This window comes from Equus quagga, chromosome 12, assembly GCF_021613505.1.
Source record: "Equus quagga isolate Etosha38 chromosome 12, UCLA_HA_Equagga_1.0, whole genome shotgun sequence".
In the NCBI taxonomy this organism is placed as follows: domain Eukaryota; kingdom Metazoa; phylum Chordata; class Mammalia; order Perissodactyla; family Equidae; genus Equus; species Equus quagga.
The window spans coordinates 79,910,620-79,976,073 of NC_060278.1; the positions used below are offsets into that span (position 1 = coordinate 79,910,620).

General features: G+C 45.8%; 1 protein-coding gene across 1 annotated transcript; it reads right to left on the bottom strand.

Moving 5' to 3' along the window:
- Positions 1 to 8,862: 8,862 nt before the first annotated feature.
- On the bottom strand, positions 8,863 to 60,701 carry CDS2 (CDP-diacylglycerol synthase 2). Its single transcript, XM_046678989.1, has 13 exons — positions 60,423 to 60,701; positions 24,014 to 24,150; positions 22,664 to 22,760; positions 21,803 to 21,900; positions 19,959 to 20,098; positions 18,382 to 18,440; positions 17,663 to 17,745; positions 15,527 to 15,614; positions 14,945 to 15,013; positions 13,883 to 14,035; positions 12,173 to 12,292; positions 11,631 to 11,734; positions 8,863 to 11,381 (listed from the first exon to the last, which is right to left on the bottom strand). The coding sequence occupies exons 1-13, from the start codon at positions 60,477 to 60,479 to the stop codon at positions 11,249 to 11,251; spliced, it is 1,338 nt and encodes a 445-aa protein (XP_046534945.1). The 5' UTR covers positions 60,480 to 60,701; the 3' UTR covers positions 8,863 to 11,248.
- Between the last annotated feature and the right edge of the window lie 4,753 nt (positions 60,702 to 65,454).

Sequence of the window (65,454 nt, forward strand, 5' to 3'; positions counted from 1 at the left end):
GCACAATGCCGTGACATGCTCAGCCAGCATTCCAGTGTGAAGTTTAGTCCCAACTGGCCTTGGGGTGCCAAAGTAAGTAAACAGCTCAGTTATAACTTCAGTTTCACACCCCTTCATTCCCAATAGCACCCTCCCTTCTCTGTGACGCAGCCTCACTGGCCAGCCCTGCCCCTGCCTTCACTGCAGCATCAGTGCCAGCTCCTTCCCCTGCATCCCCCAGAAGTTCACTGTCAGACTAAGGGGTAATATCACAAAGAAAAGTTTCTGACAAGTGATTGGCAGGTGCTGGACAAGTGCTTTGCTTATCTTCTCAATTATCCGCATTTTAGACAGACCTGGAGAGTATGATGCTAAGTAAGCCAGACAGAGACAAATACCATATGATCTCATTTATACATGGAATCTAAAAAGAATCAAGCTCACAGATACAGAGAACAGATTGATGATTGCCAGAGGTGGAGCTGGGGATCAGGCAGAAAGGGTGAAATGGGTCAAAAGGTACAAACTCCCAGCTATAAAATAAATAAGTCATGGGGATGCAATGTACAGCATGATGACTACAGTTAATAATACTGTATTGTATATTTGAAAGCTGCTGAGATAATAGATCTTAAAAGTTCTCATCACAAGAAAGAAAGGATTCTGTTACTATGTGTGGTGACGGGTGTTAACCAGACTTATAGTGGTGATTGTTTCACAATATATACAAATATCAAATCATTAGGTTGTATACCTGAAACAAATATAACATTGTATGTCAATTACACCTCAATAAAAAAAAATCATCCCCATTTTTAGAGGAGGCAACTGAGCAGTTGAGTGTTTTGTTCAATGTCACAAAGCTAATGACCACTGGGCCAGGATTCCACCCAAGCATGTCACGCCAAAGCCCTGTGTCTCGCTTTGTGACCCACTGCTGCCCTCTGCTGGGAACGTAACAGCATTGCCCTGCAGTGCTGGGTACCACATTTTACATAGGCTTCCAGCACACAGCACGCTGAGCGAGTCCATCTGATGAGGGATGGGTCAGGGGGAGGAGGTAGGGAGGGTAGTTCTGGTTCCCAAATCCACTGCAGAGCCCCTTAAATTGCATCGGACAAAAGTATATGTATTATTTTGTTATGTAGGGCATTATTGGGATAATCGGTGAAATTTGAGTAAGATTACATAACTGTAAAGGGACATCATGTCTACAACTTTCAAACTCAGAAAAAAAGTGTGTTTGTGTATAGAGAAATTAAATTTAGTAAAATGCTAACATCTGGGGAATTTGACTGAAGTTTGTGGAGAATTCTTTATATTATTTTTATAATTTTTTTCTAAATATGAAATTATTTCAAATAAAAAGTTAAACAATTGCACTTTCAGGATGCCACGTACCACGGCTCTCCTGGGACATTCTCTGGTAACCAGTGGAGTCCCTAGGAGACTGTAGATTTATTATCCATGGGGCTCCCTCCTTGGCTTTTCTTCATGACAACAATCACAACCACCATAGTAGGTACCTGGACCCTTGAGACAACAGGAGGAAGAAGCTACCTCGTGGGCAGTAACTACTAGGGGTCTTCAGTTCCCATAGGACCCCATGTGCACCCCTCCAATGAATACACATATTCACAACTACAGGCAATGATAGGGGCCCCCCAGGAAGGATAAACTTGTGTGTGTCCAGACACTGGTCGGCATAGCGAAAGGGCTGGAAGGCATTCCTCATGAGGAAGAGTGAAGAGAACAAGATGAAGAGCTGGGGAAGACAAGGCTAGGTGGCGAGGAGAGGAGCTAGCGTGGGGCAGCTGAGAAACACTACAGACATTCATCAGGCAAAAGAGAAGCAGACTGTGAGATGTAGGAAGACAAACACTGGATGGAGGTCCTGGGAGGCACACGTCCTTCTACACCGTGGCCTGAGGTGTGGAGCATCACTCGAATGACTACACCAGAAGGCTCACCTCAGGACACCGAGGCTCCCCAATGGGGATGCTCTAGCAGAGCACAGTGACCATTTGTGGGGTGGGGAGAGGGAGTTGAGGGAGGCGCAGTGTCTGAGAAGAGATGGACTCACTGGAGGGAATCTGAACCACTGGTTCTCAACCTTGGCTGCATGTTGGAACCACCCAGGAAATATTTTTTAAAACACCAGTGCCTGAGTCCCACTCCCAGAGATTCTGATGCGCTTGGTCCGGGTGCTGCCTGGGCACTGAGATGTTTCTTAAGTTTCTCAGGTGATTCTAACATCCAGCCAAGTTTGAGAATCACTGACTTAGAACGCACTGCCTCAGCGGCTCTTTGAATCTCAGAGAAATCGGGACCACGTGGACAAGATCAGAGGGCCCCTCTTTGCTGCAGGAACACCTACCATTCTCGGTCAGAGATCCGAGTTTACTCTGAACCTGTCCTCCATCTGATGGACGTGCTTTTGACCCTAACAATGTGCGGAAGCTTCTTGTTAAAATAGAGAAGAGACATTAGGGAAGCTGTGGCACAGTTTTACTCCATTTGGAGTCCCCTGGGTTTTGGTTGATTTTGGAACTGGTGATGTCCTTTGGTAAATATGAGAAGGTGATGGGGTCTTTTTGGTTTTTTGGTGAGGAAGATTATCACTGAGCTAACACCTGTGCCAATCTTCCTTTATTTATAACAAATCTGAACTTTGACCTAAGGCCACGGGAAGACACTGAAGGGTTCCAAGCAGAGAAAGCTCACCCCAGCTATAGTGTAAGGAGTGGACAAACAGAGGTGGCCCAGCTCAGGGAGATGACAGGCAGTCGGGACGAATCTGAAGGGCATTTAGAAGGTAGAACAGGCAGGCCTTGGTTACAGAACACGGGGCTGGGGCAAGGGTAGGAAAAGGGCCGGGGTTTGGATTTGCCCATGCAAAGTCCACATGAAGAGGACTCGCAGGCCCGTGTGGGTTAGGGACATGGATTTGGGAATCATGGAGGTACATGTGGTAACCGGAGCCCTGACAGTGGTGAGAACACCCAAGAGAGAATTCAACGGGGGAAAGAGGGCCTTGGGCAGAATGACACCACCTCAGGGCCGGGCCAGAGAAAGGCAGCTGAGGAGGAGCAGCCAAGGAAGCAGGAGGAAGGTCAGGAGGGCAGGCTGCGAAGGCCAAGGGCAGAGGGTGCCTCTAGGAGCAGGGAGTAGTCGGCAGCATCCTGGGCAGTGACGCTGGTTCCACACCACCCACCTGCACATCTCACCCCAAGTGAGCACTCCCATCAAAAACCACACAGGATCTAGAATTTCATAGATGTTTATTTGTGTTGTGGGCACATTCAGGTATATAAATAAGGTGAGTACTTGCCAATGTACAGTATACCATGTTCTGACACTGCATTGAAGAAGAATCTATATGTATTGCTCAACACCAATCAGACAATGAACAGACAAAGGCCAGCTGTGGCAAAAACACATGGATTTAGTGAGACGCCAAGTCGGATAAAGGACAGAGCAGTAGCACACAGGCACACACATTTCTGGGGAGGCCCCGAGGACTGTCACAGGGGCTCCACACACACCCAACAGCTGCTCCATGGTCAGCGACGTCCGAGGGTGGGAAAACTGAATATCAATACCCGGCTTATCAGTGAGAGGCTACAGTCACGTGATACATTCTGAGAAATGTGTCATTGGGCGATTTCATCGTTGTGCGAACATCACAGAGTGTACTTACACAAACCTAGATGGTAAGGCCTACTATGCACCTAGGCTATATGGTACTAATCTCATGGGACGGCCATCATATATGCAGTCTGTCGTTGACCGAAATGTTATGCAGGACATGACTGTACTGAATCTCACTGTGTCCATCCACACGGAGGGAGAGCACAGAAACTGACCTGGGCCTGCCCATCACAGAGGGGACAGGGCAAACACAGGGCTGACCTCTGGGCGGCACAAACACTGGCAGTAATGGGCTACATGTGACACCTGGCACTCCCCACGGGGGACAGGGAGGCCATTTTTATGTTTGGGGAACTTTCCCATTAAACAGATCCTGAGAGTGGACAGAATTGAGGAGGAAGTTAACAGCTGTGCCTGACTCACCCACCACCACCAGTGTCCCCAAGAATCTTCAGCAGAGGGGCCTCCTATCCGTTTGATCTTCCCCTCCTGTTTTGGAAAGTATTAAACATCAATAAAAATTAAAACCTGGTATCAGCATCAAGTCTAGAAGATAATTCATAATCCAGGAGCTTTGAGTCTCCATGATGGGCTTCTGAGCCCAACTGCTGGTCCCCACACCCACGAGAGACACAGGCTGGCCTCTGGCAATTGGCCCCCACCTGCAGGACTCCTGGCACCTCCCTTCCCATGTTTCTCCTGCTGCTGCCCCCACGGCTTCTTGACAGTCCTCTGGCTGGACAATAAATCACTGCATCCTGCCCCTGCCTTGTTCTCTTGGCTCCAAATCCTTTGGTTTTCTTGACCTTGATGTCTGCTCAGCTCTTCCCTTCTGTAAACGGTCCCCAGATACCCAGCCAGTGTGACGGGAGGCAGCCACCAGGTGCTGTGTGTGGAGGATTTAAATGAAACAGCACACGAAGGACACCCTTATAAGAACATGTGTGCACATTCTGCCCACTAGAAAACATTCTTAACCCCTTTCCAGGCTGGTGTTCCTTGGCACAAAGCCAGCAAAACCAGCACATGAACCTGATGGAGGTAGGAAACAGGTGTTCCAGCAGCCAAGACGGAGAGAGCAATGTGTCACCGGGTGGCTAAACCCTCTGGGCGCTAGACAGGGAAGCCCTCAGGAGGCTCCAAAGAGCCAGGCGGGGCCCAACGCCTGGGAGAGCAGGAAAGGGCGTTTTCAGCCCCATGCCCAGAGGGCCCGCGCCCTGAGTTTGGAGCCTTTCTCTCCATAGTTAAAAAGCTGCCTGGTCCATTAGGTGCAACAATGAGGGAGGAAGTCCAGGCCTGGCACATGCTGACTCCAGAAGGGCGAGAGGGCAAGCCCAGGGTCCGTCGGTCACAGTGGCTGCACAACCATGTGCTCCTGATCCTGCCACTGTCACTCATCCATTAACTGAAGGGGAGACCATTATTGAAACACAAAGGGCCCTAGGTCTGGTCATCACTCCCCACTAACACCCAGGAAACAGTCCACAGCCAAGCCGGTGGCCCTAAGTTATTATGATTCCATTGGCTTGAGTCTCAGGGATCCTCTCTGTCAACACCATTCCTTCAAAGTGACGAACGCTCCACCTCACACACACCCCCCATCTCCATTTGGAAAACCAAGACATTTCCCATGGAATCCCACACCCATTCTCCCTTCCTTCATGAGTCACCCGTGATCTTTTCCTCTCCTAGAAGCCAACAGAGACACCCTACATCATCTTTCCTCCAGTGCTCACTCGCCTGTCTCCTGGTAATACTTTCAGGAAGGCATGAAACACAGGCCCCTGACCTGTTCGGCTGGAAGGGTGTGGGCGGAGCTCTTAGGCGTGCCGTCCATATAATCTAGCAAAGGCTCCTCGTCCCCACTCTGCTTGGCCGCTGAGATGTCCACCTGTCAGGGAACTGCTGCGGGTTCCTGAGCTGTGTGCATAGAGCACACAGCCCTTGGCCAGAGGGGGAAGTGGGGTCCAGAGCGAGTCACAGATAGGCCCTCACTGCCCACGGAGTGGAGGCACCACTGGTCAAGAGGTCAGGGCTGCCGTCCCCACGGAAAGTGCAAACCAGGGGTGGCAGGAAGTGTGCAAGACATCAGGCAAACCATTCCCACTAAGAACGGAGAATTTCACAACATCCTCACGTCCTCTTTCCTTCTGCCAGGCTGGTCTTCTCAACCAAGTTCAAGCACCCAGACACTGCAGGTGGGTGCTAAGGTTGGGCTGCTCCTCTCAGGAGGGTGGTGTGGTCACCTTCTAGACCCTGAACCCCAGGCTGTGTGCAGGGCAGGTGGCAGTGCTGTGGCTGAGAACCTGGTCTCCAACATTACACCAACTTGGGTTCAAACCATCAGCTGAGATCAACCAAAATAACTCCATTTATTAAGCGCTTACTGTGTGCCAGGCACCGTGCTAACTGCTTACGTGTGTTATCTCATAAAACCCTCACAACGTTCCTTTGGGGAAGTGCTATTATCCGACTCAACTGGGCCTAAGTTGCACATGGTAACCTGCCCAGACCTTGGACTATTTGAGCCTAACGTCATCTTCTTAACCACAGCGCTCAGCCTGTCATGGTGCCTCAGTTTCCTCATCTATAAAATGGAGATGATAATACCTAATCAAAGATTGTTTTCCATGGGCCAGCCCCGTGGCTGAGTGGTTAGGTTAGCACACTCTGCTTCAGCGGCCCGGGGTTTCACTGGTTCGAATCCTGGGTGGAGACATGGCACCATGTCCATGTCCACTCGTCAAGCCATGCTGAGGTGGCATCCCACATGCCACAACTAGAGGGACCCACAACTAAAAATACACACAGTTATGTACCAGGGGGCTTTGGGAGAAAAAGGAAAAATTAAAAATCTTTAAAAAAAAAAGATTGTTTTCCGGATTAAAAGAAATAATGTATATAAACCCTTAGCACTGTGCCTAGCACATATTAAGCACTATTACTATTACTGCAATTATTAATAAACACACTGCTGGTAACTTACTGGCTCAAGAATGAAAAGAAAAGGAGCCTCAGCAGATAGGCCATCGGTGGAGGTGGGTGGGAGAGGGGACAGGGTTTTCAAACAGCCAACAGATTTGAAACACACTGGCCATAAAATCCTAGATGTCACATGTCTCTCCCTCTATTCTCATACATCATCCACATGCTCTAAAAACCCCAACACGTTAGCATCCAAAGTATGTCTCCCAAACTACCCTCGCAGCTGAGATCTCTTTGCCTTTGAAAACATACAAACAGGTAAAAGCCTTACTCAATCGAGAGGCAGCCCCCTGTAAGAACAGCAGCCTACCCACCTGAGAGCCCAGTAAGGTCGCTGCTGAAGGGGGTGGGACAGTACTGGGAGGAACGGAAAGACGGGGCCATTTTCAACTGATACAGGCAGTCGGCAGCTAGGACTCTGTTCCTCACTGAGAATGGGGCCCACCTTCTGTAGGGGAATGTGGATGAGCTGAGGAGATGAGCCTAGAAGAGGCCTTTAAATTAGCCTCTTTCATCACCATTGGTCCAAACCCCAGCACCCTACGTAGGTCATGCCACAAGGCCCCCACCCAACAAGGGAAACCAGATGAGGAAGTGGGAGCTGTTAATCTCCCAGAATTCAGTTAAAAACTGGAAGCTGGGGCAACTCTGTGGAGGGTGATCAAGGGAAAAGGAAGGATGTTTTGGCCAAGACAAGGAGAGAGAAAGGCTCTGCCCAAGAATCAGCCCCTCTCTTCAGGGAGCTGCTGGTCTGTTCCGCTGCTCTTCTGGAGCCCCTGCTACAGAGAAGCACAGTGAGTCTGCCCACGGTTCGCTGTCTCGTGACATATCTCCGACAGCCACTTGGACATGCCCCTCCCTCTTCGCCTTTCCTCCCCACCTGACTACGGAAGAACGGGAACCCTGGGTCCAAAGACGTCGCCCTCCCCACTCCACTCCACCCTTTTCTCAGCACATGATCACAAGGTGGGCACAGATGGGAGTTACCCCAAAAGACAAAAGGCAAGAATGCCTAAGGTATTAGCGACACAGGAAGAAGTTTCAGCAATGACCTAACACATTTGGTAGAATAATGAAAATCTACTCCCTTGGAAACTGACCCTGGGTAGGCTTCTTATGGAGAAAGGCCACTGCTGTAGTTTTGAGAGAAGGTTCGCTGTTTGCCCTGAGTCACTCACAGCCTCCCCCAACCACCTGCATCCACAGCAGGGCTGCTCCTGAGCCTGCTGGGGACTCACTGACAGCCTGAGGATATGAACTCAAGGATCCACTCACATCAGCCTCGAGCCAACTCAGCAACTAGCTTAGACTCAAATCACGGGGTCTGTTTAGTCTCACTTATAATATACTTTTGGAATCTTCTTGCATAATATAAGTCAAGTTACAGGCTAAGAAGTACAGCAGGAAAAAGTACATACCATAAAAATGGTTTCAAAGTCCACCTGTGTAAGGTTAAAAGTTATATTTCACCGCTTCTGAAACACTAGCCTCAAACATACATTATAGAATTGTACAACACTAAGAGTAAACACATTTTAAATGTAGTTATATTACAGCTACTAAAATGCTCAGAATATGAAACAGGCAAAAAATAATAAACATAAAGCCCAGGCTGCCCTAGGGGGTTTCACTTTCAGGAGTAAAACACAAATGTACTTTTTCAATGCTGAGAGCAGTTAAGGGGGCGGCCTGCGCACACCAAGGGAAAAGACTGGGGTGCCCTCTGAGCAGTCATGAGCAGGACCCACAGAGAGGATACCTCGGCTCAGCCCTCTGCAGACACTCCCTGGTTTCTGTGACACTCTCGCTCATCAGCTCTTTATGTCACCAGTTATGAGCTAATGGCAACTTAAGCTCCAGCCTGGTACCCAGGTCAGGCCTCCTAAGCTTGAGGGAAGGAATGCTGCAAAATTCCAGGAGTGCTCACGCCACTTCCTCAAAGGCGAGTGTGCGTGGGGACGATCCAGTCCCTGTCCTAGTGTGTGTAGCACAAGACAGAGTCGGTCTTGACTGCACCACGTGACCCTGGGGAAGCTCTCTATCCTCGCTGGCCCTCAGCTTCCTCACTGGGAAGGTGCTGAGGACTCTCGCCCGAGGTACCTCAGAAGGCTGTTGTGAGAACGGATAGGATTCAAATTGGAAAACACAACAAAAATCTCTAATTCAGGACTGCATGGTATTTATGAACACAAAAACAAGCAGGAAACAAAACCACGCGTGGCAGTGAGAAACTGAATTCACGACAAGTTTCAGTTTCAGTCACATTTTATTGCTCACACAAAAAAAATGGATCTGAAGCCAGTTATGCTGTTCATTGAGATCTGCACAGGCGTATGTTCACACAGTCACTTGAATCTTATCTGTATGGTGAAATATCTTCAGTAAATGGGAGAAAGAAAACCATTGTGCTATAGAGACAACAGGTGGTGTGCCCTCCGGGCTACTCAACGAGGAAATTCCTTATTTCACCAGAAAGCATGTGGGGAAATCAGAAGAAAATAAACTCAAGCTGACCCTCTGGGCTTCTTGCTAGCAGCTCTGATGCGCACCCAGCTGCAGTTTCCCAGGACCCCCATCAGTGACCACTTCCACAAAGGGATGCGCCAGGTTCCCTGATCCCAAAGGCAGCCCTATTCAAGAGTGGCTCTCTGCTGCTGGGCCCTAGCAACCAAGGACCCCACCATATGCCCAGAATGGGGCACCAGAGAAATGAGGCACCCTTCTGTCTCTGGTTTGGGGAACCAATCATTCTTTAACAAGAAAACTAAATGCGCTCATATTCACCTTCACTGTGGCTGAGATTCTCACTCACCTTAAGGACAAGCATATAGAAAAGGCCTGAAAGCGCCTGCTTTTTGGGTGCCCAGGACACAACTCAACACCCACAGCAGCCTCTGCTGACATGAACTTGCTCAGCCAGAATCACAGAATCCCGGAATTTGAAGATGGCTTAGAACGTGAGGACCCAGAGAGTGATGCGTCCTGCCCAGGGTCACACAGCCATGACTAAAACCCCCGTGCAAAAACAGGTTTTGTTTTTAAAGGGGCCTTGGGCCTGAAAAAGAAAAGGCATGTGCTAAAATGGAAGGAAAGGCTCAGAAGGTGCCTCAGTGCTGCCTGCACGTGGAGGTCCCGCAGTCACTGTCAGCTGAAACGTCGAGAGGGGTCTGCCTTGCGCTGGACGCTCAGTGGTCTGTGCTGACCGCGGGCTTTCAGGGTGGCGGGAAGGCTGATTTAAACAGACACAAAGCAAACCAGCACCACACCGAGATGCTGAAGCAAACCATTACCCCCTCATTTGGCAACAAGAACAACCATGGCACAGAATAATTTAACAGATTTGGGCACCAAGTTCTCTCTCCCGTCCTCCCTGACTTGTCCCGACAAAGAACTTGTCTTCCCACAGTCAACCTCACTCCTGTAATTAGGAAGGGAAAAACATAAATCACAGTTTAAAAGAAAAAAGGTCCCCTAGTAAAATACAAACTACATTGAAACTGGTCACATTATATAAAAAGTATGCATTTAATCTTTATAATAGTCAAATCTCTAGCTGGGTTAGGATTTCCAGAGTTTAAAGCAGGACTTTGTGGTTTCAGTGAAGAAGTCATGGTACACTTGAAATCACAATAAGAAATAAGTGATTTTTAACACACACAGAGACACACTTGCCTTAACAGTAATATATATACAACACAGCAGCTACACGGGTGGTCGGTCAGGCAAGGGGTGCGGGAACCAGAAGCCCTCTGCTCGCCGCCTAATGGGAAAGCCCCCAGGAGGGATTCAGCAGCAACAAGTGTACAGCACAAATGTGAACAGCACTGTCCCTGAAAAGACATGGTGAGCTGGACTGCCCTGTAGGAGCCACCTGAGCCTAAAACCCGCGGGAAAGGGCTTGGTCACAGTACGTGCTACTGCATACACTTCTAATAATACAGTGTGGGCTTTTTTTCCCCAGACTATTATAAATAACTTTTCGTGCTTTCTGAAGAAAATAAAAACTGAAACCTTCTCTCAGTGTGTGATGAAGTAAGGTGAACCACATCATAAAACCGAGCTTGTGCTCCACAGGATTCCATGTGGGTAGGATGCTTATCTGATTAACAAGCCTTGTCATTCCAGCCGGGAGAAGGCAACCCTCCTGCAGCTCCAAGGCAGGGATGACCGAGAAGCCCAGGTGGAAGCTCTCCAGCAGTAAAGACATCCAAGCCATACTCCTCTTCCCTGCTGGGGGCGGTCACAGAGACAGGCGGGGCCCCTGAACTGGACGGACACAGAAGCACGACCACTCTCTGCTCGAGCCCAGAAACAGTTCACTTGATGGCAGCTAGAAGCGCCAAGCAGATGCTCCCGAGCTGGGCAACACTGTCTTCTAGGCTGTCAAAAACTTCTGTTTAAAAAACCCAACGGTTTTACTGCCATGACTTCTTTCCAACTCAAAGCTATAGTTTAGTCACAACCCAAATCATAAGCACATAGACTGTATATACAGATTTTTTTTAAACCCACAAATAAAGGGAAAAAAAAAAGACAGTGAGTTGAAGCCTTGTCATTGTCTAGTCACACCAGCTGGGCTTGCCTTGGAGCCCTGCCCCTCGCTCGGTCCTGCTCTCCCGGCCCGGGGTGGCCCCTACTCATCCTCGGCAGCAGCCGTCAGCATCCCCTTGTCGGTCAGGTGGGACTTAAGCGTGTTGAAGATGTGGAGCTGCTGATCTGGCCGCAAGGTCAGGAACTGCTGAATGAGCTTGCTCGGATTCGGGCCCCTGGAAGAGAATATGAAGAAACAGCACTGAGTGGGGGACTTCTAGGACCTGGTTATCCAAGAGGCTGCTCCCCCTCTGGATTCTCTACTAACAGAGGGCAGGGGGCCCTCAGAGAATCCATAAACAGTAGCAAGTGAAAACTGCATTCTTATTTGGGACGGTTTTCACTCAAACAGAGAAAGCTAAAATTCTAGATTTTCACCATACTTAAAACTCCACCTACTTGGTTCAGATGGAAAGGCACTGTACCTGATAAAACTGGCGATGTACACATTGACAAAGGTGGCCATTAGATACTGGCAGTCAAAGCGATCCATGATGCCCCCATGGCCAGGAATGGTGTTGGCAAAGTCCTGTTAGAGGTAGGGAGGGACTGGTGAACCTGGGCTCAGCCAAGACCAAACCCTGACCTGTGGTCCCAACTCACATCCAGCTACTATCCTGAGTAGCTGAGGGCAACAGAAAGAGAGAAGTAAGCACTGGCCCAAATGATAAGCCTATAATAGGACACGATCCTACTAAATTATAAAATCTTTCTCTGGAAGAAAGATGCAAGATACATTAACAAACTGAAAATCCAACTATTGAATTTTCTTGAAACATGGTATTTTCATTTAACCTGCCTCCATTACTTGCATGGAAGAAAAGCACACGTTAATAGTCAGGGTTTATAGCCTGGTATTTTGAAGCAGGTGGTGGCTGATGGGGCAGGACAGGAAGAAGGCAGAAGATGGGTGAAGAGGCGCCTGGCTGGGAGACAATGAGAGGAACAGAGAAAAGGGTTTTCCTACTTTGATTTTAAAGGCTCGTTTGAATCCACTTGCGAAGAATCCTCCAAAAGGGCCGATGAGGGAGGCAAAGGTGGAGAGGGCAATGCTGTGAATCTGGAAGGGGTACATCCGGACTATTTTCTGAGAACAAAGGAAGGAAAAGTCAAGATGCCTACAAGCCAAGCCTCATTACTTGTTAACATAAATAGCTCTTTAAGAACTATATTTTCCCCAAGAAAACAAAATTAGTAAGAAGACTGGATTTTTTATTTTACAAATCTCTAATGTCTGGCTTAAGAGAAGACATTAAGATATTCTGCCTTCTTGGGGGGACAGCCCCATGGCCAAGTGGTTAAGTTCGTGTACTCTGCTTTGGCAGCCCCGGGTTCGCCAGGTTTGGATCCTGGGTGCAGACCTACACACCGCTCATCAAGCCATGCTGTGGTGGCTTCCCACATGGAAGAGCTGGAATGACTTACAACTAGGATATACAGCTATGTACTAGGGATTTGGGGAGAAAAAAAAAAAGAGGGAAGATTGGCAACAGATGTTAGCTCAGGGCCAATCTTCCTCACTGAAAACGAAAAAAAAGCATGTTAAAAAAAGATATTTTGCATTCAGTCTGCTGTGATATGTTGCTTTAGCTGAAGTCTATGAATAAACTCCAGCCTTATATAGATATATCACTGAAAAAAAAGACTATCTTAGTGCTGTCTCTTCAGAGAATTGTGGGTATTATTCTTTGACACAACACCAGAACTTGACAAGTGGTAGTTTCTTAAAAATCTGGTGCAATGTGGAATCTGAAATCCCATCAATAAACTTTTTGTACTCTTACATTAAACCCCATTGGTCTATCTTGGACTTGGAATGGATCTTTTACCCATGCACAACTGTGCAACACCATGCATATTTAGAAAATACCAGTTCACTGAGTTATGTAAATCTTCCAAATGTAGACACATTTCACTCTACAATGTCAAAACACCCTATGTTAAAATCACCACAGATCTCCTCCGAAAAGCCTGTGGGTGTTAGGAAGCTGTCAAGCTCACAGCGGCAGGTGTATGCTTTCCAAAATTCTAATTTTCATTTGAAAGTCCAATTCCTCACTGATAACAATTACTGTCAGTTGTTTTCCTTGAAGTGACAAGCTCACTTTGTTCATTTTCAAGAAAAATGTCTGCCAAATATCCAAGTCTGAAAAACTACAGTTTGTCAGTTCTTTTCAAGCAAAAATTATGTTCCTGCAAAAAAGCAGCTAGTTCAGCTCGAAACTAAAACAAGTGTACGTACGCTCTCCCTTTAGGGGATACTGGACTTCAGTATTTAGCACAAGCATTTTAAGCATACTTTCCATTTTGGTACACAGAGTATTAGAAAGGTGTGTATTCAAGAGTCAAGATTCAGTAAAATTAATAATAGTACTATTTTATCAAAGATACTCTTAAGAGGAACTGGCTGATTTTACTGCATGTGTGTGGCACAAAGAATCCAATGACTTAGTCCACTTTGGTGCCACTGTCCTCACTCACGCCAAGGTGCCAGCAGGTTTACCCACCACAGCTTTTGCACCATTGTGGCAAATGTCGACAAAGTGGAAAAGGCAAATGACATCACCGGGGAGGGAAGAACGTAGTCTTTTGAGGGAAAGCAGTGGGGGGTGCGGGACTCTTTCTTTGTAGTCATTATCCAACTAAGGACAGTTCACCCCATGTGAGTGGCACATACCCAGCCAATGATTGACTGAATCACCCCAGGAATGACATACTCCTGCAGGCGAAACAGGTCCGAGGGCTCACAGTCCACAGTGAAGCTGTTGGTGTCATTGTTGTACTCCACGGGGCAGACAAAGCATCTGTACCCAGACATCACGTAGGAAAGCTGAGGATGAAGAACACAGAGATGCGTGAGGGAGAAAAGTTCCAGCCATCCTGCCTGGGTGGCAGACACCTGGGTTGGCCACATCCCTATGCACTAAATCAGAGGCTTAGGTTCACCACATGTGTATTTTCTCTGAATTTGGGGGGAAAAAATACAGAGGTTCATAGCCCACTGAGGTCTCAGACATACTTGCCCCAACACCCAGGTCCTGAATAAATCTAGGAAAGACCTGAAGGAACTTGAGCAAAGAACTACAAGAAGTTTCCCCCATTTGGGGGAGCTAGGGTCCGATTTTCTGGGATCTCTTAACTTAGTGCTAACTGGAGGCAGGTGGGGAGAGTGGTAGACTGAGAGGCAGACAGCCGGGAGGAAGAAGGCTGAAGAGCAATCAAGTAGGGGGGTTCAGCAATGAAGGACAGCTGGACAACGCTGAGACAGGAGAGGCTGGCCTGAGGGTCAGAAGCAGGGAATGGTACTCTAGAAAAGGCTGGAAGATCATCCACCTCCAGGAAGGGCACACATAGGAGAAAATCTCAGCTGAGTGGCAAATCTCACCTCGCCTCTTACTCTCAGGTGCCAATCACCCAGACCTTGAAATATGAAATGCCTGGACAAGAATGCTACCTGCTGAGTGTCGCCAGGACTTGGCATGAGAGGAGTGGAAGGTGCACACAGCCCCTGCTCCTCAACTGCCAAGACCTGCTTGAAAACTGGCAGATAAAGGACAGGTGGTGCTGCCTGTGCCAGTTACAGAGCACACCATGCTCATGCCCCTGTGCAGGGCAAGAGTACCATTCAGCAGGACAGAGTCCTTGGCCTCGGGCGACATGCTCTCTAGCCCTGGACAGGCTTTGAAGGGGGGTGTGAGGCCTCTGTCCACTCCCCCACCCACCAGGAGCCACCACCTACCAGAAGGCCAAAGACCACAGTAGCAAAGAAGCCCCCAATGAAGCCTTCCCAAGTCTTCTTCGGGGACAGCTGTGGACAGAGAGCAAGCTCTTAGCAAAGTGCATTTTGATAACGCTGGTTTTGGGAACAATGATTACTTGTTAAAAACCTTTCTACTATTAAAAAAAACCTCATTCTGTTAACTACTTCACCTTCTAAAAGACCCCATGCTTGGTTTCCTTGTTCCCTGCCTGATACCCCTCAGTGTCCTCTCTCTTTCAATTGGTATTCATGTAATTTAATAATATTATGAAACAGTATCCTAATCAAATGACAACACCCAAATTCAGATCAAAGCCCCAAAAGTGTGCCTGTACAACCTATAAAAATATTTTCTCTATTAGCTCTTTTTTTCCTATTAGTAGGTGTCAACGTCTCCCTTTGGCTTTTCTCTTGAAACTGATTTACCGCCAGCCTTTCTCCAGGATGACATGAAGATGTACACACCAGCTAGATCTCCTCTCTGCTCCCAAGATGCTCTCCTCGTACCAAACGCACCACCCTTCCCTCACGGTGCTACTTCATCTTAGGGGACCCATTTACCTTGATGAGTGGGGTCCGACCAAAGAAGAAGCCAAACATATAGGCCATGATGTCATTACAGATGACGCAAGAAATGGGGACAATGAACCTAGGAAATAAACCAAGTAAGAATCAACTCTACCATGATGATAATGCCTCAGAAGTCCACAAAACAATGCCATTCATAAATTCTAGTACCAACATAACCCACAGAGTACTCATTACCCATTAAAGAATAAAAGAAATGAAATACCATATGAGCCATACCTAGTACCTGGCACACAGCAGGCCTTCAAATGTTTACTGAATGACTACTGAATAAATGGAGGTGTATTTTATAAAATGTCATTTGTCCTTTTTACATTATAAAGCAATATATGCACACGATAATACAAATTTAAACTGTAAAGGAAAGAAAAAAATTAAGTTTTTCTTGTTTTTCCCATCCCTATCTCTCCATTCTCCAAAATAACTATTTTTAATCATTTCTGACTTTTCTTCTTCTAGTAGTTATGGCCATAACTGTAAATGATATATTTTATGTCTATTTCATGGTTTACCTCCTTTTTTTTTTTTTTTTTACTGTTTATTACTAGCTCAAGTGAGCCCTGCCTTTTGCCAGGATCACACTGAGAGCAAACCCACCATACACACAGCTAGATTTCTACTCTGCACCCCCCTGCTGGTCTGCTCATCCCCACCATGCAAAGGGTAACAGTTCCCACATTTGGACCATCTCTCTCCTCTCCTCACACTCCACTCTGGGACAGTCACTTGTTTTGTAATTTCCTCTATTACGGTTTAACACCATATACATGAATTTCGATTTCCTGCCCCATCAAGGATAGGCAATATTTTCTGACTTCCTGTTTGCTCAGGGAGAAATTTAGAGCAATTGTATCTCCCAACCCCTTCACGATATTTCTTCGTTGAGGCTTCTAGCACATCTTGTCTACTCTGCAACTATAATTAAGTCTTGTAGGTTGAGTCTGAAAACCAATAACTAGAGATTTTAATAAGATTCACTGTAGAACCAAGTCGTATGTCCGGCCCTCTGGATAAGGCCTTCTTTAGTATGAGCTCCTTTAGAATTACCTAATAAAAACTCTGAAAGAAAGGGAAGGAGCTGTGTGCCTCCCAGGCCTGGATCATTGTTTTAAACAGTAATAATGCCTAAGGCTAACATTTATACAGCTAGCCTCTGTTCTAAGCACTTTGCATACATTTTTTTTACATAAATATACATAAAAATTTATCGTAATTTACATACATAATCTATTATATGTATGTATAATATACATACATAACCCTCAGGAGGATATCTGGAAACACAGGCACAGTCTGAGGGTCTCAACTACAATATTTTAGTACGTCTCCCTTATACACGCTAGGCTATGCCTTCACATTTTCACTAAGATCATCCCGCTTCTTCAGTCAGCCGGCCGACTTCTATTAATGCTGACAGATTTCCTGTTGAAACCTGCATTTCTGGAATAAAATCTACTAAGTAACAGTATATCACTCTTTTGACTCATTGCCAGATTCTATTTTCTAATTCTTTATTTAGAATGGTTTACCTATAATCGTAAAAGAAATCAGTTTATCACTCTTGTTTCTCCTTCCCTATGCCTATCGGCTTTAGTATTAAGGGTGAGATAAAACTGAGCTATTATCTCTGGTCATTTCTTTCACCAGGTGTGGATTCTTATGTAATTTTCAAAGTTCTTGTATAGTTACTGATCTATTCAAGTTTTCTTCTTCATAACTTTTAGCAGTTTACATTTTGCCAGGAAATCATGACTCTTCCTCTAGGTTTGCAAATTTGTTGCCACACAGTTGCCTGTCTTTGATTCTTTAAATATCCCTGGATCTATTAGTCTAAAACAGTGGTTCTCAAAGTTTAGGTCCTGCCCAGCAGGAGCAGCTGAGAATGTACTAGAAATTCAAACCCTCAGGCACCACCCCAGATCTAAAAAAGCAGAAACTTCAGTAGTGGGGCATGGCAACCTGTGTTGTAACCAGCCCTGCAGGGGATTCTGATGTGGCTCAAAGGGAGAAGCACTGTCTCAGAAGGTAAGGCAAGTGTTCTCAGGCCCTCTGTACGTGAGACACACCCACAAAATAAAAGGGAAAACCCCCCTCACTGACATCACTCACCAGATCATTCCTTCAAATAGGTTGTGGATGACAAGATGGGACTGGGTTACAACGATCAGTAATGTCACATGGGTCCAGCCAAACTGCAAAAGAAAAAGAAGAAACTTTACCTATCAGTTTACCTTGAAAGGAACTTCAAATAACAGTCAATACCAAATACAAAACTGCTGAGAAACAGATAGGAAAGCTATCTGCTTCTGGACCTGTCATCCTGGAAGTGAAAAGATACATAACAGGCCCCTGGGAGTAACTCTGTCCCCCAGCTACAGTTCCCATCAAAAGTAGGGCGCACATGGCCCAGCCGTGAGTGAGTCTTTCTGTGCTCTGAGAGCCTGGGTACTTCTCATTTTTTAGTAAGTAAGTACAGAGTGCTTAGGGCACTCAGCGAGTGAATGTTTTCCAGTTGAGGGGACGATGTAGCAAGTTGGGTATCTGTGGGCAATGCCTGATGCTGCACCTGGAGCCTTACCTGGAGGGCACCTTCAGGTCCCAGTGGAGAGACTGCTTATGGTGTAAATGAAGCAACAGTGATTGGGGAGGCGGAGGCAGAGCCACCAAACTCAAACGGGCCCTCCTCCTTCCTGCTCTAGGCTCTAGATGCACACAGAGCAGACTGCATTCCGGAAGTCTTAATTTATCACAAAAAGGACGAGAGCCCTGCTGAGCTTCGGCAGAACCACTTTTAAGGCAAGAACCCCGGCGCGCGTGGCTTCCCTTACCATGTAGAACTGCAGGCGGTAATGCTTCTTGACCAGGCTCAGCACGAACATGCAGAACCCTAGTTCGAGGAGGGTGGGGGAGAAAGAGCCAAATGAATCACATTCTGCCTGAGTGTCTGTCCTAGTCATTTCCTTTAGCTGTGCTAAGTTGTCCTTTGGCTAATTTCCTGGCAGCAGTTAACCAGGGCACAATTCCAAAGCCAGGGGGAGAAAAACCAGTAGTTGCTCAGATAGCAGTCAGAAGGAAACAAGGACTCCTTCAAGACAATCAGAGGAATGCAGTATTTTAAACTCTTGCAGATGACACTCAGTTTAGGCCACTGTTCACCACAGAGGAATGTTTTGACCCTGGAGCAGAGGCCAGCAAACAATGGTCAGGCCAGCTGCCTGCTTTTATAAATAAAATTTTACTGGAACATAGCCATGCCCATTTGTTTACAGATTGTCTAGGGTTCCTCTTGTGCTACAAGGGCAGAATTGAGGAGTTGCAACAGAGGCCCTATGGCCCCCAAAGCCTAAGATATTTATTATCTGTACTTTTAAGAAAAAGTCTGCCGGCCCCTGTATGCCTGTCCTAGAGAATAGGTCTGGCGGAATGGGGAGCCGCCTGGTATGGGGTCAAGGCCACCCTTGCATCTCTCTCATACTGACCCAGATGGTGACAAATCTGCAGGGCCCCCACTTCTCCAGGAGGAAAGGGACTTTTACCCAGAAGCATGTGGGGCTCCTCAAAAGCAGTCCTTCCAGAAGAGAGTACGTCGCCGATCCAGACCCCCCACCTCCCTCTGTCGGGGGCTGCTCTCAGGGTCTGAAGCAAGCTCTCTGAATATCCTCAATGGCAGCAGGCCCCTGGCAGTGGATTTTGTATTTTAATAGCCAGGTGGCATTCACAGAGCCAAGTACTGCCATCAAGCTTACCAAAAGTAGGCCAGACAAATTTAGGTCAGAATAAATTTCTCCCGTGCCTCAAACTGGCTTTGAATGCAATTTGAAAAACACCAGCACTGCTAAAACTAGTGTATAGTCTTCACTGAGTCTAGACGGACACAGCACCTTACTGTGTCTGATTTAATCCTCACAGTGACTCTGCAATTTTAGCTCCAGATTACAAAAGAGCTAACTGAGACTCAGAAAGATCAAGCTCCCAGCCCCTCTGAGGTCAGACTCTTTAAACCCAAATCAGGAAAATTTCCACCACACTGCAGTGACCCCTCAAAGATGGCCACTTGTTTTCATACATAAATTCAGGGGTGGTTTTTGTTTCGGTCACACCGCAGAATCTCTCCCAACAGGAGAGTCAGGACAGGGCCATGCTGCGCCGTCCTCCAATGGAGGCTGGAACACAGGGCTGTGGCACAGACTGTAGTCCCTACACTCACAAAGCCCCTCAGGCTCATTTCTCTTAGCAAAGAGCTGCTACAGCTCACATTAGGCAGAGCCCTCAGCTCTGCTCCCCTGCAAGGTCGGAGTTCAACACCATCAAAACTTTACATTAACCAAGAAATCCCCCCGCGCCTACTCAGCAGACACACAAAAACAAGACAGACGGAAGAACTGGTGAACCGCTGAACGCATACCTGTTAAATAGAGAGTAAAGGAAATGAACCGGTGGTATTTACTGAGAATCCGCAAGGGCTCCTCTCTCTGGACCAGAGTGAAGAAGTAATCCGTCACTGTTTCACCATAGAAGAAGTAATTTACACACAGTAGAAAGTACCTGTAAATGAGCACACGTCACTGCCAGGGAAGCACACGTGGCCTCTTTACAGCGAGGCCATCAGAAAACCCCGAGGGAAGGGTCAGAGAAGCAGTCCACTTGACCCCTGATACCCCCAGAGCAGCTTGCAGAGAGACAAGCAGACCCGGCTCCCTGTTCTTTGGTGACACTGTAGGTGAGAACTTTATCCAGAACCTTGTGGCAGCTTTCACTCACTCCATTTATCACGAACTTGGGACTCAGTTTTTGCTGCTGTTGTAGAGTTTCCATACTTAACCTAAGAACGCCCAAACCATAAGATAACCCTGCAAAACACGCCATGTCCTGCCTCCCCGGTCTTATTTCCACTCACCCCAACAGGAACCCTGCACACCTATCAAAATCTCTTACTCCGGCTTTGCCGCCTGTCTGCTTCGCTCCTGTCGTCTCCCTGCCTGGAGCATCTTCTACGCTCATCCACTTCTTCCCACATGGCTCTGACACATAAATCTTCCACTAGCACTAACTCCTCACTGTTCATATCCTCTCTCCTCACCTGGAGCTCAGGGAAGGGAGAAGCCACAGCTCACAGACCTTTGTAGCCTCTGTGGTGCTTCTGCATATGGGGCAAGCAGCCGCCACGCCAACACTCACCAAGGGTCCCAAGATAGGGAAGAGAGTGGAGACCTTGTCTCTCTGTCTCTTTTTTTATTTTTGATTGTGGAAGTTCAAGAACTCCCATACTTTCTGTTACATAAAAAACACTTCCTTTGGACACTGACCACAGCCAGGGTTCAGACATCGTGAGTGTGTTAACAAAATTTGAAACACTGCTTTCAAGCTATGGAACAGCCACAAGAGAGCCCTACATCTTAACCCAGGTGGCAAGCACAGGCCCATGAGGAGATGCGAGGCAGTTTGTGCCACTGGGTGATGGGGAAGCACCTCTGGAAAGGATGTGTCCAGCCCAAATCTGAGCACATCAGCTCCCTTGGCCACGACCAAGTTGCTGGGGCCCAAAACATTACTCTCCAGCCTAGTGAGCCATGGAATCAAGCCCCAAGTCCTGGCACAGCAGGTGAGAAGGGGCCATATTTGCCCCAAGACGCCCCAGCACTGGGCTGAGCTCTGCTCACGCATCACCACCTGAGGACAGTGTGGCCAATAAAGCAGAGTCTCAGATCAGGAAGGGGTCTCAGACACCATCTGCGCTACGGGTTTTGATTTTGTTTTTGCTTTAAGACAGCCAAGCCCTTTCCCAGGGGCGGGAAAAAGCAGAGCTTCCCTCAGGAGCCGGGATCTTACATGTTCAGTCGTACTCCTGCCCACTCAGGCACCCGAGGTACCTCCAAGGAGCTAGGGCTCCAACATCACAGTTTGAAAACAACTAAGTCTTAACCATCTGTTTAAGGATGAGGAAACCAAGTTCCAGAGATAGCAACACCAGCACTGACAACTCCCAGACAACTGCCGTGGGATGTTGGGATATGAAAAATATGCTCATCTAGAAAAGGGGGGGCCACTGTGCAAAGTCTAAGGAATTCAAATACCGAGGCAAACATGGTCACAGATGCAGCCAGTCTGGCCTATGAAATACTCACGTCTCAAAGGTGCTGTGCAAGTCTGTGGCCATCACTCCGCCCGACCCACCACCACTGTAAATACCTACCACAAACACTTAACATCCAAATCTGTTAAGGGTCCCGGTGGGGCTAGAGAGCTTACCAGCTGAGGGTCCTGAACCAGGGCAGGTCATAGGAGTGGTAGACATTGTAGCCAATAGTGATAATCTCATGGAAACACTTAATCTGAACACACATCACCTGCAGGACACAAAAGAATTAGAACACTTGCTAACGCCCCACTTCTTACGATCTTTGGAAACAGAAACCAAGAGGCCTGGGCCCTCAAGAAAAACTATTATATTTAAGAAAAATGTCAGTGCTACAATGATTCTGCTCTCTTTCTCCTATCTCTCTCACACCATCCCACAATGGCAATGTAGCCCTGTGTGTCACATGGAATAGATCCAATTTTTCACAATAAATATACACTCCCAAAGTTTCAATTAACTTTTTATTCTAGAACCTCCCAGGACTCGATCAGTCTCTTCCCCTTTTGACTTTGAACAGAAATACCTGAAAAGCCCCAAATTACTTTGCTCAGCAGTCAGCTGTCAGTCATCTGGCCCTGTCCACAACAGTGGGAAGACTGCGAGAGAGCATGGCAGGCTGGGACTGCTTAATCAAAGTCCTAAGCCCATGAGTGAGGCCCCAGGAAAACAAGACGCAAAACTCAGAGTCACAAAGAGTCATGGCCCGGGTCACAGTTTAATCAAACAGTTGAAATAATAAAATCAGTTTTTAAAATGAAGAGAAATCTTTAACCACACAGAATGGCTATAGAAACATCCCTCCAGTCGGCTAATGAAAGGTGAGAAGTCACAGATATTCTAAGGCGGAAGTATTCTGAGGAGCCTGGACCCCAAATGATTCCCAGAACCAATCCAATAGCTGGCACTCAAGATGACCAATCCTGCAGGAAAAACCGAAGGCAGAACTAAAATAGCATGCAAACGGCACTTACGATTATCATTAAAACCAATGGTCCCAGGTAGATGATGACGAAGAAAAATGCAATCATGGCCAAAGTCAGGATGCCTCTCACCCACCAGTTCTTCCATCTAAGTTAGAGAGAGAGGAGGGGAAGGAGAGAACACGTTAGGGGCTCAGAAAGAACGGACGCACAAATCCCGAGGGGCAGGGCTCTTCCTGGGATGAGAAGAGCCCTGAGGTCGACCCTTCCCACAGCACCTCCTTCACCCTGACGCAGGCACTAGTCACACGCTGGCGGGAGTGGGGTCACTACAGCCATCACCTCACCCACACAAAACTCAGCAGCTGCTCCAAGGCCTACAGAAAAAGATACCCAGCTTATGTCTTAATGAAGGAATCAGGCAACAAACCCCAAGGGAAATGTAGCACCATCTACATGGATGGCTTCTGTGGCCATCTCTATCTGAAGAAAAACGGATGCACATTCTTCCTGCAGCAGAATCCCACACTCTCTTCCTCTGCATTGTTATGGTGATAAGAATATTAGACAATAATAATAACAGCTATCACAAATATGCACCAGGCACTTTTATAAGGACTTCACGTCTATTAATTCCTTCAACTCTCAACACCACCAGCTTGCACAGATAAGGCAATGGACACACAGGTCATAGAGAAGTGGTGAAGCTGGGATCTGAACGCTAGGAGTCTGGCTCCAGAACCCACACCCTCAATCACTGCACAACACAGCTTTTCAAAGGGACACGTGTGTGTGGAAGGCACACATAAGAATGCTTTTAGATAGCGTGTTCAGGTCTTTTAGTTTGTATTTTTAATCTACCCACATAGCTGGTATTGGAGGCACCAGAGTCTCAAGGGACCAAAATTTTAACCCTAGAGTCACCCAAGCTGAAATGATTCTCAATTCTTCCAGAAGAATTTAAGGAATGTTCACAATGGATGTGTGTGGGAGAGGGAAAACTAAACTTTGAACTAGAAAGTTGGGCTCGTCAGTGAGAAGCAGCCCGCTCATTAGTCACAAACCCCAAGGACCATTTCTCTTCACGACTGTGTCAGTGACTTCGCCCAGCACCCCTTCGTCCACACTTTCATCCTCCTTGGCCCGCGCCTCTCGGCCCAGCCTAGAGCCCCTCAAGGGCCAGATCCTCGCAGGCTGTGCTCGTAGTTGCTGTCAAGCATTAGGTGACACTCAGTGGAGCCCGGGCGGAGGCAGGGGAGACAGCGGCTGCTGCTGCAAGTGGGCAGGTCTGCCCCGCACACTTTAAGAGACCGCGGGCTCTCTGAGGGCTCTGGGTCTCCCGCGGCACTTGGTCCCACTGCAAGACCCCCAACAAGTACCTGCATCATTAAGCCAGGTTACCTTGAAGACAAGCTGGAGAAGGCCCTGTTGAGGACCTCTGGGGTATCGTCTGCAGGGATTAGTGGGGGAGAAGCTTCTGCTCGGCTCTCACTGTCTGATGCAGTCTCTCCATCTACCTTTGCTTCTGACTCCGACTCCTACACCGCAGAAAAACAGAAGAGGAAGAGGTCAAAAATGCTGAGCAGGTTACTGTACATGCCTGCCACAAGAGATCTGTGAGAAAAGACTCCAAACAGGCCTGAGGACCTGGCACAGTCAGGTGACAGAACAGATGGGACTCACAGTGGTCCAACACTGTTCTGACTTGTGCCACAGTGGCCAGTTCTCCCGTGTGCATCTGCACCACGGGAGGATGAGGACCAGCCATGATCTGCTCAATCCTCCTTGCCTTACAAGGGAGCCAAGGAGGCAACAGTCCAGAAGAGTAAGAAAGGGTCTGCTCTGTATCCAAAGAATGGAAAAGGGGGCTGTGGCTGGATTTCATCGGGGGCTCATTCCTGACCCTGCCCTTGCTGCAGGTATCCCAGGCTTATAGCCTATAAAGGTTCGCCTGTAGGCACCCAGGAAGATTCATCCACCTCTGAAAACCCCTTTCCACCAGCACCTAAAGCATACAGCAAGCAGTCCCTGCTCTGCCACAACCTGCCGTGGACTCAGAGCCACCAGTAGCTCTGGCCAGGCTCTCTCAGGGAAAGCTGGGTGTACAGACTATTGCCCCCCAGTGGACTCCCCAAAGTCTACAGTGTCACTTCCAGACCTTACAAGAGCACCCCATGAGGAGGCCAGCCCCAGTTAGTGTGGGAGCCACATAGTACCGCTCACTCAAGTCAACGCTTCACCAGCACTGGGGTGCCTCTATCCTTTCCTTGCCACCAGGCCTGGGCGTTAGCAGACCATGCGATATCACTCACAGGGCTGCCATCCAGGCCCCAGCCAGGTAAGGATGCCTGCAGGAACTCACCCTGCTCCCCAGCCTGTGTGAGGGGACCAGAGACACACCAGCCACAGGCTCTCGATCTGAAGTACCAAGGAGCAGGCTGCTCTGAATCCTAGGGACCATCCTACTACTCAGTGTTTGTTTACTTCCCAGGAGAATTTAGAATAGTTGCTGTGAGAAGAGGTAGAGGAGAAATCAAATCACTCAGAATTAGACAGAGTAACAGTAACAGTATTTGCGGAGCCCCTCACAGTTTTAAGAGCATCTCCCATAACCGTGAACCTCAGAGCAGTTCTGGGAGGAAGACAGGAAGATAGATCCCTGTTTACATCAGTGAGCAAACAGGGGCTCTGACAAGCGCAGTGGCTGGCCCCAAATCCCCTGTTCACCCAGGTCTTCTGACTTCATTGTGTTCATCCCACTACATTTCCTTTTAGTTAAGCATCCTGGAAACCATTTTACTTTCAGTAAGAAATTGAGAAGGAAGTAAACTAGAAATGGCAAAAGGATGTTTCACCACATCTTTAAAGATTTATCTATGTGTGCAAACACAGAAACAATTATATCTTTTAAGTTGAACTAACAATTTGAATTTCCATAACAAATATATGAAATTGAGCACCTTTTGATACGTTTATTGGCCATCTGGATATCTTCTTCTTCGGTGAAGTGTCTGTCAAGTCCCTGGCCAGTTTTCTACTGAGTTTACTTTTTATTATTTGAGGGAGTTTTCACACCTTCCAGATGCAAGTACTTCGTGTCACGAATGCGTTCCCCCAGCCTTCTCTAACCCCACCCCTACCCTAGTCACTCCCTCTCCTAACACTCAGACCTTCTTCTCAACACTGGCCACAGTGAGGACTTAGGGGCAGATTTTTAAAATTGTCTGCTGCTCCCTAAAGACGGGAACCATGACACCTTGTTCTCATGACATCCCCATGCCTACCACACAGCAAAATGCTTACTAATGGATGGAAGGATGGATGGAGGGAGGAAGTGAGGAATTAATTCCAGGTGTGGTAAAGAGATACCCAGCCCTGCCCTTATGGAGACAGCAATTTCTAAATTAACTCACCACTGTGATAACACCACAAACAGAGGGTCTTAACTAGCGCAAGACTGCTGATACAAAGAGAGACGAGGCTTTAGTAAAGAACCTAAAGAGCTGGCCTTGTCAGTCTGATCTGAGGGAAAGATGATGGGTCACTGCTCCTTACTTTGCCACAGCTGAGCCAGGGGGCTGTGGACAAGTCACCAAGTGCCAGAAAGGGTCCTCTTTACCTGTGGGGGTTCCCTGAACAGACCCAACCAAACTCCCACCCAGGGCTGTGTCCTATTCCACAGCCCCAAGAGGTTCTGAAATACAGCAACGCCTCCAGGACTATCCCTCTCCACTGAGACTGAATGAAGACCCAGGCATGCAGAACGGCTTTCCATTCTTTAACAGCAATACCCGCACTCCATCAGCAACCATCAGTGACCCGAGGTAACGATGCTGCGAGATTATCTAGATCTGACCCCTAAACCACATGGCTGCAACATGCAAGCACCTGGGCCCTATGGAGGCCTCCTACAGCTGCTCTCCAGGAGCATCTAGAAGCCACAGGGACTGAGATGGAGCACAGCAGGAGGGAGGGCACCTGCACGCACGAGCACACACATACACACCACACACAGAAGGCCCAGCACCAGGTTATTTTTAACTTATCCATCCTGTCGTCAAGGAGACTCACAAAGGTTGCTGGTTCCCCAGGCGGAGAAGGACAGGAAGGAGCCCAGGCAGAGCCCCCGCAGAGGACAGGGAGCTCAGCTCTGTCCTGAGTCTCTGCACCTTCTTGGCCTTTTACGAATCATAGCCCAGCACTATCTGGCTCCTCTCCTTCCTTGCTAGGAAACAGGGAAGTGAAGAGAGGTATCCTGAAGCAGAAAGCAGCAAAAGAGAACTGTCACAAAGACACTGTGACTGTTGCTACCAAAACATCAGGGGACCTGGGATGAAAAACTAAGAAATGAAGTAAACACCCTGAAGGAACAAGCCTGAAGGAGCTTAACCAAAAGTCAGAGGGGCCAAGCCTGTTCATTGGTGTGCTCCTCCAGGGGATGGCGGGACAGGCAGATGTCAAGGAAGACTTTCTGCAGGAGGAGGCAGCAGCCAGTCAGGGAAGGCAGGGCCCAGGTCCCCACTCTCATCACACTCAGCGCAGGCCTCCATTCTCTGGCCTTCCAGTGGAGAAAGGATCCCTTCTCTCTGATGGTTGGTGGGATGACCAAATGCAACCTCAAAGAAAGTCTATGAAAACACTAAAGGGACTACACACCCCTACCCCTCAGGAGCCTGACCACAGCACACAGGACAGGAGCATGAGAACCTTAAGGCACCCTCCCAAGGAAGATGGAGTGGGGAAAGAAGGGTGGTCATCAGGCCTTGTTGGGCCCGTGTGCTAACCAATTATGGGAGCTCAGCCTCTGCCTACCTTGCTTCCTCTTTCACACCTTCCGTTCATCCAACGGGCAGCCCCAACTCAAAATGATCACTTACCAAAACTACGTGAAAAGTGGAGGTCTGAAACATGAAGGCAACAGCACAAACCAGTGCTCTCTGAAGTGGGATGTATGCAATGCAAATCACTGAGGTGTGGGAGAAATATTAGAACTTATTTCTATTTCTCTCATTCATATGTTCTTTCTTGTGCATGCTTTATAATGGACCTATCAGTACGTGTGAACTGACAGTACATGTAAATTTATAAATTAGTAAATTTGCGCAAGCTGGGGCACATGGTTAAAACATCACATACCTGTCGGACATGGTGTTGTGTCAGCAGCCGTGGGCTTCTTGTTTCCCACTGCACTGAGCAGTGCCTGGATTACAGCAGGCACCCAAAGATTTGTTGCACTAATGAGCTAATTAATTCCATGGACCTACCATGGACCAAAGTGTCTGGACTGCACCGAGAGTATGACAGAGCCCACTATGATTTCCAGCTCATGTGCAAGGACCCATGTCCCTGCCTCCACAGTGGCCCTCGAAGCAGGACCAGACTAGTGCCCACTCCAGCGCCCTCCCTGCTGGGTGGTGAGTGTGAGGGCCCAGCTTAGAAGCTCTGGGACCAGCTCAGGGCAGAGGGAAGAGGCTGCCTTTCCTCTTCAAGCCATCTCAGCCCAGCTCCCAGGCATCTTTCCTTCCTTCCGTTTCAAGTCGAGGGCCCAGATCAGAGATTGAGTGGAGCAGACTCTGTCTCTCAGATTCTCTCTCAGTCACCGCCCATCCTCTCACAGTCCCTTAGCCATTTCCCAAGGGAGCTGTCATGCTGCTATAAACAGGAAACAAGAGTGTTGCTTTAAAAGGAAGGACAAATAAAAGCTCCCTCTGAGGCTTCCTTCCTTCTGGTTCACTTAGACCCTATCGGGAAAGGCGAAGCACTTAGGGTGATGGACAGTGTCCTGGGTTACCAAGGGCTCAGGTAAGACCTGTGGACATTTCTGGAGAAACTCCTGCTCGAAAGGCTTCCCCTAACAGCCTTCAGGGCCCCTCGCCTCACCAAAACTCCCCAGAAGCCAACCCCAGCACCAAGCTGGGGCTGAGAACAGCACGGAAGCCTCCCTTCAACAGAAGCAAGAGAAGGCAGCGAGGGAGGGCCAAAGTGAGCAGCAGCGTGGGAGGGGAAGGTCCCTGTGGTCGAGGCCTGGCTCCTCATGGCCTGGGGAGGGGCCTGGCTCCGTCAGAATAGCATCTGTAGAACTTATTTTCACTGTGATTCTCTGAGTGGAAAACTCAACCTCTTCCCACTCCTTAATCTCAGCATTTCCTGAAGGCCTGACTTGGGCTTACAAAAGTTCACGGGACAGCATCTGTTTGAGGCTCCCTTTCAGTCACCAGTTGGTGTCAGGGGCCCACCCTCTGACCTCAATATTTCTTAAGACTCTGCAGTGACATTCACAGGTGACAATGTCAGAACTTGACCAAAAAAAGTGTGGCCGTGGCCTGACTGGACAGGAGCACTTAGCACTGTGTCAACCTGGCTCCAGGCAGATAGGGCTCACCCCACAACCCATTTCTTTACCAGATGCCAAGTCACTTTTGTACCTTGCTAAAGAAAATATAGTAATACAATCATGCATCACTTAATGATGGGGATACATTCTGAGAAATGCGTTGTTAGGCAATTTCGTTGTTGTGCGAACTTCACAGACTGTACTTACACAAACCTAGATGGTACAGCCCACTACACACCTAGGCTATATGGTACTAATTTTACGGGACCACCATCATACATGCAGTTGTAGGGGAGGAAGACATTTCCTCTATCCAAAGTGGGTTCGTCTGGCCGGAGAACGAATTAAATTCACATGAGACAGAATAGCAAGAGAAAATTAAAAAAAGCTTTATGAGGAACCATGGCCCGGGGCCTTTCTTCCCGAAGGAGGCAAGGGCACCGAAGAAGTGGGGTGCATATAGTGGTTTATATACCCCCAAACAGGGTGTTTCACATGTGATTGAAATGTCCCTCCCACAATAGTCACAAGATTGCCCTGTGGCACAGCGCTTGATGGACACAGCAGATAGTGGGTCTGCTATCTCGGAGGGTGAAGCAGGAGGCAATTCTATTGTCTGGAGCTGGGCGGTCAAAGGTGAGCACAGCAATCAGTTCCTAGCCTAAGGAAAGATGCTTAATCCTGAAGGAAATGCCAACGTTGAGAGGGGGAGGGAAGTCAGTTACGGGAGGTTACCAGACAAGACAATAAACAAATGCAGATTTAAGTCCTTGCCTTACCCATTCATTAAGAGTTTCTAGAGATATCTTTACAGATGGAGAGTTTCCTTACAATGTAAATGTCTCTTACAAAGGGTAAGTAAATTCTATTTTTCAGAGCCTCCTTCCCTGTCCCAGTTTATCAAAAGCAATCAGCCTCAAATAATCCTCATGCCAAAGAGACATACCTTGGGGTGGCCAATTCCAGGCCCCTACACAGTCCATTGTTGACCAAAACATCCTTATGATGTTTTGCGCATGACCGTATCTGTTCATGTTTGCCTCAGAGGAGCTAAAAACTAGGGAAAGAAAAGAAGTGGTACCAACTAGTAGGCTTTTCTTCTCTTTCTCATTACCAAGGAAATTTCATTAAAAGGTAGTGCTCAGTGCACTGGCTGGTCATGCTTCCAAGAACTGTCCTTCCCACTGGCACTCAGATTCAAAAGTTTCATTTACTGAGTGACTCCATAACTTGCACAAACTATTTTTTGCACTGCTTTAGATGCAAATTACAAACCTGTCCTGGAGGAAAGTCATTAGACTGAGTACCTTTCTGGTACATATGGTGCCTGCCATCTTTTTAATCAAGTCCTGTGGCAACTGTGAGGGCAATCGACTCCCCCACTGACAGACACATCCCCAGGAGAGAAATTACCAGTGACAGGCTTATCCTGTCAGGGACTTATGTGTTCCCCTCACTGAAAAAGCCAAGTAGGCTGTCATCTAAGTTCCTAGTGAGAAAAGACACACATGTATGTATATATGTTTATACGTCCGTGTGCAGTGTTAGGAATAACAAAGAAAATATTTCTAGCTTTTTCTAATGCTAACCCCATTTGACAAGGTCAATCGTCTGAACAAAGGATCAAATAGGAGGAAGAGCCCTACTCTGAAAGTTTAGAATCATCCTCAATATGACCACACCCTGTCTTCAAAAGTTTCCTACCAATAATGCGACCTACAGAAAATGTGTTCAGCTCCACTGGAGGTGGACTGTTTCCTTAAAGCACCCCCACAGGTGACTGCACTCCACACCAAAGTGCTCCAGAGAAAAGGTACAAAGAGGGGCATATATATGTGTGCGTGTGTGGTAGATTCCACTTTTTGGAACCTAACTCTGGCCATGAGCAATTTCACCTCCAGACGATATTTACAAAGGGCCACAGGGGCCTTTGCAGCTGAAAGGACAACCATTCCCAAGACAGGGCACTGGGAGACAACCGTGTGCTCGCCATCCCCTTTCCTCCCACCTCCTCTGAAACCTCACTCCACTGATCTCTCTCCTCCTCTCCGTCCTCCCACCTTCCCCACACCACAGGCCCTTCTTACAACCATTTAAGCAGGCTCAACAATAAAAAGCTTTTGACAGCCCATCCAACCAATGCACTTTCTTCGCCACTGCACGGGTGAACCTTTGGGAAGAGCTGTGGACACCCCATCCCCCTCCCTGACTGTGCAACATTCTTCAAGCCACAGTAGGCCACTTTCACGCCCAGCCATTCCACTAAAGCGCTCTCCTGGGTCAACAATGACCTAATCACTAAACCTGTGACTCTCAGTTCTCATCTGGCTCAGCCTCATAGCAGCTTTTGATGCTTTATCAGGAAACACTCTTCCTTTGGTTTCCAAGAAGCACATCCTCCTGCGTCTCTGGCCAGCCCTTCTTTCGCCTGCCTTCTCCTTGGCAACTTCTTTCTCGACCTGTCCTTTGGGGGTTGTGCAGGGTTTCATCCTAGGCTCTTTTGTTTCTCTACTACCCACTCTCCTTGAGTAATCTCATTCACTCTGATGCCTCTAACTCCCTCTTCTTGAGCTTCAGACCCATCTAGCCAATTGTACTAGATGTCTCCCCTTGGATGTCCCATATACATCCGAAATTCTCCATGTGTCCAAAACCAACTTCACTCCCTTTCCCCTGAATTCTCCAGAGAGAAATGTGGCCATCACCCTCACTGGTTCCTCCCCCAGAACTATCTATCATCAAGTCTGTTCATGCGACCTCCAAAATGGCTTTCAGCTCCTTCTACTCATTCCCATTAATTCCAGCCAACATCACCCCTCCTCCTCTGGGTAACTGCAACAGCCCAACCCAACACCTCGCCTCCAGCCTTGAGTCACTCCTACCTCCACTCTACTCCTTACACTGCACCAAGAAGGACCTTCCAGAAAGAAAATCCGACCACATCACTCCCTGTCCTGAACTCCTTCCAGAGCTCCATGGACTACATGAAGACCATTTTCCCACCTCTGGTAATCTGAAGGAGAGACTACACTCCAGGATAGGTCTAAACTTTTTTAAATGGTGTACAAGCCCTTCTGGGATCAGGGTCTTGTCTACCCTTCCAGCCTCATCTCTCACAGCCGTTCTGAACTACAGTCAGTTCCTAGAATGAGTTGGATTTTCTCACCTTTACGCCTTTTGCTCATTCTGTTCCTACCTAAAACAGTCTTCTCAGACACAACTCTCTTCTGGCCAATTCTAATTTATCCTTTGAATCTCTGCTAAGAGATCCCTTTCTCTCCAAACCTTCTACCACTGCCTGTGTGTCCAAGTGGCCCCCTGTCCTTCCCCAAGTGTTCCCCACACTGTATGAGCTCCTCCTGAAGACCACATCTGTCAGGGGCAGGGGGAATGGGGAACCACGTCGACTTCCTCACCATAGTACCCCCAACATCTAGCATGGTGCCTAGAACAGAGAAGACAGTAAGTAGGTCTCACCACATCCGCATAAGCAGCCACAGCCCACCATTCCAAGAGGATCCAGGATTTACTGGATTGGCAGAAAGCTGGGCAACACAGAGCTTAGTTCAGCAGTTCGACATTTTCTGCACTCTTAAGACCACTATACGATGCATCCAGGGTTGAAGCTGGTTGTCCCACTGTCCACCTCCTCTTCTTTCTCAGACATTGTAACAGAAGCCCTGATTTTTATTTACTTATTTTTTTTTGAGGAAAATTGGCTATGAACTAACGACTGCCAATCCTCTTCTTTTTGCTGAGGAAGACTGGCCCTGAGCTAACATCCATGCCCACCTTCCTCTACTTTATATGTGGGACGCCTACCACAGCATGGTTTGCCGAGCGGTGTCATGTCCGCACCCGCGATCCGAACCGGCGAACCCCGGGCCGCAGAGAAGCAGAACGTGCAAACTTAACCACTGCGCCACCAGGCGGGCCCCAGAGCCCTGATTTTTATCTGGGCTTAGAACCAAGACTACATTTTCCAATTCTGGCTGATGAGACGTTAGCAGAAGCTTTGTGTGCAATTCTACCATTCTTCCTTCCTGCTGACTGGAATATGGACAAGCTAGCTGGAGTTCCAACAACCATCTTGGCCTTGAGGTGAAAAACCACCTATTAAGAATGACTAAGCAACAAGAAGAAAGGAGTAGACCATGAGGCAGAAACTACCTACAGAGGAGGACTCCACAAGACAAAAGCAGTATGGGCCCTGGACTGCCTATTACATGAGAAAGAAAAGTGCTTCTGTTTTGGAGGGACACTGTATTTCTGGGTTTTCTGTCATTTGTGGCCAAATGTATCCTAAATGATACAAGGGATTCCAAAAAGCACAGGATTTGTGGTAAAGGTATGTCTGAGAAAGAGTTCAGAAAAGAGGAAGGCTGCCTGAATACAAGGCTTTCTAATTCAGACAGACCCCACTGGATTGGGTCGCAAGCTCCTTGAAACTGCCAATGTCATACACTAAACCAAGAGTTCGGGTGACACAGAATGAACAGGAATTCTCCTTTTTCTCAACACTCTCTCCCATCTTCCCTGTTAAGGCCTCCCTCTGGACTCAATGCACCTGTTTACTAAAAGAACAAGTGTACCACTCTAATCTAGTACCAGCCATCATCACAAGACATTATTTAATTCGGGATAGAGACTACCAGAGGTGGAAAAATCACCTCTGTCTCTTGGGAGGCTCTGCCCACGGTCCAGATGTTCTGAACCATGTTCTGATGATTTCACTTGTTTTTCCATTGTCCTCCAGGGTCAGAGCCAAGACACCAAAAATTAGAAGCCATGCTGGAATCCAACAGGTCCTCGTATCATGAGGCATCTCTTTCTAGGGAAAATGAGTCATCAGCCTTACTGGAACAGAAAGCAATTTTTTTTTAAGTTTCCTCTTTACTAGAATAAGCTTCTTCCAAAAAACAGAGTATGTCAAATATTGCCAAAAGATCTAAAAAGACGGGAAAGAAAAATATATTTGCAATCTCAAAACTGGGCTCAAGGGTGCTCCCTAGACCTCTGCCAGGAAGTGGAACCAGGACCAGCTGCTGGGTTCCCTTATCTGATGAGCCCCTCAATCAGAAATCACCACCCAGTACCTGCCTCAGTGTCACCCATCTCCGACAGTGCTTTCTACAGATTTTACTAGACAAGGGAAGTGAACAGGAGAGTTGACGTGCCCGGGTCTCACGCCCCAATCTCCCTGCCCCTGTAGATGAAGAAGCAACCCGAGCTGGCTACTGTGCAGGAAGATTATACTGTCACTTTTTCGGTATTCCTGGTTCATAAAATAGATTCTAATATTTCTTCCTTGAGGAACAGGAAATTAACAGTGTTCTCGATTGTAAAACTGCCATATTAGCTGAAAAAGTTATGAGAGCAACAATGCAAAACAGCTTTCCTTTCCTTGATAAATTAAGCACGCCTGGGAAAAGATGAAATAGGAAAATGAGAAAGCCATTTAAGAAATAAAAGACTCCTATTGACCAAAGATAGGTCAATTTCAGCACTAAAATAAATAATAAACTAAAAGTAATTTAAACACAAGTATATGAAAGTCTGTGAATTCATAATGGTAACTGTAAGAAGCCACATGGGCCACCTTTGAAGGTTTCTGGGATACAAGAGCATTTTTTTGAAAATCAATAATTAAGAGGAAAGAGTGTTTATCACACCCTTTCTGTACAATGAGTACAAGAGAATTAATTAAACTATTCCCTGTGTTTGAAAACTTCCTTTAATAAAACCTTTTTTTAAAAAAAAAAAGGAGCGCATGGTCAGCTGAACTGCAAATGACTTTCAGATATCCAGTACCTCAGAGGGGAAAAATCAGTGCGATGTCCCAGGCTCTGGGGACAACAATGAAGCTAAAACTTGTAACACATGAAGTAAGCAACACAGTCTCCATGCTGCCAAATCAGATGGACTTTCCACTCTTCATCTTAGAGGACCTCTTGGCAATATCAGACCTAGTTAACCGTTTCCTCCTTGAAACATTCTTCTCTCAGCTTCACGATACATACTTTCTTTCCAGGTTCTCATTCGACCTGACTGACTGCTCTTTCTCAATCTCCTGTGCTATTTTCACTCTACCTGACCTCGACATGTTGGAATGGCCCTGGGCTCAATTCTGGACCCAATATGCTCTCTCCCTAAGTATTACCATCCAGCCCCTTGGCTTCAGTTACCAATTCCATGCCAATGACTCCGACATTTCTATCTCCAACTCCAACCTCTTCTCCAGTGTCAAACCCTTATTTCCAACTACTTCTGACATCTCCACCAGAAAGTTCTCACAGGTATCTCAAATATAATGTATCTACACAGAACTTTGATGTTACCCACAAAACTATTGGTCCTAAAGTCTTGCCTACCTGGCCAGTTGATGGCACCACAATCTGTATCCCACATAAGCCCAAAATCTGGGAGTCATGCTTAATTGCTCTCTTGTTTTCCCCCAGGCACTGGACACTGCAGTTGCCTCCTCCTGAAAGCCATTCCACTCCTCCTCCATGGTGTGCAGGAGCCTGCACAGGCTAATTATTTTAACCCCACCCCCTTTCCACAGTGACAGGTTCACAAACAGGCATTAAACCCCAGCCTAAGACCATGGGCACCATGACTGTTCGAAGTACGCACTTGGCATAAGATGGTCCAATGAAATGAGAGCTCCAGCATGTGGTTAGACGGCTGCAGAGAGAGACACTTGAGCTCTCTTTCCCCCATGAGCCTGAGGAGAAAGGGAACAATGGGAGCAGCACAGCCCCAGGTGCTACTGGCACGGGGTGGACCTCGATGGGAGTGTAGGATGACACCAATGCCTGAAAGCAGAGTGGAGGGATGACAGAGAATGGTTTAAGCCAATTTATCTCCTCAATCACTAGGCACCTCCCACCCCCCATCATCTCTCACCTGCATTGGTCTCCTAATTGCTCCTTCCACCTGCCATTCTCCTCAAAAATAGCCAGTGATCTTTCTAAAATGTCTATCAGTCCACGCATCTCCCCCATTTAAAACCCTTTAATGACCTTTCACTGCCTTAGGATGACTTAGCAAGTCCCAGCTTACCTCTCCCCTCATTCTCCACACCCCAGGGATCTCCAGGGAGGACAGACCCACAGCCATAGTGGCCTTTCTGCTGTCCCTCAATACAGTGAGCTCACTCCTGACTCAGGAAAGTTTTCACTGCTCAACCAGCCACCTCCCTCAGTCTCCACTCAGACATCCTCTCCTCAGAGGGTTTTTCCGACCACCCTACTTAAAAGAACGGCCCAAGTCCACCTCCATCATTCCCTCTCCCCTTGGCTGCTTTCTTTTCTTTATCGCGCTTACCAACGCCTGAAACTTATTATCAATACCAACTTTGAAGGAGGGCGCTAGGGGAATTCATACGGCTCCACCCTCATCTGGTCCTGATAAACATTTTTCTTAAAATAATACACATTCCTTAATGACAACTGGGACATGCATCTTTAAAACCTCCTACAGTCCCACTACCCGAAATAGTTAACCTTCTGATGTATTTCACGCCAGTCTTTTTCTACGTATCCATGTTTTTTTGTGGGGGGATAACAGTTGTTACCACACTGCACACCCAATTCCTGTGTTGCTTCCTATTCACCTCTATCATCAATGACTTAAGATGAAGCTACTGATGGCACACTAATAAAACATGCAGGTGACACATAGCTCACAAAGATAAAGACAGAAAAATTAAAAAATGTCAATGTGCTAGAAAGATGGGCCAATTACACAGATATAAAATTAGACAGCAGTTAACACAAGATTTTAACCACCAGTTCAGAAGCACAAATTAAGGGAGACATAGCTTAACAGTAAAATACACACACAGAGACTTAAGGACTTTAGTTGATAATCATAGTTCACGGTTCGAATAACAGAAAAAACTAGCACAATTTGGGGGCCGGCCTGGTGGCGCAGCAGTTAAGTTTGCACATTCCACTTTGGCGGCCTGGGGTTCGCCAGTTCGAAGCCCGGGTGTGGACATGGCTCTGCTTGGCAAACCATGCTGTGGTAGGCACCCCACATATAAAGTAGAGGAAGATGGGCAGGGACCTTAGCTCAGGGCCAGTCTTCCCCAGCAAAAATAGGAGGATTGGCAGCAGATGTTAGCTCAGGGCTAATCTTCCTCAAAAAAAAAAAAAAAAAACCCCTAACACAATCTGTTCAAAACAAGACAACATGCCCAAAATGGAGTCATTTATGCTAAGCCCCACGTCACCAACCACAACTTGATTTAATTACAGTTTCGGCTCTCCCAGAAATGGAATATTAAACCAGTCAGTCAGGAGTAAGTAACTTGATCTGCACTAGTTAGGTGATCTGCCTGATAGACCCGTCATCCCCCCTAAAGAAAAGTAATCTTGCAATAACCAACCCACATGACCTTGTTCCGGCTCCCTTCAGCCTATAAAAGCCTTTCATTTTGTACATTTCCTCAGAGCTCCTTTCTATCTGCTAAATTAGATGCTGCCCAATTCATGAATTGTTGAATAAAGCCAAGAAAACATTTGAATTTTACCTGCTGAATTTATTTTTTCAAATCTTAGGCTATATTAAGACAGGTATGGTCCTGCTCTAGTTAGCACTGGTCAGACCTCACCTAGGGGCAAATATGGCCACAACAGTGCTTAAAATAGGAAAGACAAAAAGAGCAAGATCTTACTTAACAGAAACAGATGAAAAAGCCAGAGGGGCTGAGCCTGGGGACACCCGGGGAGTGAACCTGCATCGCTGCAGTGCTAAAAAAGTAAAAAACAAGTTTATGTCCCTAACCAGGGGAAATTATTAGGCAAATTATGGTAAATCGACTTTCTGTGCAGCTATTAACAAGACAACTATAAAGACCACGCAGCAACATGAAAAAGGCAGAATACAAAACCACGGCCGTACTGGGTTTCAGCTACAAAAAGCACGAAGACAGCTGACGTGTGTGTCAGTTATCAGTGTCAGTTATCAATCTACTGCCTCTGGGACTGCTTCCTTGGTGACACTGCCGGGCTGGGTGAATCCTGATCTACTAGACATCTAGTATTTTATTACCCAGCTTCAGTTCCCCTTTCTGTGATAAAAGTGCCTTAAAGTTGCTTTTGGGTAATCCTCTGCTCCCCTACCAGGAGCAGGCAGGTAATTTAGACCTAATTAGTCAGAGCACTGTACTTCCTTGACCACAACCACGGGGTCAGAGGTGGACATACCTCCCAGTTACAGCAATTCCCCGTACGTCTTCTGGAGCCCCCAGGAATAAGGCATGACCTTACCCACGGGCCTTTCACCTGCTGAAGAACATCTTGCTACCAGGTGAAGCCTAGAAATGAAGCCAACATGAAGGAGATCCAAGAGATGGAGGGAGACCAAGGCTTGGTGCCATTTGAGCCCCTAGATTAAACTAGGCCTGAAGCTAGAATTCTCTTGCTCTTTAAGTTACCTGCGCTAATGGATTCCTTTCTCCCTTTTAATCAAGTTTGAATAGCTTCCTGCATTTACAACTAAAATAGTCGTAGTTTTCTTCCTCTCCCGGCACATCTTCTGTCTTCTTCCTCTGCTCACGTCCTAAATGCCAGAGCTCCCCAAGGTTGTTATTTCTACACTGCACTCGTTGATGAGTGATCCACTGCCATCAGCCTCTATTCTATGGACCCACCTGCTCTATGTCCTCTCCCCCAAGCTACAGCACTACATTGCAACCTGCCAACAAGACACCTCGATCTCCAACCAGCACCTCCAACTCAGCAGGTCCAAAACTAATCACCTCCTTTCCCACCCACACCAGCTCTTCCTCCTGTTTTCCTTCAAGACCCTAATCTACAAGAGATGTGTCCCATGGGGAACACTGATCCTCATCACCGTCTCCAAATCCCCAGCCCTATACGTCATCAGTTCTCACAGTGTGATCCTGTCACTACAGCGTCTCTCCTTATGCCCATTCTCACTGCCAGCAGCCTTGCTGGAGTCTGCACATCAACCCTTCTCTACTACAAGAGCCTCTCAATTGGTTCCTCCACTAATTACTCCCTTCTCTAACTTACTCCTCACAAAGGTGCAGACTAATCTTCATAAAGCACAGCTCGGATTACACTCCTCTTCCCCCCATTTTTGTCTAGTGAATTAAAGACAAAGTGCCTCCCACTGCAGGTCCTCCACACTCTGCACACACTATACACTCCAGCCAAGCACAACCACCCACTGGCCCTGATTATACCCACCCTTCCCTCTTCTCCCCCTTGGCTCTCAGCCTTTTCTCCTCCCTGTTCCTCCTCCTTAGAAGCACTAAGAGTCCTCAAGGAAAGTCTCCCCTGATTCACGTCTATAGCAGATAGGAAAAAAAAAAAAGCCCCCTCCTCAAAATAAATTAACTTCCTAGGAATCTGTGAATACTACATTATGTGGCAAAAGACATATTACTTTATATGGCAAAGATGTAAGTTAAGGATCTTGAAAGGAGGAGTTTATTCTGGATTTCCGCTCAGGCCATAAATGTAATCACATGTATCTTAGTCCTTATAAGAGAAAGGCAGAGGGAGATCTGACACAGCCAGACACAGAAGAAGGCAATGTGAAGAGACGCAGCTACAAGTCAAGGAATGCCGAGTCACCAGAAGCTGGAAAGAGGCAAGGCATGGATTCTCTCCTAGGGCCTCTGAAAGGAGGGCAGTCCTGCCAGCTCCTGGACTTCAGCCCTCCAGCCTCCAAAGCTATGAGCGGAATTTTCTGTTGTTTTAAGCCAGCCAGTTTGTGACAATTTGTTAAAACAGCCCCAGGAAACTAATACCCCCTCCTGTTCCCCAACTTCAGCTCTCTTCCAAGAAATCTCCCACAGCACGTTACATGTCCTCCCACCCACCGCCACCATTTGCTGTGCTTTGTATTTACGTGAAGAGGGCACAATCTAATTTAGATTTAGATTTCAAACTCATCAAAAGCGAAGACTGTCCTAATCATCTTTGTTTACCTTCAGAGCTCCTTGTCTAGAATCTGGTAAAAGCTCAATGAGAGTTTTTTAACTCACTGAATTTTAATCAACTTCATCAACCTTTATCTACAAGGCCTAGAAAAATGGTTGCCAGCATTTGTGTGGGGAAGACATCCTAGAACTACAATCATTCAAACGCAACTAATGACTAAAAGGCTGCATCTTCAGCCCTTCCCAATGGTGAAAATGACTGGGGGGCGGGGAGCCCCTAGGAGACACCCATAAAACCCAGAGTGGTAATGAGCTTATTTCCGGACAGCAACTAATGTGTTGCCATGAATAATGGAATAAGTAGACAGAGAGAAACCTTTTAGAGCCCTAAATGATTCAATCCTGCTCTACAGAATGTGTAGATCTGTGCAATTTCCATTCATTTCCTGTGAATAATGGGAAATGCTCCAGGCAGAGTCAGAACACATCTGTCCTTTGGGCCAATTGGACTGCAAACTGGAAGACCCCTTCCAATGCTAACACTGCAAATGCTACCCTCATATTTAAAAACCCCTGCTCTAGTCCTCTCCATAACATCACTGCCGCCTGAAATTATTACACACTTGTCTGTCTCCCACACTGGAACATAAACTCCATGTGGAAGGGATTTGATTCACTGCTGTATCCCTCAGCCTCCAACAATGCCTGGCATATAGATGAGCCTCAATGTTTTTCACAAAGGGAGGGAGGGAGGGAAGATGACAAGGAATTCAGTCAAGGAGTTCTCCACTTCTGAGTCTGTAGGTTAAAATGTCAGGCATAAATATCACATCACAAAAGCCAGCCACTTTGCACAACATGTCCCCATCTCACCACGTTTAACATGGATGTGCAGGTTCCATACGAGGAATGAATGTGAAATTCTTCCTCAGAATGTCATAAAGATGAGCCTTCAAGCATCCAGGAGAAAAGAGATAGATAGTAGAACGAGAAGAAATTTCAAGCAGTTTCGGACTGCTTTCACCTCCAGCATTCTTGCAAAAAAGGAAATACTTGCCTCTTGCATCTTGGACTCTAGAAGCTGAGCTCCCTGACAAATTGGATTCTGCTCCAAGCAAAGAGAGGCAGATGCATCAACCAAAAAAGAAATTACAGGACTGGCCCGATGGTGCAGCAGTTAAGTTTGCACGTTCTGCTTGTCGGCGGCCCGGGATTTGCCGGTTTGGATCCCGGGTGTGGCCATGGTAACCCCTTGGCAAAGCCATGATGTGGTAGGCGTCCCACATATAAAGTAGAGGAAGATGGGCATGGATGTTAGCTCAGGGCCAGTCTTCCTCAGCAAAAAGAGGAGGATTGGCAGTAGTTAGTGATGCAGGGTCGGTGAGCCGAGGAGTCAAAAGAAAGATTTCTTGGACTCTCAAGATGTGGCAGTAGTGCTCTTTTATTTAGGGAATAGTGTGGAATAGCATGGGGACAGGACCCATGGGCAGGCAGAGCTGCAGTGTGGGGACAGGACCCATGGGCAGGAGGAGCTGCTGCTGCCCCGGCTACTGCTGCAAACATGGGTGGAGAGTAAGGCTAAATTTAAGGCATAGGTATGTGAGCCATCTCTTTACAAGACAAAGGAAAGAACATGTAAAAAAGTTAAAATGGTATCAGTGCAGGTGGGGTCTGGCCATTGGGTGGTCCCACAACTTTTGGATAAGAATCAAATGGGATTAAGTAAAGGCCAGAAGCCACCACCCTAAATCAGTTACATGAGGTTGCCAGACAGTAACCAACTTAAGTTCTTGCCTTCCCCATTAAGAGTTTCTAGAGATAAGGCCAGCCCCCTTCTTCTTGGCACAGAGAGGGAGGCATCCTTACAGATAGAGGCTTCCCTTACAAATGTAAATGTTTCTCAGCAAAGGGCAAGCAAACTCCGGTCCTCGGAGCCTGCTTCTCATCTGCAGTTTTAAAATTAACCAGCCTAAAATCCTCATCAGTTAGCTCTGGGCTAATTTTCCTCAAAATAAAAAAAAAAAGAAGAAATTACTCACCATCTTAATAACAAATCCAACAGTCATGGCCACTCAATCTTCACGTTCAACAGCCTGGCTATTGTCTTCACCCAACTCCGTCGGAGCTGAGGGTTGAGGTTTAATGAATCGAATAAACTCAAACACCTCCGTTATCTGGTATCAACAAAAAACCCACTAATCCATAGTGAAATTTCTAGGTAACCAAAACTTAGCTGCTTCAGCTATAAAAAACAGCTTCTTTTAAACATTTGGGGTAGCAAATCTTCCACCCAAATATTACTACGCACCTCTGCAACAAGGACACTTAAACAAGATATTACCCTATATTTTTGCTGTTGTTAAAAAACAAAGTTCAATTAAGTAAATTTTAAAGCTCTTATTGGCTTTATTCGATGACTCATGAATCGTGGAGCATCCAATCTAGCAGACAAAACAGAGCTCAGAGGAACTGTACCAAACGAAAGACTTTTATAGGCAGAAGAAAGCAAGAACAAGGAAGTTCCATGAGGCTAAAAATAAAGCAGATTGGTTACTGCAAGGTTGTTTTCCTTTAGGGGATGACAGGAGTCTATCAGGCAGATTACCTGCTTAGTGCTGATCACGTGATTCCTGGTTGACTAGTTTCAGATTCCATTTCTGGAAGAGTCTCAGTTTGGTGCCGTAGGGCTTAGCATAAGCAACTCCATTCTGGGCCTGTTGTCCCATTGGTAACATCTTGAATTTCCACTGCTCTTCTGCAGGTGCAGGCCTCAGCAGCGAAGTAGTGAGTAGGCTGTCTGCCCCAATAATACAGACCCTGTGCTTCAGTGCTCAGGTTTGACTCCTCGAGTTTATCCTCCCTCACTGTCAGGCCACTTGCTATGGGTATACCTGCCTCAAGGGCATTTCCAAGTACCTCTCTCCCAGAGAACTCTATCAAGGGTGGAGAACTCAGGAGGCCAAGGCTCTTTGAACTAGGCCTGAGCTAGGGATGGACAGAGCCAGTGAACAGTTCACAGCCCGAGAGGGCTCTCAGGCTGAACGCCCAGTCAAGGACGTCTGGGCGTGGACTGCGGGACATCGGCCCCAGCATTCTCAGAACATTTACTTCGAGAGGTCCTGGCTAGGAGCAACAACCTCTCAACCAGAAAGGCTTGAGGATGGCGAGGCAGCTCAGCACTTGGGTCCTGCAGGTAGGTACTCCGGAGCCTGAGGGAGACACGAGGTGGGAAGAAATCTATCCACAGGCAAAGCCTACGGACAGGGAAAGGCATGCAAGTCAGCACAGTGCTTTGTGGGATGAGGGTGGGGAGCTATGCATGGCAGTCCAAGTCCTTTGTTACATCTACAGGCCATCTATGCCTCTGCAGAGTTTCATTCTATTGCGGGGTGGGGGCAGAGGATGACTGCCACAAAAGCCTCCAAACCACACAGCCTCCAAAGCAGTGAGCAAGTCTGCAGAACTCATATTCACAAAAACATTCTCAGTACTTAAGAATGGCAATAGCGGAATTCACTAAAGCTATATGAATAATGAATGTCAATCCTGTAAACACAAGAGGGAGTGAGAAACTAGACATAAAACAGAAAAGGCTGCCGCTGACTTTCCAAAGAAGCAAGCCCCTCCTTCTCTTGGGGGAGAGGGCCTCAGAGGCACGGGGAAGGGGCGCTAGGACCAGCTATGCGACGCTCAGAGGAATCACATCACCACCTGGACCTCAGCCTTTTCACCTATAAAATAGAAACAATTCCCATCTCAAGGGTATTGCGGAGTTAGAATAAGGTGAGGCTATGTTTTTCAAACTGTGGGACGAGACCCACTGGGTCTTAAAATCAATTCAGTGGATCCCAACTAGCAAGGAAGAAAATAAACCACAGTGCCGGAAGTCAGGCAAGTGGCCGCCCTGAGAAGGCAGTGATTAGAAGGGATCGTGAGGGAGCTTCCCAGGTCCTGGTAATGATTTGTTTGATCTGGGGACCGGCTGCAGAGATGTGCTCACTTTACAAAAAATCACCCCACTGTATAATCATGATAGGGACCTATTCCTGTATGTACATTACACTTCAATAAAAAGTTTACACAAAAAGTAGAATAAGAATCAAACAGAACAGAAACTTCTGAATGTATCACAGATAGTAAAAGTACTGCTTCATGAAACTTTTGTTGCAAAGTGACATATACATACAAGCTTGTACTGGGACAAAGTGTAAAATGTATTTATTCCTGTGGCTCAAAGAGGTCGAAAAGAGCCTGAAAGGCCCTGAGGCAATGCAGAGAAACGTTATAAACTAAATCATCACACAAATGCTGGTTGTTACTTGGGAGCAGGAATAAGGGGCAGACACAGCACTGCTGAACTTTTACAGACGAAAAACTAAAACACAGCGCCTGTGTGGTACAAAGGCACTCTAAATGACGTGCTCTCCCATCGCCCCACATACATCTGAGACTTACCCACACTTGCAGATCCCCACTTAGAAGTCTTTTTCTTTCTCTCCATAACCCTCAGGAGGAGGAAGAAAATCAACCAATAAAGCAAAACTTCTGCCTTAAGACTAATTCCTACCCCAACTCGAAGAATTTCCAAAGTAATGATGAGACAAAAGAACCCCAAGACAAACAGGAAATGCTGTCTTGGAACCAAAAACCACAGCACACTCGCAATTAAAAGGCTACAGTCTGCTCCGAAAAAACAAAGAATCCTCAAAGTTTGAGAACAACAGGTGGGATTCTTGGGAGCTGAAAGATGAAGATGAAAAGGGCTGCAGTGGTCTCGTCATTTCCCTACCGCCAGAGTCAGTTCTTCAGCACAGAGGAAAAAGTCAAACAGAAATGCTATGCTTAAATCAATGTCACCACTGATGTATATTTTAAAAGAGCATTGCATTTTAAATTTTAGTAAGCTTTAATTTTAGATTTAGCACATTTTAGCAAATTTTAATTTTGAACAAAATGTAAATTTTACTTACTTTATTGAATAACCTATATAGGAATAGTAATTTTTATGTTTAGCATTTTAATTTTTATGAATTTAAGTTTTTACTTGATGTTCTGTAGTGTGTTCAAACTTCGTGCATCTGAATCACTTTGTCTTTTTCATTTCACAAATTCTAACCACTTTTTAACAAAATGTTGGGGTTGATACTAAGCACATCATACGTTAACATCAGCATGGTACTGCAATGCTAACAGTAAATAAACTGACATGCCAGTATTTTCTTTTTGCTCCACAATGCTAGTCACTAAGCTCAACAAATTCCTCCTGAAACCAGAGGCCTGGTTCACTGCTCAGCCAGATGCTAATCTTCACAGCTGACTTAGCATCACTCAAACTCCTGACCACCTTCTGTGCTAAGAACAGCCAAGTCTGACAGCAACCAGGAGTTTGACAAAGCCAGCAGGAGAGCTGAGCCTTTGAGCTCTGCCTACTCTCTGCTCCCTGGGACATTCAGCTTTGCCACTCCGCCAGGAACCCTATGACAGATCATTATGCCTTTACTGAATCACGTGGGAGCTACAGAAATCCAAGACAAGGAGCCCAACTCCAGAGATTTCACCTGCTGAGGAAACAACATCTAACCAGGACTTGGACAGTCAATTTCCACAGAAGCCTGGAGAAAAGAGGGTGATGAAGAAATGGGGTGCAGGAGTCGAGAGGGTTCCATAGAGGAGGATGCAGCCTGAGCTGGGCCTCAGGGGATAAGGGCTCCTTGCCACGCAGGCCTCACCCTGGTGTAGCCCCTAGCCTGCCTGCACCCTGCAGGGTCTGCGCCAAGATGCCGCTGCTGCCAGCTTGCAGACACCAAGAAACTCAGTGGCCACTGTCACCATCTCCTCTCTCTGAGACCATGCAGCGAGGCAAGGGCTCCCCCACCACCATGGCCCTGCTGGCTCACCCTGAGATGCTTACAGGTCCTCCTGTGTGAGCAGCTCTGCCCAAACCATGGAAGAAAAATGATTTGGGAGACCAGGAGGCCAGGGAGGCAGAATGACTACAGCAAGGAGCATGGCACTCAGGTTCAGCCTACCTGGGTTCACATTCTAACTTGAAGTTCAAGGCTTTTTGCTCATCCCTATAACATAGGAGCCAATACTTCTGATAATCCAGCAAGCCCACCTCTAGAAATATATACGAATGGCCAGCTAGTCACTGCATGGTCAGGCCTTGTAATAACATCACAGCCCTGTTGAGAAGCCCCCCTGCCCCAAATCCGCCCTAGGCTACCACAGTGGCATGCTAGTGAAAAATGGATGATCATTTTTGAAAATCCTTTAAGAACAATACCAGTTTAGATCTTTCAACTTCTTTAACTATTAAAAAAACTCTTACAAATCAATGAGAAAAATGTAAACATGCCAACCAAAAAGAAAAATTAGCAAAAAGGACAACTTCCCAAATACCAATAACCTGTATCCCTTATTTAACCTAATAATCAGTGACATAAAAAATAAAAAGGCCATGAAAAACCATTTTTCTCACATCAGACTGAATGAAAAGAATATTCATTGGGGAATAGAGTTGGTGAAAACCAGTACACTCATATAGTACTCAAAGAAATGTAAATTAGTACTACCTTTCTGAAAGGCAATTTGAAAATATGCAGTAAGAGACTTTAAACGGGGGCGGGGGCTGGCCCCGTGGCCAAGTGGTTAAGTTTGCATGCTCAGCTTTGGCAGCCCAGATCCTGGGCGTGGACATGGCACTGCTCATCAGCCACGCTGAGGCGGCGTCCCACACAGCACAACCAGAAGGACCTACAGCTAGAATATACAACTATGTACTGGAGGGCTTTGGGGAGAAGAAGAAAAAAAGAAAGAAGATTGGCAACAGATGTTAGCTCAGGTGCCAATCTTTAAAAAAAAAACAACAAGATTCTGCCATGATCTATTTAACAAAGATGGGGGGAACGCCAAACAGACATTTTAAAACTGTAGGAAAAAGATTAGCAGGACATGATGAACGTGTTAACACAATTACATTCTGGGTAATAAAATTAAAGGTAAGTTAAATGTATACATTCCTGTCACCTTCGTATTTTCACCAAACAAGTATTGCTTCCATAATTTAGAAAAGTACAAAATGGATATATCTCAGCCTCTCACTCCTCTGTGCCAGCACCTTTACTGGCTTCCCCCTAAACTCCCTGGCATGGCCCTTAAGGGCCTTCCAGTCGGGACCCTTGTCTCATTCTCTGTCCACCTTTCCAGGCACATTCCTGTTTTTCCAGCTCAAATGTCACCACCCCCATCAAGCTCCATCCTCCACCCCTCCCCAGGTCGTGCTAAATACCTCAGAAGTTTGAGCAAGCCCTAAAGTCACATACATGACCTCGTGAGGCAATATGACATTCTTCAAAGCAACCCAAAGAACCAGCACCCAGGGTCGGCTTCCACAACCACATTACCTACACGGAACCCATCAAAGCTGAGATTACTGGTCAGTGAAGGCCAGAAGGCCTGGGCCAAACTTCCCTGAAAAGGAAGGGCCCTGAAAAATCTCAAACCGTCCTAGTTTCCCTTTCCCTTTTTGATCCTCTGGACACCAGAAGTCTTGGTTTCTTCAACTTCAAATAGTGGCTCATTCTAGCATTTTGGATGTTATAAGACCAATGAGAAATGTAAGAGTCATGCGTTAGAACACCAAACCCAATAAGTGAAGTAATTGTTCCCTGAGATCTAGGAAACAAGACATCTGACCACAGCTCCCAGGACTCAAGCGAGATTCTCCAGAACAATGAGACATCACTTGTCTGACAAAAAGCCCCTAGGAAAGGCTGAAGAAATGGTTCTTTGTCAGAAGTTCTCAAAATAGCTACTCTCGAGTGGCACGTTTTCAATATACCAGTATGTGCAAACTGAAAATTCTCTGAGAATTCTGTGGAACAGATAAGAGACAGAAATGGCAACTGCTAAGAGAAAACTGGATGTTTGGCTGACGTTCCTGTGAGAAAACAAAGCTCACATGGCTCTAGCTCTCCCAAATCCATAGGAAGGGACAGATACCAGCTCAACACAGCGCAGACTGGATTGTAGTGAGGGATTCTATTCACAGTCGCCAAAGATCAGCAGTGAAGGGGGTCCCTGGGCTTCTACGAGCACCCTCACACTCAGAGCAGGATGGGACACCATAAACCTACAGTGGAAGGCAACAGAGAAGACTTATAGTCTATGCCTTTGGAGCAAAGCCCATGGGAAAAAACAGCCAGAGGTAATCAGAACTCCGGCCAGCTGGCAGTCTCCCTGGACCACATGGGACATAATGGGGCTATTTCCCAACCTCACCCTTCACTTGCTCTTGCAAGGACCTCTCATTTAGAAGACTCTATTATTATTTTGAAGACTGCATGTATTAATAACTGATTCATTTCTCCAAAGAGAACTGCCACATGGTGCTAATAAGAGCCTAACCTTCCGGCAGCAGGACACCTGAGTCTCAACGCCACCTGCCAGGACCTGTGCCACACCTAGCAAGGGCCAACATCTAGGGAACATACACTTCTGTTGCAAGGGCAGGAAGGGAGTGCATGTGTGATGAAAACTTTTATCCACAGTCATCTGGTTAAAGCAGCACCATTTCTGGCTGCCTTCAACAGGTCATTTCCACACAATTTCCTAAGAACTCAAGACCATTTTAGGTAGCAATTACTGCTCTGTCCTATGAGAGATCAAAAGGCAGAAATGAAATGAGGAGGGACACTGAACTGAGGGCCTGGGTTTTCCTCTACTTCTAGAAAAGTGGTGCTGGACGTACTTGGGAGCTCCTGGGATGCAGGGAGTTTTCTCCGCATTATTCCTGTTTGTCAGACATCTAGGGACCACACACCAAAAGATCCTCAAGGCCTGTGCCTTGAGAGTTCTCCCACTGAGGAGCAGGCAGCTGCCTGTGCTTGACCCCCGGCCCTTCTTTCCCATCCTCAAACCTGAAACAGTCCCCCTTTTCTCTTTGCCTGTCAGTGACTCATCTGCCTGCCACCACTGGAGGAGACCCTCAGCCACCAAAACCAGTCTCAGCTACTCTCCACCTGCATCTTCCCACAGTTTTTCTTCTTCGTTGCTTCGTAGATCTCCTGCCAATTTTTAACAGGCATCTTCAGGCCTTTGGAAGTGCTCAGAGATCACTGGTTGTCCCAACATCCATTCTCCTTTTCTTCCATTGTAATAGGAACCCCAACGCTTAGCCAAGCACATGGCCTCCTAGAAGGGACGTTTCCCAGCTTCCCTTGCAGTCACGCAAGGACACATGACAGAGTTCTGGCAAATGGGATGTAAGCAGAAACAGTGAGTGCATTTTCTAGGAAGTGTCCTTACAGGAAAGGGGCAGGCCTCTTCTTTCTCTTTCCCTTCTTCCTGCTTGCTGAAAAATGGATGTGATGGTTGAAATTCCAGCAGCCTTCCTGTACTAGAGATGGAAGTCACACACTCAGGATGGTCCAACAGCAAGACAGAAGGAACCTGAATCCTTGACACGGTGAAGCTGCTGGAATGCCAGCCTCCAGACTTCTTTTATGTGAGAGAGATATATATACTTCTACCTTGTTTAAGCCACTGTCATTTTTGGTTTTCAGTCACTTACAGTTAAACAGGGCAGGGACTACTTTTTGGCATAGAAGTCTGAGATTTTGCTGTAACGTTTAAAGAAATGGGTTATAAAACACACAGTGCTAGTTATAAGGTAACAGAGGCTTAAAAATATCATAAGAGCTCAGAAAAGTCCATAAAATGGCAAATATATGGATAAAGGTTTACTGTTCAAAAAAACTTGGGTCCCCTCACCTTCTGAGATGTCATCTTCCATAAAATGATTTTTGGGCCAGTGTGGGAAATAATGTGGCCAGCATAAAACATGTCTACTTCTCATTCTACTTGCCTTCTCTGTGGTACTTGACACTGACCTCAAAAACTGGTTCTTTCAGGCTTTGGTAGCAAACCACACTCTCCTGACTCGCTGGTCTCCGACCCTGTCTCCTCTCCTCCATCAGCCGACTCCAACCAAACACAGGCACTTTCCAGGGTCAGCATCAGCTCTTGCCCTTCTTAATGTCAAGAGCAGAAGCCCAGAATTCACAGGTGTCATCAGTCAAGAGGAGCCATTTTTATCCTTCGCCACACAAACAAAACACACAGAAGTGTTGCAACTACCTGTTTTTAATGTTGTAAGATCAGCTCAGCTCTCAAAACTCAAAACTTCCTGTTGAGGAGGGCAGAGAAAGCCATGCCTTTTGAGCTCAATATCCCCCTGAAATGAATGGCAACGAGTACACTAAGGAATGAAACCACAGTCTTAGACAGAAATAAGAGGGAACAGGGATCATCAGTGGATATGAGATTTCAACGAATTTCTGGATGACTAAGTAGATTGAGAGCTAAAATAGATGAAACAAAACAGAAAATGCAGTCAAGAGTATACACTTCAGGAAGAATCCAGGAAAAGTAGGAGCCCTCTGCCCTCTGAAACCCTGGAGAAGCTCTGCACTGAGATCTGACACATGGAATGGTAGATGAGATTTAGGGGGTTCTGCTCCCAACCCACTCAACCTAAAATGAAGCCTTCAGGCAACAGGTCCCGTCTGCAGCTTAGAGGTCTCAGTCAAATTCCCAGTCAGGAGAGAGGTGAGCCAAGACATTGCTGTGTAACTCCCCTATTCTCTCCCTTGTCTGAATGGGAAAGCTTATTTGGGTTATCCTGCCCCACTTCATCCTGTCCCTCTTCCACAATTGTACTTGGAGGATGACAGATAACCCTTTAGTGCATGGTCATCAGACCCAATGAGCAGATTACTGGACATCAAATGTCAATGCAGAACTCTGAGGCACATGCAATGACCAGTAACTGGATGGGGCTTTGTGCTGCCTGCCTCAGGAGGAAGTGATGTGTTCTGCAAGCCAGAAGAGGAGAAGACTAAACCAAGCGCGCACGCTCTGCAACCTTCCTCGGATAACATTTTCCTGGGAAGACATACATGGATGGTTAACAGACAAACTTCACAGAATGCACGTGATCCTCAACATGATGTTTTCAGTCAATGTTTATACAGAAAAAAATGTTTATTTATGTCTCAAAAATCCATCAACGTTTTTAAGAAAACAACGCATGGGAACATTTTTGAGTTACATTTCAAGTAACACTGGGAGAAGGTCAGAATCATGAGACAAATTTCAAAGCACTAGGTGAATTTCCAAAGAGACGTATGGTCTCCAAAGGTACTGGTATTCTGAGAGGCACGGTGGCAACAAACGCTTTGTGAACACACGAGGAGCTTTCTTTTAAAAAACAGCCTGATGTCTTATAGCACCACACAAAGACGTTTTTAATGTAACAAGGAATGTAACAAAGCTTCACTCTGCAGTTTTTTCATTCTAAAGCATGGTCCACCGTAGTCCACAGGAAGATGAAAGCTTGCCAGTTCAGGAAGCTCTACAACGCCACAAAAACAAAGGTAACAAGGTTACCAAGTCTGACGAGCCATCTCATGTGGACCCCATTATTACAGTGACCATACAATGTATCCTCCAAACTGGGACACTGGAGAGCAAAAGAGTGTCATCCTACTCATCACCCACCTCATTCACACAGATTAACAACTGCTTCAACCTGTCTCTTCCTTAATGAGTAGTACAGTTCATTAAAGCAGCAGTCCTTGAATGTTTTTATCTCAGGACCTCTTTACACTCCTAATTATTGATGACCTCGATAGTTGTTTATGTGGGTTATACCTAGCCATACCTGCCATTTTTAGAAATTAAAAGTGAGACATTCCTAAAATACAAGAATATGCAAGTATAGTAGTTCCCCCAAAAAATTAAAACATAGAATTATCACATGATCCAGCAATCCCACTTCAGCGTATATGCCCAAAATAACAAAGCAGGGACTCCAAGAGATATCTGTACACCCATGTTCATAGAAGCATTATTCACAATTTGGGTTGTTTGCAGTTTGAGGCTACTATAGAGAACACAGCTTTCAATATTCTAGAACTTGTCCTTCAGTGAATATATGCACAGATTTCTACTGTGTAATCAGGAATAAAACTACTAGATCACAAGGTTTGTGTATATTTTATCTTTAGTAAATATTGACAGTTTTCCAGAGTGACTGTACCCATTTATCTTCCCACAAGCAGTAAATGAAAGTTCCATATGCGCCACATACTTGCCAACCCTTAGTATTTTCAGTTTTGTTAATTTTAGCCATTCTAGTGGGTGTGTAGTGGTATCTTATTGTGGGTTTCAATTTGCATTTCCATGATGACTAATGATGGGAAAATTTTTATTGACCATCTGAAGGGCCCATTTTTCTACTGAGTTGTCTTTTTTTATATATTCCCTTTGTAGAAATTCTTTATAGACTCTGGATATGAGTCCTGTGTCAGATATATTTTTTATAAATATCGTCTCATTGTCTGTGGCCTTTCTCTTCATTTTCTCAACAGTTCAATAAATAGAAGTTCTTAATTTTAACATAGTTCAATTTATCAATTTGTTTTTTTTAACAGGGATTTTTAAACATCACTATACCATTATCACACCTAAAAAAAATTAACAGTTCCCTTATAGTAAATATCCAATACTCAAATCTACTTGATAATTTTAATCTTTTTCTCTTTACCGCAGTTTGATTGAATGAGAATCCGACTAAGATCCAGAAATCATTAATAGGCCTTAAGTCTTTTAATCTGAAGGTTTTACTCTCTGTATCTATCTCTACCGTTCCCGTCGCTTCCCTCACTCTTTATTTTTATGTATGGGGGCCGTGTCTCCTCGCCAGCTACTTCTAAAGCAAGCAAGTCATTTGTCCAGTGCTGTTTCTCGACGTGTTCCTCTGTCCCTTCAATTTCCTGTAAACTAGCACTCAGAACCAGAGTCGTGATTAGGCTCGAGTACGATTTTTGGACAGGATGCCTCCATCAGTAGTGCTGTGTACTTCCATCAGGAGGTACACAACATCTGGTTGTCTCTGTGATGGTAGCAGCATGGATGGTTACTGCCTTGTTCTATTAATCCAATGGTGGGTGAAAATGTTAATATTCTAATTCTATCACTCCTTTTCTATTTATTCCATAAAGAAAAACTCATAATCAACTATTTGGTTACTCTAAGGTACAGTTCCTGTAGGAAAGGCATGATAATGCCTCAGAACTACCCACACTCTAAGCCTCATTGTTAGATGAGAAAACTAAAGGAAATTAGTGGTGGAGCCAAGTTATAAACCAGACAGTCCAACTCCAGCGTCTGCTTGTAACCACTAAGCTATAATGCCTCTCCTAAGACAAAGAAACAAGTGAATATGTACTCAGTATTCCTGTGAGGGGAAGAGAGACCACAAGGTCAATCACTCATGAAGTTATGGCGGCTACAAATTTACGGTGGGAAGAAAATATACTTGTATCAAAAGCTTAAACAATGTACATCCCTGTCTGAGTAGGCAGTTCTAAACATAGAACTTATCTAAGGATATCATGCACGTGCAGAAAGGTTTTTTGTACAAAGATATTTCCTGCAGCTTGCTTACAATAGCAAAAAATTTAAAACAACTTAAATGGCTGACTGGTTCAATAAGTTAAGGTACAACCACACAACAAAATGACACACAGCCATTAACAATTATGCTGGGTTAAAATGTTTAAAAACCTGAACAATGTTTCCGGCATATTCTTAAGTAAAAAATGAGTTCTAAAACAATAATATACATAGTGCAGGAATGTGTAGTGTGTATAAAAAGAAAGGATATACACCAAAACATTAACAGTGGTTATCTCTGAGTGGTAGGATTAAGGTGATTCCTTTTCTTTTTGGTGCTTCTACAATGAGTATCTTTTATTTTCACCTGTTTCTTTCATAAAATTTAAAAAAAAGTTTGAAATACTCTCTGCAAAGCACTCAAGGATTTGGGAAAATGCTTCTGGCAGCATAAAAAGACAAGCTATCAGATCATGCATGGTAACTATTATTACAGTCACAGGTAGCAATATGCTTGGGAGAGAGAAGGCATTTGAACAATGGGTATTTCTCTGAATGACAGGATTGCAGACGGATTCCATTTTCCCATGTACACATTTCCGTGACTTCTACAATAAATCCATGCCTGCTGAAACAGTACTGAGATGGGGAAGATCTGAAATGGACATGGAGAAAGTGGGATCTAAATAGGTAGAGGAGGAGAGAGGGGTGACAGAAAATGAGCACATTTCAAGAGTTGGAAATAGCAAGAGCCAAGATCCATGTCACAGAGGCACCAAGCAGGAGAAAAGGCTGGTTAGGAGAGACAGCTATAAAGGACCAAATTTAAGAGATACGAAAAAGGGGCCGGAATTCTTTTTTTTTTTTTCTTTTCTAGAATTCATAAGGTGGTTTCAGAGCTGTTAAAAGATAAAAAGGACAGATACTAGAAGGGGCTGTGAGCAAATTTTGAAGAGAGGGAGCTCAATTAGAAGTGTTTACAACAGTGCAGTCATCAATTCCCGAAGTATGTGAAATATGCAATAGCAACAGATAAGAAATCAGTGTAACACCTGGTTAGAACCTGTGACCTGGACTGGATGAGGCAACAGACACAGGGACTGATGGATTTCAAGCTGAACAACTCAGAAACCTGATTCTACTTGCACAGGAGACAGAAGAAGGAAGATCAACATCCAAGACAAGAAAAGTCAGATCTAAGACAGAGTAAGTCTGCAATGACTGAGGGACATGCACCTAGGAATGTCCTCCAGACCACTGAAACCACAGGACTAGCAGGACACAGACTGTGGGGACAAGGTTCTGAGAGTCATCCACTGAGGGATCCAGAGCCAATGACAGACATCCTCTCAATGTCAGAGACCCAGGAGCAGAGAATGTTGCCAGTAACTCCTAGGTCTCAAGGGCTCTTTCAAAACCACAACAAAGTCTTCAGAGAAGCCCCTGAGGTGACCTTAATACAAAGGAGCTGCTGCCAAAGGGCAACAAAGCAAAAGAACATCTGATTTGGGAAGGCCAGCTCAGGTCCTTCCACATGGAGGGCAGGCACTCGCGAACACTACAACCTGGCACCAGTGGCTGCCTCCAGGGAGGAGAACTAGGTAGGCAAGAAGGAGGCGTTCACAGTGTACCTTTGCACCTTTCAAATTCTGAACCACTCATTGCCTAGCCAAAATAACAGAATAAAGTTTAACTTCCTTTTAAAGGTCACTCAGCTAAGTGGGCCCTATGCCATCCCCACTGTTGAGGCAAACAGCATGAGAACAAAGATCAGGGACTGGCGGGACGAGCCGCCTAATGTGGACCAGGTCTGCCCTCGCTGGCGCTGCACCACCACCCCAACCACGCAATCACGTGACAAGGTTTGGAAGGCAAGAACTCTGTCCAACGTCAGGAACAAATCAGGATTCCTCCAACAAGACCCCGGCAAAATTTAATAATCAAGAGACATGGTCTCTTGATCTCTTTTACAAACTAGAGGCAGAATATGTACAAGGCTGTGCTTTCTCACCCCGGGCACTAGTCAGGAAGGCTGGGGAGCACAGGTAACAGGTTAAGAAGCTGTGTGCAAGAGAGTTACTGTGCATGCCCGCTGGACCACTAACGAGTTCACCTATACTCCACCTATGTGGATCCCAGAAAAGAGGGAAGAGTGGGCAAATCAGAAACACTGATGCTCACATTTTTTCAAACAGTTTAAAGGATGATTATTTGCCCTATGAAATTAGTTACAAAATTCATTTCAAAAGTTTCCCAGATGCATTCAAAGGTTATATGATTTCTTCAAATCACTGGAGAAAGAATGGATTTAGAGCCAAAACTGGTATAAAATCCTGGACATTTTCCTCATGAACACAAATACCAGCCCTCCCTCAGAGCTAAGAGAGACCGTAGACAGCAGACACTGGACCCAGAGAACGTTCTAAGGAGAAGGTGTGTTGAATATTCAATGAATGGTTATTGCTAGAACAAACAGTTCTGATACTAAGAGTCATCAACTGGAAAGCACGTATTCCGAGCAGGCTTACAAGACGAAGCCCACACGTCATTGGGCATTTCTCTCAAGGATACCCAAGGGGCTGCTCCCAGGGATGCGCTTAAAATATATAAATCACTAGGCATCCAATAACTGGGAAAACTGAACCTAGTCAACTTTTTCTACCAAAAAAAACCTTTTTCCCCAGAATCTCCACATTTACTGAGAATTTACTTTTTTTAATATATTTGACATTTTGAAAGATGTATTTTCCTATTTTTGTAGCCACATAACAAAAATAGGTGATATTTGGGCATCTTTTCTATTAACGTCAATCAATGCAGAGCTTGTAAAGTCTGTAAGTTAATTCTGTACCTTGAAGGCAGCATTATGCAACATAAGGAAAAAAACAGGAATTAAGAAAACCTTCGTACTATTAACCATTCTGCATCTAACCAGCTGTGTGAGCTTCAACGAGTTAAGAAACTCTCTGGCCTACGGCATCCTCTTGTATAAAATAAAGACCTCTAAAGTGCCTTCTAGATCTAACAACCGATGAGAGCAATTTCACATTTTTGGTTTTTTTTGGAGGAAGATTAGCCCTGAGCTAACTACTGTCAGCCCTCCTCTTTTTGCTGAGGAAGCTTGGCCCTGAGCTAACATGCCCATTTTCCTCTACTTGTTTATATGTGGGACGCCTACCACAGCATGGCGTGCCAAGCAGTGCCATGTCCGCAGCCAGGATCCGAACCAGCGAACCCTGGGCCACTGAGAAGTGGGACGTGCGCACTTAACCACTGCACCACCAGGCCGGCCCAATTTAACATTTTTAAAAGATATAAATTCTTCTAATGAAATATCACGAATCTGTGCAAACACAAAACATTTTAAACAAAATTAGCTTTTTAAAAAAGTTAATTTTAAGTAGTCATAAATTGGGAAGTAACTGAGTTTTTAAAATAAAATTAAACTGTTTGATCAACCTAAAGAAGAAACTTAAAATGGTGGGTCATATGACAAATCAACCTTTCACCTGCTCTCCCTATTTAAGTCTGAGAACCACAGTTAAGGTTTACTGATTTTTCAATGCCCGAAGTATTTCTCAACGTAAAAAAAAAGTTGGAAAGAAATAAAGCATTTCTCCTACATCTGAAGTAGTTACAGCTCTTAAGATTTTATCATTTCAGCAGTTCCCTCTTAAAAGTCTATTAGAAAACAATTTGCAATTATTCACCACTGTCCTAAAATATATTATAGTTAGTGCTACGAAGGAAAGATAATTGCAGACAGCAAGCCTCCTTCTACAGCTAAAGCTCGACTGTGATTCTGAGCACTGAAAAATTCAGCAAGAGAAGAACTGAAAAGATAGGTCCTAGAAGGCCAAGCCTTGTTTACAAGACTTTCCTTAAAAGGGCAAGAACAGGAAAAGACTACTCTCAACACTTATAACTTGAAGATTTAATCATCTGCCAAGACTGGAAGGTGAATATTAAGTTTTTTTTCCTACGAAACTATATTTCAACAACAGCTAACACATCATTACAATGTGACAATTCCTGCCCTACCTATGTAACATGAATACTCATTTAATGCACATAAATATCCTCTGAAGCATATGCTACTTTACCACCTCCATTTTAGAGATGGACAAACAGGCTTTTATACAAGTGATTTGCTCAGTTACACAACCGGTAAGTGGCAGGCTGGATGGATCCAGCTGACTCTTCAGTGCCTGCTCTTTAACACTGTCTTCAGTTAAAATGTCAACTCCCATTTCTAAATGATGTCACTATTTCCTCCCATACTGCTTTCATCGATCTAGAAAGGAAGCCTCCAAAGGAGTAAAGCTCTAATTTAAATCACACTCCAGTAGCTAAGCACGGCAGAAAACCCCAGAATCATCACTCTAACCTCCAAAACGAAGTCTCCTGAACTGCCAACCCAATCATAAATCTTACCATGCCAATCTTTTGGCTCATGTTTCATCATTTTCTTTCCTAAGTTCCACTGGAAAAGCATGGTTAGACAGGAAGAGGATCATTCCCAAAGCTTAAATTCCAAGTTTCTTAGTTTGGCAACAATACCGTGCTTTGGGACTTTAAAATCATAAGCATGGTTCCCAGAGGAAAACATTTCCTTTATTAGCAACTGGCTTTGAAAATTCCATTCTAGGATGCTAAATATAACAAAATATCTTCTGACCTTCATAATAAACATGTTTTCCAGATTATTTTGAAACTAACGATTGTCTGCTTATTTACAAGACAATTTTGCCACAGCAGTTAAGCAAACGTAATGTTTTAACGTAACCTTTCAAATTTGTTCCAGTCCTTTTAACGAATTGACTTGATAGTGTTTTCTGAATTCCTCTACTATGAAATAAGCTCTCATTTCACAATTCATTTCCCTCTCAAGATATGCTTGTTTTGTTATTTCTAATTTTCTTAAGTTCTAACACAAGAATATCAGCAAAGTCAGAATCATGGAAGTAAGTTTCTTCAAACTATGAAATAGAATAAATCAAGATTTTTAAAAACAATACTATAGACATTCATCAAAGGCAGATAAAGCATTTCACAGTTCTTAAAATGTTATCTTTATTATTAAAAATCCCATACGTGATAACTCAGAAATACTAAGTGATGGGGTGAGGGGCTGATTGCCTTGTTCTGGGCTAATGGACTACATCAGGCTTTTAGCAGAACACAGCAGCTACTGTGCTTTAGGGAGCAACGGGCACTTAGTGGACCTCGCAGCTCCAGGCAGTCTGTCACCGTATAAGTGGCTGAAGTGCAGTTGTAAAAAATTAAGGCACCTTCAGCTGGACAGCTCCTCCTGCCCTCCCTATCTAAAACATGGAATGGGAAAGAACCTGGAAGAGGGACCCAATGAGTTGGGTAAGGAGGGTAGAAATTTTGTTTCATTTCATAATCCTGTGCGGTTTTGTGTGTGTGGTTTTGTTTTGTTTTGACAAGCATGTCTTACTTATTACAAATAATTACCTTTCAAAAATATAGCCCACTGGTTATCATGCCGTCTTTTTTCTCCCTCTTCTAACACCTTCTAGGTCCACCATTAACATCAAGTCTGATCTGTCACCCTTAAACAGAGCTACCCAGCCTCCAAACACCTGAATACTCACCAACCAGTGTATACAAGGTGGGGACAGAGTTCTTGCAGGCCCCACCAGGATATTTAATGGGAAGATTAGAGATTTCAAAGTATCTTAGCTCTGCAAGCAGCTCCTAAACTTGCACTGAAGCCCTAAATTTTCTCCAAAATATATTCTAAAAATCACCACGGAGAGTTCTCTTTGGATGACCCACTGTCGACAGCAACAACAAAAATGTTGTTTACAACCTCATTATCGTTCACCCAAAACATTTCTCCTCGTATAACTGCTCTGTTGACACTCTGTCACCAAATCCTGTGCTTTCTCCCTTCCTGATGTCTCCCCTAACGTCCCTTTCCTCCAGTTATCAAAACCTGCAAGCTACATACGTGGGTGCTGTGGGCCCGGTGTATGGCAACAGGGATTGGTGGAAACAGCTATCCCTCAGCTCCAGCCAGACATTAAGCAGGTGGGAATATGATGGCAGATCTTCCAATTACCCAAGACAGGCAAGAAATTCAGACTTTTAGGAGAAATCTCCTGGTTTTCAAAGCAACATGTGGACCAAAGAAAACATCTGCAGGTCACCAAAGCCTCGAGTTAACCAGTCACTTTCACTCTGGTCCAGGCTCCCTCAATCCACTGTACACATCACTGCCAGATCCATTTACCAAATACACTGTTCCTGACCACTGCTACCTCGAGACTCGAAATGCCAAGCCTTATGCTGCCATTCAACGTCCACAGCAACATAGCCACTCTCCACCTTCCTCAAGTCCCCTACACAACCCTTTCACTTCAAGGAAAGCAGTCTACTCCTCTCATCCCTCACCCCTCAACAAGCTGCATCCCCGCCAAGATGGCCTCTTTTTCATCCTCTTCCTCTACCCCATCAATGCCCACACTTGAAGCAGGAAACAAGCCCATCTACTGGGAGTATCCTTTCAACACCTGCTGACTATGTGAGTTAAGAAACTTCTCTGCTTAAAGCGAACAGATTTAACTTTCAAGAAGGCATCTAAATCCCCTAAAAGGCTAATCCCCTGGCCTTGTCTTGATAAACTCCCCGCCAAAAAGATAACATTTTAAAGGGGAGCGGAGACTCTAAGTCGGGCCCAGAGGAGTCGCCTGCCAGACGAGGCTTTGCGAGGTCTCGACGTCTTCACAAAGAAGAAGGCCTCGGGGAGGTGGGGGACAAGAAGGGGAGCCCCAACCTCGGCAAGAGGCAGGCGGCCGTGCGCAACGCCCCGCGCCCTCCTTCCTACGCCCCGGAGATGCCACCCCCAACTGGACCCAGAACTGTGTTCCCAGAGCCCCCACCTGCTGACCCGCGACGCGCGCTCCGCGGGGTCCCCGCACCCCAGGACCCTCCGCGCTGCCCAGGCCCGCTGCCACTGTTGGCCGAGACAAAGGGTCAGAGGGCGAGAGGACCCTTCTGCACCGCCCCCTGCGCATCTCCCGGGGGCGCCGCTGCCCCGGCCGCGCCCACCCCGACGCCGCCGCTACCTTGTCCTCGGGCGGACCGTCCGGCTCGCGGGCAGTCCTCTGCCGCAGCTCGGTCATGCTGGCGATACGGGCGCGACGTCGCCGCGGGCGAGCAGCGCAGCCGCCGGAGAGGGCAGCTCAGCGGGGACGCGCGCGGACTCCGCTCGCCCGGCCCCGCCCCGCCTGAGCGGCACTCAACTCCGCAGCGGCTCGCAGGCCCCACCTCAGCCAGCCGCCAGTCCTGGGGCTCGGCCCCGCCCAGCGCCGCCGCCGCCCTTTCACTCCGGCGGAGAATGATAGCCCCGGCCCCACTTGCTCCTTTTTCGGGAGGAGGACTGCGGAGCGAGCGCGCACGCGCACCGCCGCCATGACGGCCCCGGAAATCCACCAATGGCGCGAACCCGCCGGGGGGCGGGGCGGTGAGGGCGGGGCGGAGCGAAGTGGAGAGGCGTGCATTGGACAGCAGCGCCACGGAGCGGAAAAAGGCGTGCTTTTCCGAGGGAGACTAGCCAATGGGAGCTCGGGCCTCACCGCGGATGGCAGGCGCTGGCGCCCTGAGTTGACCGGCGGGAGAAGCGGCAACCCTGAGCCTCTGTCCTGGCTAGCTATCCTCGTTCTCTCGGCTTCGCCAGGGCTCTTCTCTCACACGTATAAATAGACACTTGTTAGGCCTTGCGTGGAAATGCCTGGGAGCCCACCTGTGTAAGAGAAAGGGATCACGTGATAAGGAAGTGAAACCCAAACTTCAATCTGCGTTGCTTTGCGAAGCTGTCCCTAGTACTTATTGAACTTTAATTATGTGCTGGGCTGAACTAAGTAATCGCTTTATGTCATTTAATCCGCACAACTCTTAGAAGTGGATATGATTTTCATTTTACAGATCTTCCGCAGTTTTTCAGATTGTTTTTCTGTCTTCTGGACTGTTGAAAGACCTTTTTTTGGACAGGCGCTTGCCTACTTTGTTCACAACCGGATGATCCTCTATCTATTTGACACATCCATGTATTTATTAAATGGGTTTAAAATTTCTCCTAAAGGAAAATGATTTACCCCAGATCTCACGGCTAGAAAGTGCCAGCTAAGAATTAGAACACAGATCTCTTACCAAAGTCCACACTAACCAGTGTACATACTGCCTACCTTCCTAAATTTATTAATACCCTTATGTTCAAGCATTGCCTTTAGCGGTTCCTATTTGATGCCTTGTGAGTGATGTAAAACAAGTATAAAATAGGGTCCCTTCCCTTAAGCATATTGTAATTTAACAAAGAGAGAAACTTGCATACTTAGGAGTTTCATATTAGCAATTTTGACTTCAGCTGCGCGGGTTTGGGAAAGTATTGAGAATTCTGAGAAGGGCATTATATGTTTTTGATTTCTGTCGGATTATCTTCCCAAATTCCTGTAACAGTGCTTCAAAGTGACAGTAAAATAGGGTGGAGGAACACTGAACTAGGAGAATGCTTTGTTTCCTATTAATCACATTGCAAAAATACTTGTGGGGTGTTTTTAGAGAAACAGACCACTCCCTTCAGACCGTATTTTAAATTTTAGAGAAAGCTTTGTTTTTGTGTTTTGTTTTGTCTTTCAATGTTATTTATAAAAGTAAATAACATGCTGATGGTAATTTTAAAACTCTTTTAATCTGCTGAGGACTGTGTGACCACCATTTTGACTAATGTCAGTGGTCATCTCTTGATCTAAAGGCCAGACACCCCTTGGGTAAATTAAGCAAAGTTTATTATCTAAAGGACCTAGAAGGACATCAACACAGAGAGAGCCACAAGGTCATCCTCTGAGAGAGGCAGAGGTGTTAGTATCCAGATCCTCGCCTTTAGGGTACATAATTGCCAAATCTGCGTGAGTAAGCATCACATCAGTCCTTCCAGAAGCTCAGCTGTTCCCTTTCAAATCCAGCCTAACGTAAAGGAGGCTGGAGAACCAGTGCACCTAGATGGGAGTTTCAGAATGCATGGTATGATTACCAAGGTAGATAATGCCCTCCAATTTGACATGAACTTCTTTTCCATCACACTCAGCCTTCCCAGGCCAACTGAGTTCAGACCAAGTACTTTCCCGAAGTCAGTGCTGTGCAGAACAGGGATCAGGTACTCAGACTTCTGGAAGCCATGCTAACAGGCCTTTGGGCCAGCTTTAGGGCCTCTCCCTCAATTGCAGAAAGAAATTAAAGCAAAAATCTCCCCCTACCTCCAGCCCAAAAAGGAATTTTGTTCCTTTACATTACTTTACACCTCCTCCTCTATCCCTGATTTTTCTCTATTCCTCGTATTAGCTCTTTGCTCTAGGGTCATTTCTTCCAGGCTTGTGGCATATCTTGTATACAGTGATTTCTTTTCATTGTACTCCTTGGCTAGTTCCATTATTTTCAGATGTTATTTTGATTAGTAGAAGTAACTAGCTGAGCCAGCCCTGATGGTCTAGCTGACTAAAGTTTGGCACTTTCCTGGTGGTAGAACCACACCACCTCTCTGTCAGTTGCCATGCTGTGGTGGTGGCTCACAAAGAAGAACTATGACGACTTACAGCTAGGATTTACAACCATGCACTAGCACTTGGGGGAGGAGAAATAAAAGTGGAAGACTGGCAACAGATGTTAGCTCAGGGTGAATCTTGCCCTACAAAAGAAAAAGTAACTAGCATAAGATTTAGTCCCCCAAATTGTGAAGGCTGCCTGTGAGTTCAGTATAAGTGGGCAGCTATCACTGTAATTATCATTCTATAATAAAAACACCTCCCGCTTTTTTGATATTTGAAAACTGCATTGGTACAAGTGACAAGAAATTCCTCAGTTCCCTGAATAGTGTTTTTCCTCTTAGAGGGGAAGAGTTATCAGTAAACAATTGTGTTTTTCTTTCTTAATTATTTTTTTTAAGATTGGCACCTGAGCTAACAACTGTTGCCAATCTTTTTTTTTTAATTCTTCTCCCCCCAGTACATAGTTGTATGTTCTAGTTGTGAGTGCCTCTGGTTGTGCTATGTGGGTCGCTGCCTCAGCATGGCCTGACAAGCAGTGCCGTGTCCGCCCCCAGGATCCGAACCTGCGAAACCCTGGGCCGCCCAAGTGGAGCGTGCTAACTTAACCACTTGGCCACCGGGCCAGCCCCAGTAAACAATTCTTTAAACAATGAATTATTTAAAGAATTGTCAATAAACAAAAACGGGCTTTATCTGCTCTTTATCTTACCCTTCCTATTGCCTCTACTTCTTAGTTTGACTAGTGTTCCCAGCTAAAATTTCATATTCAGTTTAATGAGATGACATGCAAAAAGCAAGTGAGAATGGGCTATGCAGAATTGGCAAACTTCGTAAAGCTTCAAAACTGTAAATCCTGCACTCTCTCAAACTAACAGGCCTGTTAGATTATTAGACAGTCCATCTAAACTATAATGTCAGTCTCCTCTCTGACAAACCGTAGGTCTTACTTTTTCAAACCAATCGTCTACATGGGGACGCAGGTGGCTTTAAGCACAAATATTAATCTATTGATCACACATGCTGAAATAGTACTACTCAGCCCTGATTATTCATTTGAATTACCTAGGGAGCTTCCAAAATATACCAATGGAGGGCCCACCCTAGACCAACTAAATAAGAATCTCTGGAGATAGAACCTAGAGGAAATGGGCTTTTTTGTTGTTGTCAAGCTCCCCAGGTGAGTCTGATGTGCAACCAGGATTGAGAATCACTCTAATACATGCTATCACCTTGTAAAGAAGTTTGCCAGAAATTATATAAAATAGTTTACAGTATTTTTCTCTCCCAACCTTCATTAACATTTTTCCATCAACAATACATATTTGATGAAGAAAGTGTGGAAAATACAGAAAAGTATAATTAAAAATATTAAAATTATTTGTGGTATCATCAGCCATGGATAGTTACTGTTAATATTCTCACCTTTTCTTTCTATTCTCTGTGTACTTACACTCAGATATAACAATTTTAGAAAACTGGAATACTGTTGTTTAAACTGTTTCATAAGCTGACTCTTCTCTTTATCAAGTGCCCTTTGAGAATAGTATTTGAAAGGCTGCATAGTATTCCATCTTACATATTTACCATAATTTGCCTTACAAAGACCATAGTTAGACCTCAAGGTTATTTCCAGTTTCAGGGGAATTGTTAAGAATTCTTTAAGAGGGGCTGGCCCCGTGGCTGTGGCTGAGTGGTTGTTTGCACGCTCCCGTGCAGGTGGCCCAGTGTTTCATTGGTTCGAATCCTGGGCGCGGACATGGCACTGCTCATCAAACCACGCTGAGGCGGCGTCCCACATGCCACAACTAGAACGACCCACAACAAAGAATATACAGCTATGTACCAGGGGGCTTTGGGGAGAAAAAGGAAAAGAATAAAATCTAAAAAAAAATATTAAAAAAAGAATTCTATAAGAAACAAACATGCTTCATCTTAGTAAGTACCTCTGATTACTTCTTTAGAAAAAAGTCCTAGAGATTGAACTTCTGTGTCAAAGAATAAACAAAATTCTAAGTCTTTCCATACACGTTTCCAAATTACCACCAGAAAAGTTATATGAATTTATACTCCCATCTTCAATGCAGGACAGTGCCTACTTCTTTGAATCCTTCCTAATAAATGAGTGTTAACACAATTTTTATTATACAGTATGTTAAAATTCTATCTCCCTTAAATTTATATTTCTTTGCTTATTATTATGACCAACCATTATTTCATACATTTACTAAGACCAGGCCTTGGACACTGGAAGTCAGATGTCTCTGGCTTTTGTTTAGATGTATAAATTCCCCTTTTCTCTTAATCAGTTTGAATTGGGTTCTCTGTTGTGAAAATTTGAAGTGTACTGACCAACACAGTGCGTTTAGGCATACTGAAGTTTTAAAACTTATGTATGTCATTCCTTACGTTTTATGGGGTTTTTCCTTTTATGTTTAGATGTCCACAGAAAGATGTCATATATTTTTTTTAAAGATTGGCACCTAAGCTAACACCTGTTGCCAATATTTTTTCTTCTCCTTCTCCTTCTCCTTCTCCTTCTCCTTCTCCTTCTCCTTCT

What these genes read in the sequence shown, in the direction of transcription:
- CDS2 (XM_046678989.1), bottom strand. Translation starts at nt 60,479, where the DNA reads ATGACCGAGCTGCGGCAGAGGACTGCCCGCGAGCCGGACGGTCCGCCC. An exon ending in TTCTCCAGCTTGTCTTCAAG is followed by an intron (nt 22,761 to 24,013) that starts GTAACCTGGCTT and finishes TCTCTAACTTAG; the next exon opens with ATGGAAGAACTGGTGGGTGA. An exon ending in GTCGGACCCCACTCATCAAG is followed by an intron (nt 15,014 to 15,526) that starts GTAAATGGGTCC and finishes CTCTGTCCACAG; the next exon opens with CTGTCCCCGAAGAAGACTTG.